The sequence below is a fragment of the Nerophis ophidion genome, linkage group LG22 (assembly GCF_033978795.1).
Source record: "Nerophis ophidion isolate RoL-2023_Sa linkage group LG22, RoL_Noph_v1.0, whole genome shotgun sequence".
In the NCBI taxonomy this organism is placed as follows: domain Eukaryota; kingdom Metazoa; phylum Chordata; class Actinopteri; order Syngnathiformes; family Syngnathidae; genus Nerophis; species Nerophis ophidion.
The window spans coordinates 27671575-27743663 of record NC_084632.1 but is presented as its reverse complement, the minus strand read 5'-3'; the positions used below and the strand labels follow the sequence as shown (position 1 = coordinate 27743663).

General features: G+C 39.7%; 2 protein-coding genes across 2 annotated transcripts in view; both read right to left on the bottom strand.

Annotated features, from left to right (window-relative positions):
• Positions 1–25887, bottom strand: part of LOC133540747 (G-protein-signaling modulator 2-like) — a 41924-nt gene extending 16037 nt beyond the window's left edge. The window contains exons 1-5 of the mRNA XM_061883637.1: positions 25730–25887; positions 3377–3598; positions 1610–1745; positions 1247–1386; positions 811–934 (exon numbers count right to left, since the gene is read on the bottom strand). Of these exons, the coding sequence (XP_061739621.1) occupies positions 811–934; positions 1247–1386; positions 1610–1745; positions 3377–3597 (621 nt within the window). The 5' untranslated portion in view covers position 3598; positions 25730–25887. The remainder of the gene's footprint in view (positions 1–810; positions 935–1246; positions 1387–1609; positions 1746–3376; positions 3599–25729) is intronic.
• Positions 25888–32739: 6852 nt separating this feature from the next.
• si:ch211-262h13.5 (uncharacterized protein LOC571127 homolog) lies at positions 32740–64143 on the bottom strand. The gene is made up of 7 exons (XM_061883636.1): positions 63844–64143; positions 58122–58232; positions 53680–53767; positions 47182–47348; positions 46873–46980; positions 40505–40591; positions 32740–33371 (listed from the first exon to the last, which is right to left on the bottom strand). The coding sequence occupies exons 1-7, from the start codon at positions 64066–64068 to the stop codon at positions 32889–32891; spliced, it is 1269 nt and encodes a 422-aa protein (XP_061739620.1). The 5' UTR covers positions 64069–64143; the 3' UTR covers positions 32740–32888.
• Positions 64144–72089: the final 7946 nt, after the last annotated feature.

The following is a 72089-nucleotide window of genomic DNA, read 5'->3' as shown; positions in this document are numbered from 1 at the left end:
CGTGCAACGTCACACGCCCTCCCCAAGCAGAGAGGTAGAAGCATGGGTAACATTAGCTGTGTATGCTAACGGTGCGTTGCGAGTGGCAATACGAGAGCGAGATGGTGCCAATCTGGTAACAAATTAAGGAAAAATTATTTCCCAAGAAAAACAGCATGGGGTCCATTGTCTGGCGGTGGTTTGGCTTCAAGCGGGAATATGTTGAAAATGTATGCGGCAAAAGCATACATTTGATTTCCTATTATGCAGATAATTTTTATTTGACACTTATTGAAATACCTTGTGTGACATCATGCACAAAAGTGCACTCATAGCTTGTTTTAAAATGTCTCTGACAATCTTGCACTTTCTGTTTTGAAATGACATGAATGTTTGTGCCACTGCTTAATAACTGTTTAATAAATACAGTTTTGGTCAATTGACTTAGTTGTGATTTCCCTTTCTGCATGAAAGTTTAAAATGAGTATATATTAATGCAGTATGAACAGGAATGTTTTAATGTAGACACATAGAAACACCATACTGCTGTGATTATCTGCATCAAGTGTTCATTCAAGGCTAATGCAAAATATCGTGATATATATCGTGTATCGTGACAGGCCCAAAAATATCGAGATATTAATAAAAGGCCATATCGCCCAGCCCTATTACCAATATACCTCACATTTAGACAATTTTAAAAATAATTTTTCATCGTTAAACCGATTAAATTTTTTATAAGCATCAATAATTCACATGATCATTGTGGAATTTTGCCTGTTGTTAAAAAAAAATAGTCTATTAGTGCAAAAAGACATAAAATTAAGTTACCTTTTCATGCGCTACAACAGCAGTTTCAAAGTCCCCCAGTAGGTAATAGGTGTTACCAAGGTTCCCATAAGTGCGACCCTGGGCTGCACGATCCCCCAACTCCTTCACAAGACACAGGTTTGCTCTAAAATAACAACCAGGAGATGTTTATTTACCCTCTGGAATACATTTGGAAGTGGGAAGCATTTTAGAAATATTTTCCATTTTTTTCCATGAGTGTTCTGAGCAGTGTTAAGCAGGCAATTAACAACCAAGTTATTCAGTTTACCTTCAAGTGATTCAAAAAACACAGCACGTGTAATTTAAAACAAAGTATTTGGCATCTTCTTGAAAGTACTTTCAATGTATTACAAACCGGCAGTTTTACATCTGCGCCACTCTCATGCAACTCTTCACTTGTACACTAGATTATTCATAAAACAAGGTAACAACTTACTCATAGTACTGTGCAGCTTTCCTCAGGGCTATCCTGGCTTCCTCTGGAAACTCTCCCGGCTCCGTCCCCGACCAACAGATGCTTTTGCCCTTGGCGTGGTAAACGTTCCCAAAATTATATAGTGCTCGGGCCTGCCCAACCTACAACATGCACAACAGATTTTCACGGATGGAAACCACAGCGACCAGTGCTGTAATCATATACTTAAAAATACACTGACAGTAATACCTGCTTATATGCAGCAAACTAGGGCAACAGTTGTATTGAATGCTGACCCGTCGTTTAAAAATTAATTAATTTGGCTTTTGTAGTACGGTAAATGTTGTAAAATGCTTACAAGTCTTTAGAAGTCATAGAACCCACCTTATCACACATAGCTCTTGTGATGTCTATATGTCTTTGGCAACAAACCACCGCTTCATTGTATCTTCCTAAAAGCTTTAACGTGTTCCCAAGGTTGCCGCTGGCTTTGGCCTCACCAACTTCATCCCCAATCGTCCTAAAAGAAATCACCCACCCAGTGATCAAAAACAATGGAATTAAGTGTGTAACATAAATATGATTGTAAAAAGTTCCTGTTCTTTTGTGTAAAAAAACAAGGAGCCAGAAAAAGCATTTCATAGCTAGGGATGCAACGATTAAATATTTTAACTGTACAATTATAGTGTGAGTAATAATCACGGTTTCACAATTATTACGATAATTATTATTATTTACTGTCGGAAATAATCAAATAACATAACAGTACAAAATAATAAATAGAAACAAAATGTCTCTTTCTCTTTCAATTAAATAAAAGTAACCTCTGCTATGTAAACATCCTGATGCTATGTTAGTGTTCTACACTAGCAATATTCACCGACAAAGTCTACGGTTTATTAAACAGACAGGAAAACGCAAGCAATCTCTAACAATTAATAGTCACTGAATGAGTCCATGTTGCTGTTTGTTTACACTAAACTGACTCAACGCGAAGCTACTGATTTTAAGTGACACATTTATATTCCACACCATTCTTCATAAAGCCACTAACATAATTCAACTCTATTATGTCTTAGCTTTACTTTGGCATTTACTACTCTCAATGTTCCCTATTTTTTGGGTGGGAACAGATCACTGCTTTGTCCTGCTGCCTTTGTTTAACCTAATGTTGCATACTAGCGTGTCTCTCGATAGGTGGCTATAAGAAAACACATTAACACTACAAGTTGAATTAACACTCATTGGCTCCAAGGACCCCCATTCGAAAATGTATGCCAGGGATCCCCATTAAAAAAAGATTTACAGTTTTTAGAGCTCTAGTAGTCATCCCCCATTTTAATTTGTAGGATCCCCAGTTTGACTTGCACAAAGATACAGTCCCCCATTTAATGGCATTTCTATCTATGGGCCCATATGTACAGTATCAATGTTAATGCAAATGATAGTGTACATATGGAACCAAATGGACCCCAAAAGGGTCCATGACTATCTGTCATTTAGTTGGAAATACCCTCCAACTCCTTCTGGGCGTCCCCACACCCCACTGTATGTATTTATTTTAGTTTGCCTATTCTTTGGCGCACCCTACTATGTTATGCTGTGTATTTTTTCTGCCTAGAGTAAATACAAAAAGTAGATTTCTAGATCTTGACAAAAAAAGTACAATGACTTGTGTGTTGTTTGGGGACAGTTAACAGTTATATGCAATAAAACTGTTCATGAACTCAACTCACCTTACTGTGTTTTCTCAAATTTGTGTTGGACGTAGAATGTGATTTTGCTTCCTGGCTTCGATGACCCTCCCTATTTTGCCTATGATTGGCCAGTCCATAATGTTTCGCCCTAACCTTAGCCAATCGTATTCACATAATTCGGAAACCAACCAATCACACTACTGGGTGATTGTAGTCAGGCTACATAGCGTTGCTAATTATAGCGAGCTACCGCACAACACTGTCCGTTTATAGCGAGTGAGGAAGACTGAAGCACACAGTAATTGTAATTGTTGCATCCCTAGTCACAGATAAACTACAAATTATAAACTTTAAAGTAAATATACAACACTTCGCTAAGTCTTGCATCCACACAAAACCTTTCTGAAAATTTTAACAAAGAACAATTAAAAAACTGAACTGTTTAACTTCCTACCTTGTAAGCGTGAGATCGTGCCGGTGGTACTCCAAGGCTTTGTTAAATTCCTGCAGGTGAAAGTAAGCGTTGCCAAGCTGGCTGTAGATGGCGCTGAGGATTTGGAGGTCCTCGGTTCCAACCTGGATGGCTGACTCAAAGAAAGACACACCAGCACGATAATTGCCGGCCTTACAGAGTCGTTCACCTTCCAGGGCCAGGTCCAGACATGACGACTCCATCCTGCAGAGCAGCAAAACAAACATAAGGAATGTAAGTGAAATTCAGTATATTTCCAGAGGTATGAAATGTTTCAACAAATTTCACAGTTGACTTAAAACATCAGTAAGTTGTATTCATTCAGTCATTCATTGGAGTCATAATATGAGAGCTTGGCCCTATCCTAGTTGACTTTGGACGAAAGGAGAGGCACACCCTGGGTGGCTCGCCAGCATAGACGTCATTAGGTTTATTTTAGGGTGGCTTTAGCCCCCATAAAAAGTTCCAAAGCCCCCCTATAATTATGTGTTTTTTTTCATGTAACAAATTAGTACAGGCAATAACAAACCAGCAAAAACATAAGTTGAATATGCCAAGATAAATAATAGCCCTACAAGTTGTTATTATTCGATTAAAACCATCGTGCATCTCTGATCAGCAAAGTTTAGGCAACTGAATTTGGAAAAATATATTTTTTTTCTTTTTAATCAAGGAAAAGTTTATTAGCAGCCATTTTTTACACCGTCAAATGGTAGCTTGATGTATGTACTGTATTTTTCAGACCATAAGACGCACTGGATTTGTAAGGCGCACTGTCGATGACCGGGTCTTTGGAAATATTAAACAATGCTTTACACACACTTTCCCATCTTGCACATGCGATGTGAATGAGATAATATGGCCTGATCCAGCGAGACGGACAGGTGATGATTAGAATCAGTAACTGAGATTTTTGAGTACGTTCTTTCATAGAGTTGCTGTTGCGTAAGTCTGCACATGTCTCCTGTCCAAAGGCAAAACCTAGTAACTCACTTTTAGCTGATTCTGAGAAAACAAAGGAAAACCAATCTATCTTGATGCTGTCTTACAAAGATTTACAAAGTCATCAAACGTATAGATGTTTTCTTGAGCTTTCATTTTCTTGCCGATTGAGCCATGGATTGAATCTGCTCTCATGAACGTGCCCTTTCTCCAGATATTTTATCACAATCTCGGGTGGGCCCCATTCTGCGTTTGCACGTTGGGCAAGAGCCGTGTACAGCGTCCAGTTTTTATTTTGACCTCCACAGTTATCTGCCCAAAAGAGTATGCAAGGGGAAGAATCAAGAACAATACATTTAATGAAGGTGCTTGCAACGTCCTGGGCCAATCTTCCAAATATCCCCTCGTGCCATAATATCACATAATCAGGTTGACCGTCGGCCCCCATTCGTGCAAATGTCTCATTAAAGACAATAAGGCGACTGACAAAGAAGCTCCGAATGGTCCCTTGAGATACTAGGTTTTTCTGTTGTATCTACGCGGTTATGTGAAGTGAAATGAAGTGAATTATATTTATATAGCGCTTTTTCTCTAATGACTCAAAGCGCTTTACATAGTGAAACCCAATATCTAATTTTTACATTTAAACAAGTGTGGGTGGCACTGGGAGCAGGTGGGTAAAGTGTCTTGCCCAAGGACACAACGGCAGTGACTAAGATGGCGGAAGCGGGGATCGAACCTGCAACCCTCAAGTTGCTGGCACGGCCGCTCTACCAACCGAGCTATACCGCCCCAAATGTGGTAGTTGCTAGGTCCTGCCATGCGCGTAACAGCTTACTTACGGAACATATTACAATATCGCATACACTAATGTAAAGCATATCACCTAGGAACTCCAAAATTATTATCAGCTCAGTTTTGACCAAAATTGAGTTACTGGGTTTTGCCTTTGGACGGGAGATGTAGCCTACACTCTGTGCTGTCATTTTTATTTATCTTGAGATTTTTATTTGAACCTTTTTATTTGTCTCAGATTTTAATTTGTACTGCATGTCATTGTTGACTACTGTGATAGGTTACTTTACCTGACTGTGGTAAAAATACATATTTACAGTTTGCGGCATCATTGTTGAGCACGTTTTGAAAAGATTACAGGATATTTTTACTTTCTCTTTAGGTTCTTATGTATCGGCCCACTTCAAAGTAAACAATGATGATTGCTAAGGATTGTCCAATATATTTTTTCAAGTTACAATAATCATTCATCACATATGCTAAAACCATTCGGGCAAAATGCCCCAAACATGTGAGTTTTTTACAAATGTGTTTTGTATTTATCACTGCTATAGTGTCTTATTATTAGAAGTCTGTGTGAGTAAGATGACAATATAACTGCATTTTTACAAATTTTTGCTTTATTTTGATGAATGAGCATAGGTTTTGACCGAAGTGTTTCATTTTGCAAATAATCTCGGAATTAAGAAAATATAATGTTGTGTTTGAAAAAGTGTGTAAATCCTTTTGAAAAAAGACAGTTAGTAAAATTGTGTGTTACCAAATGGAAATAACTGTAAAAGGTGTCATGTTATTACTGTTTTTTTCGGGGTTTTTTTTATGGAATAGGCTTCAATCTGCAGTCCACACGTATCGTTTGTGTGTGACTTCCATCTACTGGTCACACTTGTCATTACACGTTGTATCACTTAAAATCAGTCAGTTAGCACTACCAGAAATAATACTTAGACAAGGCGCACCGGGTTATAAGGGGTTCTGTCAATTTTTGAGAAAATTAAAAGGACTTTAAGGGTGCCTTTTAGTCCATAAATATGGTAATTGTTAATTGCGTCAGTCTACTTAAGTTTACATTTGTTTAAGGGGACGCTACTGATAACAAAAGGTTAGGGGCCTTGGTGTACAATGCCTTTTTAACAGCAACGTGAACTAAACTCTTTATATACTATAATTATATAATAAGTAAACGTAGTATGTATGTAAGCAGAACCGGAAGCTGAAGTGACACTTTCAAAATAAAAAGGCTTGAAATAAAAGTTTCCGCATAAATACTAACCTATAAAGCTCTCATGGGCCACATACAATGGAATGTATGGCCTGTTGGCCTTGACACATATTTTAAACAATAAAACCAAGTTCAATAACATGAATTCATGCCAATATTCAAGAATCTAATCGTGTATTGTATTTTTAGGTTTTTTAAAATAACCAAAATAAATTTGTAAAAAAAAAAAAAAAAAAAAAGATATTTTGATTATATGAAATAGTTAAAATAGTCCCAAACATTAAATCAACATAATTTGCAATATAAAAAACAGTTCACAAAAGTACTTTTGATGAACAATACCCAGTCTGAAGTTTTACAGTGCACTTAAAATTTAAGAATAAAAAAATAATAATATCGACGTTTATATAATGTGTGTTGCAACTTCCTTTTTGCCGCCGAGAAGGTTGTAAAAGGTCATTTGAGTATAATGACATGCTTTAACACGGATGCGGACATCATGGATGTGTTTTGTGGTGAATTAAACAATACTCATCAATCACAGAAATCTAACAATATCATAAGTTTACATTTTTAATCAAGCCCTCTACAAAAAAATGTTGTTGCTACATTGCTCATAAATTATGATAATGGTACTGTCTGTGAATGCAGCTTGTCCTTAGTCCTTAAAGTCCGACACATTCAACTGTTGTAATGGTAAATGGGTGATACTTGTGATACTTTTCTACCTTCAAGGTACTCGATGCGCTTCGACACTATTTCCACATTCACCCACTCACACACACATTCACACACACATTCAAACACTGATAGCAGGAGCTGCCATGCAAAGGCCGAACCACAACCCATCAGGAGCAAGGGTGAAGTAACTTGCCCAAAGACACAACGAACTTGACTAGGATGGCGGAAGTTGGGATCAAACCTAGAACCCTAAATTTGCTGGCATGGCCGATTTACCATCCAAGCCACGCCGTCCCCAATCAAAATTAAAATTTATATGCATATCACAATCCAACAACTGGAGTGTAATAAATACAAGACCGACTGTATGAACTATTAACACTTTACAGGGCTCAACAAAAGACAAGACAGGCACATTCAACTAAAAGGGGAACATTATCACAATTTCAGAAGGGTTAAAACCAATAAAAATCAGTTCCCAGTGGCTTATTTTATTTTTCAAAGTTTTTTTCAAAATTTTAACCATCATGGAATATCCCGAAAAAAGGCTTTAAAGTGCCTGATTTTTGCTATTTGTAAATCCACCCATCCATTTTCCTGTGACGTCACATAGTGACGCCAATACAAACAAACATGGCGGATAGAACAGCAAGATATAGCGACATTAGCTCGGATTCAGACTGGGATTTCAGCGGCTTAAGCGATTCAACAGATTACGCATGTATTGAAACGGATGGTTGGAGTGTGGAGGCAGATAGCGAAAACGAAATTGAAGAAGAAACTGAAGTCATTGAGCGAATAGCTATTGAAGCTATTCGGCGATCGCCTTCTAACCAACGATTGCATCTTTTGACCATTGGAGCAACTTAAATCCGTCGATTGGTAAGTGTTTGTTTGGCATTAAATGTGGGTGGAGGGAAAGGCTGGATGCAAATATAGCTACAAATGTACATACAGCTAGTCTAAATAGCATGTTAGCATCGATTAGCTGGCAGTCATGCCGTGACCAAATATGTCTGATTAGCACATGAGTCAATAACATCAACAAATTCCACATTTGTGATTTTGTTGACTTTATTGTTGGAAATGCATCTGCTTTGAGTGTCGCAGGATATCCACACATCTCTGTGCCATCTGTCATAGCATAGCTGTTGTCGGTAAAATGTGCAGAACAAACGAGGGACTTTCGCATCTTTTGACCACTGGTGTACTTGAATCCGTCAATTGGTATGTGTTTTTTTGGCATTAAATGTGGGTGGAAGGAAAGGCTAGATGCAAATATAGCTACAAATGAGGCATAACGATGCAATATGTACATACAGCTAGCCTAAATAGCATGTTAGCATCAATTAGCATGCCGTGCTAATCGATGCACACTCCACGTAAGTCAACTTGAATCCGTCCATGATCGTGTTGTTACACCCTCCGACAACACACCGACGAGGCGTGATGTCTCCAAGGTACGGAAAACAGTCGAAAAAACGGAAAATAACAGAGCTGATTTGACTTGGTGTGTGTAATGTGTTTGAGAAAATAGCAGATTGCTTCCCATTGTAACGTCACGGGTGAAAGGTCATCACTCCGACAGTGAACAATTGAAAGGCGTTTAAATCGCCAAATTCACCCTCGAAAATCGGTTAAAAAACATAGTCTTTTTTCTGCAACATCAAGGTATATATTGACGCTTATATTGGTCTGGTGATAATGTTCCTCTTTAATGCAAATACTTCTTCCTGACTACGACAACAAAGCTTGGACAAACTGAAAATGACCGTAAATGAATCCTGTAAATTACGGACTATAAACCCTTACTTTTTTCTTACACTTTAAAACCTGCGGCTTATAAAACTGTGTGGCTAATTTATGGATGTTTTTCCTCGCTGAGGCTAGGGCTGGGAAATATGGCCCAAAAATTATCACAATTTATTTTTTCACATCATCCGATCTCGATTAATTTTCTTTTTAATTAAAGTTGGATTGTCCCATGCCGGATTATCGCGATTACAGTTGCATCCCTACTGTATACTATTGTAGTATCTTGCAACAGACATTTCCGCCATGTTTGATCAAGCTACTATATACGCACAGCTGACAACTGTCTTTTTGTTCATATTTATAATTGAGCTTACGATACAGGTGACCCACGATATGGTCCATAGCTCGGTTTTAGGACCAAAGTTTTGCTTCTTTTTTGGTACATTTTCTTAAAGTAAAGACAACTCTTTTCCCTCTCAAATTACTTCTGTTATTTTGCTGGTCATCAAAAAATGCATTCTGGAGTCAATAAAGTATCAGTGGTGTACTGAATACTACAAGTCTTTTAATTCAATACATTTACTAAACAACACTTTCAAATGGTAAATGATTTAACTACTTGTATACATCAGTGCTTCTCACCAGTGTTTGTGGCAAACGGCAAGCGGTGACCCTGATTGTGGAGTTTTTTTTAACTCAAATACTGTCGCATAAATGGAATAAAATTAAAGTGCAGTTGACTTTGATGGACTGTAAAATAATGTGTACCAACACATAAAACAAGTTTAATGATTATGTCAGGAACATTTTTTTTTTCATCCGCAAAGTCAAAAATGATTTGAACACAAAGTGTCTGTATCCACAATTATTATTACACATTATATCAGAGCAGTTGAATCTTTGCAGACACTAACTAAAAGTTTGATCAAAAAATATTTAGATATAAAAGGGCCTTTTTCTGAATAAATTAGTGAGTGTGTTTATTCTCCCAGTCGGGACTAATAAAGACTCTTGTGAGTGCCTGCAAGTCTGCATTCAGGGCACAATTAGTGGTCCGCTGCAGCAAACTAAAGCCTGTCACTAAAGCCGCTGCTCTTTCTAAATGTTGTTTCGACTTCTATGCTATCGTTAGTCATATTGCTTATTTTTTTTCTTCTGGGCTGCACTTCCAGCTGTATAAGGAGACGAGGCACAACGCTGATTGAACATTAATTACGTTTTGAGGAGCCAAAATTTCGCGACAGGGTAACAGGAAGGTCGCACACTCACACGGAAACGTAGACAAACACGATCATGGTCAATGAAGGTGTATTGTTCCGTGCAGGTTTATACCAAGAATTGTAGTTTCTAACAAACAGTTTGATCGAGGATATATGCTAACAGCTGATCACTGTAGTAGAACTCAAATTAATCGCGATCAATGATTACATTAATATAAATCGCCAAGTCATAGCTGAGGCCATAAGGAAATATAAATTTAAAAAAAAGAACAGGTAAATACGCAGAAAAGGTGTTTTCATCTTTTGGACAAGTTCACTCACTGCAGGTGCTACAGTGTCCTTCCAGTAGTGCTTTGTTTTTCAAGCGGTGGAGTGGAGTTTAGTCTTCTAGCCATCCATAATCTTTCTCCTCCTATGGATTCTTCATCACCTCAGGCAAAGTTTGCAAGATTTACAATACAACTAAAACAATTCATACTTACTAAACTGTCCCATGTATGATGTCTGAAGGAGTGTTTTCATGCATATTTGCACAAGCTATCATAATGTAATGACACTAACGTCGTTAGCAATAGCTAATATGCTAACGCGTTTACGAGTGTCTGCGTAAGTATTATTAAACTTACAACGGCATTCTTTTTGTATTATTTCAGCTTCATAAATTCCGCAGTACAATCCCCAAGACATCATTTGTAGAGATATTGAGTCGGTTAAGCGGATTGAAAAGCTAGCTTCCGCAGCTAGTGGGTTCTTTAAGATGACTTCTGTTTTGTTTGATCAGCTGTTTTAATGCTGTGTTACAGACACCGTTTGTAAACAATTAGGTACGTAAATAAACATTTATCTCTGTTTAAATAACTCCCTTTCGCAACATACAACAAGTGTTATTCTGGTGTGGCGAATAAACGGAAAAAAGGTTTTCCTTAAAATTTGGTGAGTGCAGCAAGACCTGGGCGATATATATTGATATACTCAATATATCGCGGGTTTGTCTCTCATGTTACTATGAATATGCCTGTAACTATATTACATGTATATCGTACGTACATTATGTGTATAAAACCTTGACGGAGGTTTGTGGATGTTTTTATAGGCGGAATTAGGGCTGGGCGATATATTGATATACTTGATATATCGCGGGTTTGTCTCTGTGCGTTTTAGAAAATGACTATATTGTGATATTCAAGTATACGTTTTCACACAGTTGCTTTTAGTTGCGGGCATTACACTACATGCGTTTCCCAATCTTTCTTGTCTCTCCTACTCACAGAGACGCAAACCAAGGCACCTTCTTACACACGTCACGTGTGCAACGTCACACGCTCCCGCGGAGCAGAGAGGTAGCGACATGGTAACGGTGGGGTGAGAGTGGTAATACGAGAGAGAGAGAGAGAGAGAGAGAGAGAGAGAGAGAGAGAGAGAAGGTGCAAATCTGGTAACAAATGAAGGAAGAATTAATTACCAAGAAAAACAACAGGGGATCCATCGTGTGGCTGTGGTTTGGGTTAAAGCGGGAATATGTTCAACATTTATGCGGCAAAAGCGTTGCTACAAAAAGTAGCAGTGCTGCTAATGTAGCATCATTTGAAAAGTCACCCGCTAGAAAATAAGGAGTGCTTGAAATTCTGCATGTCAACATCTACGGCCGGTGCCACACCAACAAAATTCCAAAGCAACTATTTCCAGATCAACAACGTAAGAAAAAAAAAGTCAACAACAGAAGGAGATAATGTCCGTAGGAACCTATTATGAAGCTAATATTTATTTGACAGTTATTGGAATAAATTGCGTGACATCATGCACAAAAGTGCACTTTACTTGTTTTTAACTATTGTAGTGGTGTTCTGTAGAAAAAGTGCACCTTAATTTAGTGTTTTGACATGTCATCTTATTGACATCATGCACAAAAGTGCACTAATAGCTAGTTTTAAAATGTCTCTGACAATTTTGCAGTTTCTGTTTTGGAAAGTAGATGAATGTTTGTGCCACTGCTTAATAACTGTTTAATAAATACAGTTTTGGTCAATTGACCTCGTTGTGATTTCCCTCTCTGCATGAAAGTTTAAAATGAGCATATATTAATGCAGTATGAAGAAGAATGTTTTAATGTAGACACATAGAATCATCATATTGCTGCGATTACATGCATCCAGTGATAATTCAAGGCTAAGGCAAAAAACTAAGATATATATTGTGTATCGTAACATGGCCTAAAAATATTGAGATATCAATAAAAGGCCATATCGCCCAGCCCTAAGTGCAGCTAATTTACAGGTGCACTTTACAATCCTGAAAATATGACTCTGAAGGGTAAGAAAACAAGATATGACAACTGAACAACAGTTATCATTAAATGTCAAATAAAAAGTGAAAGTTTATGAAGTGAAGTGAAGTGAAGTGAATTATATTTATATAGCGCTTTTTTCAAGTGACTCAAAGCGCTTTACATAGTGACACCCAATATCTAAGTTACATTTAAACCAGTGTGGGTGGCACTGGGAGCAGGTGGGTAAAGTGTCTTGCCCAAGGACACAACGGCAGTAACTAGGATGGCACAAGCGATTAAACAAATACATTTTTACTACCACATGAACCCACACAAGTGCCAAAAATTGATACAATATCGGTTCAAATGTGAAAGGTACCAATCTTTATTTCCAAACAAAGACTTTTAATCATCTAAACACTGGAATTGGACAAGTGGTAGAAAATGGATGGATGGATGGACGGATTTTATAAACACAAGTTCAACTCAAGACTAAAGGAGGAGTCCCCAACAGGTAGCTCACCATCTGATTTTGAGTAACTTACAAAAGGGTCAAAGTATATTTGACTAAACTCTTTTCAGCGTTAGACCTGTTCAATTCTGAAATTATGAATCTATTTAATGACTATCCATCCATCCATTTTCTATCGCTTGTCCCTGTCAAGGTTGCGCCGGTGGCTGGAACCTATCTTAAATACAGTGAAATAGCATAACACACTGGGTGGAGTTCTGTTTTGTATATAAAGTACATGTTGACATTTTACTAGGTCAAATAAAACACAAATCGCTTACTTCTACTTTCTTTTTGTCAAAATAGCTCTAAAGTTGGCAGACCCAGCTCTATGTAAACATATTATCACCTCATTTTTGAGAGTGAAGATATGACTGAATACAGGAAATGCCACCCTCGGACTCACCACTGCAACAGGACTGGAAAGTTGATTAAAAATAACACTTTCACAAGAACAAAAGCAGTCTAGGTAATTGAATATTTCCCAATGTTTAGTCTACAGCTTGAATTGGTCAGTTTATGTGCATTTTCTGGACAGATTTTTTACAAATGTACAATATATAAATTAATGCAATAAAACACAGGAGCCACAATTGCATGCATACTCATATCAACTTACTTTGTAAAACCTATACATTTGAATACAAATCATTTCACCATCATTTTGTCTGTACAAACATGCTTCCAGACATTAATCAGAACAATGCAATACTCAGTCAAGTGATAACTCGCATACCTGTTGCTTCTTCCTATTCCTATGCACTTCAGGCAGTCTGACAAGATGGACATTTCGAGCTTCTCGATTACCCTTTGAAGCAAATCTAGCTTTTCCAACACAACACCCTCCGCCTTCAATTCCTTCATGTGCATACACATAACGCAGCCAGAGTGTCCCAATGCCATGCAGAGAACAAAAACAAAGGTTCCATAAATCAGCTGCGGCGGTCCTACTTGGAGCTCCGTTAACTTGCAGTAACAGCAAAACAAAAGGACTTAATCCGCTCAGAGCTCACAGCCTAGTGCCAGGACAGGGATCTGTTATGTAGCCAAACACAGATTATTAGCAGGTTGATACTAAGAAGAAATGTTAAAACAGACACTGCTCAGCAACGGCGCTTTGAATAGGTATAGTTCTCGACCACTTAGTAGATGGTAAGAAGTACCTCTAAGCCAAACGGTGATGTGTGTCACTTCCAATCAAGTCAGATCTCAGTGGTAATTATAGGTACTTTAAATGGCTCCAGTCAACCCTAAGGCTATTTGCTCAACACTCCACAAAATAATCAATGAGCAGCAGACATCCTGGGGGTGCTGGAAATGCTTCAGAAAAAAATCCACAACAACACAAAACTGAATGCCTTTCACTACTATGTAAACACCACAGGGATTACACAGTGCATTCAGAAAGTATTCACAGCGCTTCACTTTGTCAGTATTTCATTATGCTACAGCCTTATTCCAAAATAAAATAAATTACTTGTATCCTTACAGTAGGGTTGTAACGGTACACAAACATTTTGGTTCGGTACGTACCTCGGTTTAGAGGTCACGGTTTGGTTCATTTTCAGTACAGTACGAAAACCACAAAATATACATTTTTTGCTTATTTATTTACCATATTTGTAAACAATGGCATAACATACATATACACACAGGGCCCATTACCAAGGTTAATGTGGTCAACATGTATCAAATAAAAACTAAATAAGATAAGGCTCGGAATGGTTTCTTAACAAAACCTTTCTACATATAAAGTGCTTTTTTTGATTGATTGAGATATTTATTAGCCTGGCTAACTTGGCAGTAAGAGGATATATGGGCTCAATGTTCTTCCACCATAGAAGTAAGTCAAAATCTAGTTTTTAATGCAATATGGACTTAAATCTGCTGCTATAAAAACATTTGTTATTGCTTTAGCCCTGCCTGACTCGCAGAGGAGAGGCTGCTTGAATGCGGGGGTGACGCTTCAAATGCGTTAGCATGTGTTATGAGAGTAGCATATGTTTGTGTGGCCCTTTAATATGTGACAGCATGTAACATCAGTGAGTGTGTGGGCGAGAGAGAAGAGGGAGCGGTAGTGAGTGCGGGGAGCGGCTAGTGTTTTGTTGGATTGGCTGTGTGCAAGACCTCAATAAAGCCACAATTTGCAACTAATCGCGGGCTCTTCATTTACCCTGGAGTCCAGAGCTGTGGAGACACACTGCCGGGAAGAGTGAAGGGTATTTCCCCCGAGATAGCATCAGCCCTGGAGGAGTGTGTCCCCTGTGCTCCTCGACTACGGTCTGGCAGCCGGAAGCAGGAAAGGTGCAACACATGTTTGACGAGTTGTCAGAAGCAGCTGCTGAACAATATCAGCAAACCTCCGTCCTGCATTGTTCTATCGCGCAGCCAAAGGGTTAACAAATGGGAGATCTTAACGAGGCACGAGGGTCTTCCAGCCCTGGGTTTTACATGTTGTCCTAGCCCGGACGCTGCTAGCATGTGTACGCATTCGGTACACCTCCAAACCGAACTGAAACCCCAGTACCGAAACGGTTCAAAACAAATAAACGTACCGTTACACCCCTACCTTGCAGGCAATACCTCATAATGACAATGAGAAAAGTTTTTTCATGAGAAATTTTGCAGATTTATTAAAAATAAAATAAATAAATAAAAATAAAATCACATGTATTCACAGCCTTTGCGCAATACTTTGTTGTGAATATTTGTGTATTTTTTATGTTTTAATACATTTGCAAAATAAAAATAAAAATACTTTTCACATTGTCATAAGGTTTTACGTGTAGAATTTTGAGGACAAAAATTAATGTATTCCATTTTGGGATAAGGCTGTAACATAACAAAATGTGGAAAATGTAAAGTGCAGTGAATACTTTCCGGATGCAATGTACCCATTAAGTAATGATAGCCAGATTTGCATATGAGATTTATTGTCATCCAATAACCAACCTCGATACTAATAAAAACTTTTCTAAGCAAGGAAATAAGAGTGAATTTATTAATTTTATTTGACAGTGATTAATCCAGGTAATTGCTTCAATTTCTAGATTAATATATGACATTATCCAGTAAATACAAAATAATTCAAGCAAAAGAAAGAAAAACATTTAATTTTAGCAAAGTGTAAAAAAACATACAAGTGCAACACCAACAGTTGGAACAGTTTAATTTAACATTTTATTTATAGGAAACTAATGTTCTTTATTACCTGATAGTTCCAGTTTGAAGCCCTGTTTCCGCTAGTTATTGATCAATCCCAACACACGGCTTTCATTGTATCTACATGTCTTTGTTCCGTAAAGTGTTACAAGGGGAAGGCAAAGTGTTTCCAAACAGAACCCTAACAGAGGAATATGTTTTTTAGGCTTCTTCTTGGTCGTCATGACTCTTGCTCGCCAAAATGTATTTATTTACCGAGTAGATACTACTGTGACTACGGGAAAAATTCCAAAAATTCTAAGATAACCAAAATAAAAGTGTAAACCCAATTCTTAGATCAATAGTGTCCAGCATGTCTTCTTACAACATAGGTATACAATTTTTGTGTGCCGACATAGTTTTGACGAAGGTTTAAGTTTCAGCCAATACTGTTGATTTATAAGAGACATCTCCTATTTCAAAAAGTATTTAAAATTAGTTGTCTGCACACAAGAATATTTTACTAACCCAGTTCTTGTTTTGAAAAATAACTGTAAAAATAATATAACAAAAATCCTTTGCAGACTAAAATGCATATGAAATGTTTTTAGAAATATAAATTGACCGTATTTATATGGTGCCTTTCAAGACACCAAAAGCACTTTCTTAGACAGAGAAATACCACATTAAATGCAACTTTTACCAATATAAAATTGACAGCATTAACAATTGCAATTGTTAACAGTTAAGCACCAACTAGAAAATATTAAACTTAATAACAAATATGGTATTCTGTACACAATTTCACCTGAGAAAAGCAGTATAAACAAAACAATATTGCACATGTAAAAAAATCTGTATAGTAAATGCATTTCACCTGTAGCAACAGAATAATCAATGCATAGTATTGGTTTCACTTGAAAGTGCAAGTGGCGATGTTTGCTAAGGAATTACAACACATCTCAAAGCCTTACATTGTGAGTGTCTTGTCACTGAAAACAATTAAACAAGAAAACAAGCCAAATCATATTGATGACTTAATGTAGGAAGGACACAACCTTGATGTTGTTGTTCTTGGAACATAGCTCGCACGGACACCACTAGCAGCCACAATCTTGATTATCATCTTGCTCTGCAGGTTAGTCTGGGATTGCACGATGAGAATGGAATTCATCAAGGATAAACTTTGCCAAGGTTGTCCGTGGCTTGTCTAGGCTTGTGTGCAATACCTTACATCAAATATGTTTCATCATAAAGCGTGTTGACTATATGACAATAGCAGCAGAAATATACTTCGGTTATCCTGCCATGTCTTGGTTTTATTACAATTGAACACAAGTCTCTGTGGTTTAAAAAAAAATAAAAAATAAGAGTATGGCTTCAAATAACCAAAATAAAAGGTGTAGAGTACAGTAATAATCTAATCAAAGTCAACAACAGCCTGAGACTTCATACTGTACGTCAGGGGTCACCAACGTTGGACCCGCGGGCACAAGGTAGCTCATAAGGACCAGATGAGTAGCCTGCTGGCCTTTTCTAAAAATAGCTCAAATAGCAGCACTTACCAGTGAGCTGCATCTATTTTTTTTATATTTTAGTTTTTTTACTAGCAAGCTGGTCTCGCTTCGCTCGACACTTTTAATTCTAAGAGAGACAAAACTCAAATAGAATTTGAATATCCAAGAAAATATTTTAAAGACTTGGTCTTCACTTGTTTAAATAAATTCATTTATTATTTTATTTTGCTTCTTATAACTTTCAGAAAGACAATTTAAGAGAAAAAATACAACCTTAAAAATGATTTTAGGATTTTTAAACACATATACCTTTTTGCCTTTTAAATTCCTTCCTCTTCTTTCCTGACAATTTAAATCAATGATCAAGTATTTTTTTTTTTTATTGTAAAGAATAATAAATACATTTTAATTTAATTCTTCATTGGAGCTTCTTTTTTTACGACAAATAATATTTGTGAAATATTTATTCAAACTTATTATGATTAAAATTCAAAAAAAATATTCTGGCATATCTAGAAAATCTGTAGAATCAAATTTAAATCGTATTTCAAAGTCTTTTGAATTTCTTTTAAAATTTTTGTTCTGGAAAATCTAGAAGAAATAATGATTTGTCTTTGTTAGAAATATAGCTTGGTCCAATTTGTTTAATATTCTAACAAAGTGCAGATTGGATTTTAACCTATTTAAAACATGTCATAAAAATTCTAAAATTAATCTTAATCAGGAAAAATGACTAATGATGTTCCATAAATTATTCTCTTCATTTTTTTCGGTTGAATTTTGAATTTTAAAGACTCGAAATTGAAGATAAACTATGTTTCAAAATTTTATTTTCATTTTTTTCGTGTTTTTTCCTCCTTTAAACCGTTCAATGAAGTGTTTTTTTCATCGTTTATTCTCTACAAAAAAACATTCCGTAAAAGAAAAAAATGTACTTCGGAATGACAGACAGAAATACCCATTTTTTTATATATATATATAGATTTATTTATTAAAAGGTAAATTGAGCAAATTGGCTATTTCTGGCAATTTATTTAAGTGTGTATCAAACTGGTTGCCCTTTGCATTAATCAGTACCCAAGAAGTAGCTCTTGGTTTCAAAAAGGTTGGTGACCCCTGCTGTACGTGTTTACAAAGTGACTTCAACACAAGTGGGTCTAGCCTAGTAAAATACCGTACTGTTGTTACATGTACTACAGCGATTAATTTGAAAAGAAAAAGCTTCAATTTATATTATGTTGTTTTGATTAATCGTTTAATTAATGTAAATGTAACTAATAAGTGATAAAATCCAAACTGCATGGAGCTGCAGAAACTTCAAATGCGCCAACAAGCACCGTACAAGTTATATGCAATTTTACATCATTTGTCTCCTGCATTTAACCAGATCACAGTAAAACAGAAAGTAGGGCTGGACGATATGGCCTTTTATTATTATCTTGATATTTTTAAACCATATCGCAATACATGATATATATCTTGATATTTTGCCTTAGCCTTGAATGAACACTTGATGCACATAATCACAGCAGTATGATGATTCTATGTGTCTACATTAAAACATTCCTGTTCATACTGCATTAATATATGCTCATTTTAAACTTTCATGCAGAGAAGGAAATCACAACTAAGTCAATTGACCAAAACAGTATTTATTGAACAGTTATTAAGCAGTGGCACAAACATTCATGTCGTTTCAAAACAGAAAGTGCAAGATTGTCAGAGACATTTTAAAACAAGCTATTAGTGCACTTTTGTGCATGATGTCACTAAGATGACATATCAAAACAACACTAAATTGAAGTGCACTTTTTGTACGGAACGCCACTACAATAGTTTAAAACAAATTAAGTGCACTTTTGTGCATGATGTCACACAAGAGATTTCAATAACTGTCAAATAAAAATGAGCTGTGTAACAGGAATTCAAATAGTGTATGTCCTTTGCAATGTGGTAGGTTACTACGGACATTATTAAATTGTTGTTGACTATTTTTTTCATACGATCTGGAAATGGTTGCTTCTGCATTTTGTGGGTATGGCACCAAACGGAGATGTTGACATGCAGTGTCAAGCACTCTTCATTCTCTAGCGGGGGACTTTTTAAATGATGCTACAAATTAAAAGTAGGTGCTACTTTAACACTTTTGCCGCATACTTGTTCGACATCTTCCCGCTTGAAGCCAAACCACCGCCAGACGATGGATCCCGTGCTGTTTTTCTTAGGAATTAATTGTTCCTTCATTTGTTACCAAATCGGCACCTTCTCTCTCTCTTATTACCACTCGCACCACTCGGCTAGCATCACAGCTAATGTTACCCATGCTGCTACCTCTCATGCGAGGGCGTATGGCGCGACAGTATGTGACGTATGTAAGAAGGTGCGCTTGTCTGTAGGAAGGAGAGACAGGAAAGAGTGATAAAAGCCTGTAGTGTAATGCCTGCAGCTAAAAGTAACTGTGAGAACGTATACTCAAATATCACAATATAGTCATTTTCTATATCGCACAGAGACAAACCCGCGCTATATCGAGTATATCGATATAGCCCTAACAGAAAGCATGATGGAGTATTTTCCTTATGTATTACTCTGTTGTGAAGAAGTTAATGCAATATTGAAATTTAGACTATGTAGCCAGCCAAAGAACAACACGACATTAGCTAAGGCCAACATTAGCACAGACTTCTATGGTATTGCAAGCCCCCATTGGACATTTTTCTGATCATTACAACTTCAACATAAAAACAGAGGTTCAGAAGAGGTAGAGAGAGATGTTCCATCTTTTGATACAACCCTACACTGGTGGACAGAAAAGTGAATCTACCCCAGCTATCTAATTTGTAACATGTCGGTCTCTCAGCATTACTTCAACTGTGTTGAACACTTTTCACTTTTATGTTGGCCAAACACTACTCATATCTTAAAATCGTGTTTTTCTTTTGTAAAAAATAAAACATGTGTAAATACAATTGTTCTATAAAACATTATTTTTTTAATAAATATATTTTATATATTTCATTTGAGAAAAACACTTTTATTGTTTTGGGGGTTTTACCAGCTACACAATAGCCTAGAATTCTTACCTCAAACACCCTCACTCATCAATCCATAATGGTAAATTGGGATACACAGAAGTTTACAGAAAACTGTACCCTGTGATTGTATTAGAAATTTAAACTGTGGTGGTTTTGGAGGCAGATGAAAGTTTTTTAAATTAAATGCATCCCAGTGGAATATGAACTTGGAGAATCTTCTTTGGCTGTTCAAATATTGTGTGTATTGTGAACACCCTCGGAAAAATACTGCCACCATTTTAATAATACCCTATTCAAACAAACATCATTCATTTTGATGTCTATGTACAGGTGGTAGTCATTGTGAAATATTCTGCTTGCTAAAGCAAATTGTTGTAGTATGATGTCACTCAGTGACTGTGCTTTCCTGACAAAAACTCCAGCTGGCTATTTGCTGCAGTTTTTTTCCATTGTTGGTTAGATCATCATGTTAAATTAGGGGGGAAGCATAGTGCTAAAGATTTAGAAAATCAAAGCTATTTAGGCTTAATCACACAAAGTTTACAGACATATGCTTTACATATTAAACTTGAAAAATAGACCAAAAAATTACACATCTGTAGTTTGGTGGTAGGCTGCAAAAAAGGTATTCTTTGCCTCTCAATAAACATATTTCAATGAGTGTGGTAAACATCCACAACCAACATTTAACATTAAATACAGGAACATCGAAATCAAATGTCATTTAGTAACGTAAAAAGTGGAATGCCCACATAGAACCAATTTAGACAATGTCATTGACGTGTTCTCCACGAATGAGAAAAAAAAAATCACTGCATTTTTAAATAGTGGGTCAAAGCATGCCATTCCAATGGTGTTTTTTTCTATGCTTTCTCTATGCTGTTTACGCAGATGCCTCGAGCAGTGTTTTTCAACCACTGTGCCGCGGCACACTAGTGTGTCGTGAGCTACAGTCTGGTGTGCCGTGGGAGATTATCTAATTTCACCTATTGGGGTTAAAACTACTTTTGCAAACCAGTAATTAAAGTTAAAAGTTAAGTAGTTAAATTACCAATGATTGTCACACACATACGAGATGTGGCAAAATTACTCTCTGCATTTGACCCATCACCCTTGATCACCCCCTGGGAGGTGAGGGGAGCAGTGGGCAGCAGCGGTGCCGCGCCCGGGAATAATTTATGGTGATTTAACCCCCAATTCCAACCCTTAATGCTGACTGCCAAGCAGGGAGGTAAAGAGTCCCATTTTTAAAGTATTTGGTATGACTCGGCCGGGATTTGAACTCATGACCTACCGATCTCAGGGCGGACACTCTAACGACTAGGCCACTGAGTAGGTATTATTAATTATCAATAATAATCTTAATAATTATAATTATTATTTAATTATATTTTTTTTTCCTGAAGGAATCAATAAAGTACTATCTATCTAGTCTGCATGTTATGTGTTGTTGAGTGTGGTTCTGTCTAGAGCTCGGCAGAGTAGCCGTGTAATACTCTTCCATATCAGTAGGTGGCAGCCGGCAGCTAAATGCTTTGTAGATGTTGGAAAGAGTGGGAGGCAGGGTGCAGGAAAAAGGGTATCTAATGCTTGAACCAAAAATAAACAAAAGGTGAGTTCCCCTAAGAAAAGGCATTGAAGCTTAGGGAAGGCTATGCAGAACGAAACTAAAACTGAACTGGCCTACAAAGTAAACAAAAAACAGAATGCTGGACGACAGCAAAGACTTACCGTGGAGCAAAGACGGCGTCCACAATGTGCATCCGAACATGACAGTCAACAATTTCCCCACCAAGACGGATAAAAACAACTGAAATATTCTTGATTGCTAAAACAAAGTAGATGTGGGAGATATCGCTCAAAGGAAGACATGTAACTGCTACAGGAAAGTACCAAAAAAAGAGAAAAAGCCACCAAAATAGGAGCGCAAGACAAGAACTAAAACATTACACACTGGAAAACAGCAAAAAAATTGCGTGATGTGACAGTAGACCTACAAGAGCTATATTGATACATAGTTGGTTATGGTCTAAAGTCATATTCAACAAGTGCGACAACGACTTTTTACCGTCAACTGAGTTTCGTTTTTTTTAATGATTTCTGCTGGCGGTGTGCCGCCGGATATTTTCAACGCCAAAAATGTGCCTTGGCTCAAAAAAGGTTGAAAATCACTGGCCTAGAGGATGCTAACTTTCCAATGTAAACTACGCCTGTGTGTGACGTGCGCTCGCGTACTAGCTTTGCGTAACATTAGCTATCATTAAATGTATATTCTATCGTAACTACAACAAGACTACAAATTTCGTAGTTGCTTCTATTGGACTGCTTCTGTGTACAGTATGTGCACACACTAAAAATAAACGAGAAGCCTCAATGCCAAACAAATTATCTGGGCCGTAAGTAATTGTTTTAATATAGTTAGTTATAGTGAAAAAATGTATACACTTTAAAAATACAGTATATGCTGCATGCTCAGTTAAACCACTAATGGTAAAATAAGTTGTTATATTTTTCGGTTAGAAAAATGAAACTGAGACAGAATAAGACAGAAGTGTGCTGAGTTATTGAAATTAGAACTCCACATTATACTGGATGCAAAAGAAAAAAAACCCGGTACAAAACAAACATGCAATAATTAAGTTGCATGCCATTTAAGTTCATGTGACATCTTTAACCAGAAGTATTTCCATGTGAACACATGCAGCCAACGCCTAACCCAATAACAACTGCATGTGATACACTTAAGGCTTCAAAATATATGTTTTCCTCAGCAATTTTGAGGATAATCCGAGTTGCAACACTGTGACCAGTTTTGTAATTACTCCCTTAAATAAACTGTTTTTTTAGTACTAACAGTAGTGAACACTGCATAATCTACAATGCCCGACAATCTCTCAGAATAGACACTCCATCAGGAGTGTCCAAACTTTTTACAGTAAGAGCCGCACACTGAAAAATTATATTTTTCATTTTCAAACCCAATACAATTATCATTGTAACCATTAGGGCTCCCTTCCATTTTGGTGAACGATTAAGGTTCCGGGGACCCAAAAGTGTTGTCATTAAAGTCATTAAATTGTTAAATCAGATATACTTTTTTTTTTTTTTTTTACTTCCAATGCTAAAATATCCAGAGATCAACTTTAGATTTGTCCTTAGACATGTAGTTTTGTTTGGTATGTCTTATTCCCCTTTGTCAATGAAAGTCTTGTTTTTACGGCAACAACACAAAATATTATTATAATATTTTCACCCAAAAAATATTAAAAGTGGAAAATTTGATATGAAGTAATTGGAGCCTTAAATAGACAAACAAGTCATAAGAACATTACTTTTAAATTCATGACAACAAGAACAGTTTAAAAACAGACTAAAGATATGGGGATCCAAAAGACCCCTACTACTGAAAGTGTTTAAAATAGGTCAAACATCAATATATATTATTTGTACTTCCAACTCTAAAATCTCTATCTAGATCACTGATTCTCAGAAAAATCACTTAATTGTTCGCAAGTAATTTTATTTGAGTCAATATTTAAAGGCCTACTGAAACCCACTACTACCCACCACGCAGTCTGATAGTTTATACATCAATGATGATATATTAACATTGCAACACATGCCAATACGGCTTTTTTAGTTTACTAAACTGCAATTTTAAATTTCCAGGGAGTTTTTTCTTGAAAACGTCGCGTAATGATGACGTGTACGCTTGACGTCACGGGCTGTTAGGAAATATGAGCGCTGCGCACACACACAGCTAAAAGTCGTCTGCTTTAACCGCATAATTACACAGTATTTTGGAGATCTGTGTTGCTAAAATACTTTGCAATTTGTTCAATTAATAATGGAGAAGTCAAAGCAGAAAAATGGAGTTGGGAAGCTTTAGCCTTTAGCCACACAAACACACGGTGATTCCTCGTTTAAAATTCACAGAGGTGAAACTTTACTATGGATCACAGCGAACATGGATCCCAACCGAATGTCAACCAGCAGGTTTCGGTGAGAAAATTGTGGTAAAAATTAACTTCTTACCGGAGATCAGCTGAGCTTGTGCCACCCATAAAGCTGCCGTCGACTTCCCTGAGACATTGCGCGTCAACACACCCGTGGACACACACCTCCGACTATCAGGTACTGTTAAACTCACTAAAACCCTAGCAACACAATAGAAAGATAAGGGATTTCCCAGAATTATCCTAGTAAATGTGTCTAAAAACATCTGAATCCGTCCCAATGCAATCGCGTTTTTTTTTTTACTTGTTTTTTTTGTTTTGTTTTTTTTCTAGTCCGTCGCTATCAATATCCTCAAACACAAATCTTTCATCCTCACTCAAATTAATGTGGAAACTGTCGTTTTCTCGGTCCGAATAGCTGTTTTTGTTGGAGGCTCCCTTTAGAAACAATGTGAAGATGTGAGGAACCATCAAAAATGTGACGTCATCGTCTGCGGCTTCCGGTAGAGGCAGGGGTTTTCTGTTAGCAAGCAAAAGTTGCGAACTTTATCGTGGATGTTCTCTATTAAATCCTTTCAGCAAAAATATGGCAATATCGCGAAATGATCAAGTATGACACATAGAATGGACCTGATATCCCCGTTTAAATAAGAAAATCTCATTTCAGTAGGCCTTTAAGTACACTGTTTTATTTTCCTATAGTCAAACACAGTGTTACTGTTCAAACTGGGTGTAATGCTACAGTAGCCCAACATATTATATATAGGTGTTAAATACAACCTTGTTTTAATGAATACTTAGGTCTACAACTGTAATTTAATGTTGGTCATTATGGTGGTACTTGGAGAGCCAAGTGTTTTCTGAGGAGGTAGGTTTTGAGAACTATTGCTCTACGCATAACTCACAATACTCTATATTTTAGTTTGTTTGTTTTTAAAAAGAGAGATCAAGAAGAGACATTTTGTCCTTAATATTCTGAGTAAAGCATGATTTGTTGATGACGAGTGTCTGAAAAATTACGTCATCCAAAACTGAAAATTAGTCATACTAGGATGAATGTCATCATGCGTGTCCTGTTCGACAAATAAAATATATAATGATTAAAAACAACATTTTAAAGTCAAAATAAAAAAAATAAAATAAAATAAAAAAGCAACATCGTGTTTCTGAAGAGTCAACTAGCGGCACGTCAGCGAGTCATTTCAACTTTAAATGTAACACATTGCTAATGAGCTAAATTACTTCACACTGAAATGCGCGAGGACGCTATAAACCTGATCAAAAATATATTTACCTTGCTGTGATCCTTGAAAAGTGGTAAGTCCTATTCTATCACTGGCTGTTTACAGCAGGATTTGTCCGTCCATCAGGGAGGAAGACGATTCCGTTTGTTGGCAAAGCAGAAGTTGGGAAAGACACTCCTCCCTCCCCCAAAAATCTGCTTCGAATTTAGAAACACAATTGCTGCGTTCAAGGACAATCGGAAAAGTCACAACTATACAAGATTATAACCCAATGCCGTAAACAGGCTACAATTTGGTAACACCCTATAAGTGATACCCCGGCCTAACATGTTTAAGTGTTCTTTTATTGGGTCTTCGAAACAAATTATTGATGCCGTGAGAGCGACCTTATAGTAAAAGACACGTGTAGACCTCTGTCGCCCCCTGCAGCAAAAGGTAACGAGCTTGCTTGAAACGCCCCACAATAGAATGGAATGCCATCGGCGTTGCCAGGTAGGAAATGACAAATTATCGTATCACCAGTTTAAATGTATTGTATTTTGAGAAAATGCACCGTACATATTCTGTCGCTCAGGAGTCTCTGCTACAGTTTAACATTAAAAATAATGACCACAGATTGTAGTTTGTAATCACTTTTGGAGAAACAGTGAACAGTGCCCCTAACAGGCTGTAAGTGGCATGTTGTAAAACAGGAGTCACCAACCTTTTTGAAACCAAGAGCTACTTCTTGAGTACTGATTAATGCGAAGGGCTACCAGTTTGATACACACTTAAATAAATTGCCAGAAATAGCCAATTTGCTCAATTTACCTTTAACTCTATGTTATTATTAATAATAATGATATTTATCTTTGTGGAAACACTGATACATTTCTCACAATAAATGTATATAGAAACAGATAAATATAAAAACAAAATGGGTATTTCTGTCTGTTATTGCGTCGTACATTTTTTTTCCTTCTACTGATGTTTTTTTTTTGTAGAGAATAAATGATGAAAAAACACTCAACTGAACAGTTTAAAAGAGGATAAAACACAAAAAAATGAAAATTTAATTTTGCAACATAGTTTATCTTCAATTTCGACTCTTTAAAATTCAAAATTCAACCGAAAAATAGAAGAGAAAAACTAGCTAATTCGAATCTTTTTGAAAAAATTAAAAAAATAATTTATGGAACATCATTAGTAATTTTTCCCGAATAAGAATATTTTTAGAATTTTGATGACATGTTTTAAGTAGGTTAAAATCCAATGTACACTTTGTTAGAATATATAACAAATTGGACCAAGCTATATGTCTAACAAAGACAAATAATATTTTTTTCTAGATTTTCCAGAACAAATATTTTAAAAGAAATTCAAAAGACCTTTAAACAAGATTTCAATTTGATTCTAAAGATTTTCTAGATTTGCCAGAATTTTTTTTTTAAATTTTAATCATAATAAGTTTGAAGAAATATTTCACAAATATTCTTCGTCAAAAAAACAGAAGCTAATATGAAGAATTAAATCAAATTATTTATTATTCTTTACAATAAAAAAAATAAATTTAATTGAACATTGATTTAAATTGTGAGGAAAGAAGACGAAGGAATTTAAAAGGTAAGAAGGTACATGTGTTTAAAAATCCTAAAATCATTTTTAAGGTTGTATTTTTTCTCTAAAATTGTCTTTCTGAAAGTTATAAGAAGCAAAGTAAAAAAAATAAATGAATTTATTTAAACAAGTGAAGACCAAGTCTTTAAAATATTTTCTTGGATTTTCAAATTCTATTTGAGTTTTGTCTCTCTTAGGATTAAAAATGTCGAACAAAGCGAGACCAGCTTGCTAGTAAATAAATACAATTTAAAAATTAGAGGCAGCTCACTGGTAAGTGCTGCTATTTGAGATATTTTTAGAACAGGCCAGCAGGCTACTCATCTGGTCCTTACGGGCTACCTGGTGCCCGCGGGCACCGCATTGGTGACCCCTGTTGTAAAACAATGCACACTATCGCCATTATGATTGACCTCCAACCCATCCTTCCATTACTACCGCTTAGTCCCTTTGTGGTCGCGGGGACCTCCAACATCCATCCATTTTTTTACTGTTTGTCCTTGTCGGGATCGAATTCTGTTTGTGTTTGATAGTCATTACATTAGTTATGTATTACAGGGTCAAACTATCTGCCTGTTTGTCAGATATTGAGTATTGTGGAAGGTTTTGTAATCGGCATCCTAATATATATATATTTTTTTAACTCTGTTTATTGTGTTGTGTCTATTTTCTTTATTGTTGTTGTTGTTGTTTTTTACGCTGATATGAATCCTCCTGATCATTCTAATTATTGATCACACAGAAGGTGAAATAATCGTGTCATCATGGGAATTATCATGCATCTGAATGCCATGTTTGTTTTGCTTTCAATTACATATGCATTCAAAGGAATGTACTTTTCAAAAAATGAATAGGTGAACAAATTGGGTAAATCATCCAAAATAAGAGAAAATGACAAACCCAGTTACGAGACTGTACAAGAAACTGGGAATTTGCAACATTTTGGGTTTAGTCAAGTAAGTTTTTATGATATTATAATAAAGCTGCACAGCTTTGAGAGCCGCACAATGAGGATCACTGATCTCAATACTTTTTTCTGTAATTGATAGGAAGTTAGGAACATTAATCAGCATTGAATAAAGTGTGACCCATTTTTTGGAGATCAATATTTTGTAAGCGTAATTCAACCATATATGATATGTAGCGCAATTTTTGTGAAGGCCGTAAGTGTGCAACTGGTGGGAAAAAGAGAGCTCTTGACAACAGCCGTGTTTGAACTATATTAGACTGCTGACTTTAAAAAGTGTCTCTCGAGTTTAAACAGTGGCAGGCCGTGTGTTTCCCACCCAGGCCTTCAGTGATGTCCGACTTCAATGATTACCTCTCAAAATACCATCATTATTGTCCCCACATGACCATTGGTGGAAATTCTATACAAAAACACATTTACGCACTAATGGGCATTGTAAAAAACGGGTTATTTTCTTGCGCATTTAAAGACCTACTGAAACCCACTACTACCCACCACGCAGTCTGATAGTTTATATATCAATGATGAAATATTAACATTGCAACACATGCCAATACAGCCTTTTTAGTTTACTAAATTGCAATTTTAAATTTCCCCGGAGTTTCTTCTTGAAAACGTCGCGTAATGATGGCGTGTAAGCGTGACGTCACGGACTGTTAGGAAATATGAGCGCTGCACACACACACAGCTAAAAGTCATCTGCTTTAATCGCATAATTACACAGTATTTTGGAGATCTGGGTTGCTGAATCTTTTGCAATTTGTTCAATTAATATTGGAGAAGTCAAAGCAGAAATATGGAGTTGGGAAGCTTTAGCCTTTAGCCACAAAAACACACGGTGATTCCGCGTTTAAAATTCACAGAGGTGAAACTTTACTATGGATCAGAGCGCGATCAAGCGAACATGGATACCGACCGAATGTCAACCAGCAGGTTTCGGTGAGAAAATTGTGGTAAAAAGTCGCTTCTTACCAGAGATCAGCTAAACTTGTGCCGCCCATAAAGCTGCCGTCGATACTGGCGTCAAGACACTGGTGGACACACACCTCCGATTATCAGGTACTGTTAAACTCACTAAAACACTAGCAACACAATAGAAAGATAAGGGATTTCCCAGAAGTATCCTAGTAAATGTGTCTAAAAACATCTGAATCCGTCCCAATGCAATCGCGTTTTTTATTTTATTTTTTTCTAGTCCGTCGCTATCAATATCCTCAAACACGAAACGTTCATCCTCGCTCAAATTAATGGGGAAATTGTCGTTTTCTCGGTCCGAATAGCTCGTTTTGTTGGAGGCTCCCATTAAAAACAATGTGAATATGTGAAGAGCCATCAACGGGTGACGTCATCGTCTGCGACTTCCTGTAAAGGCAAGGCTTTTCTGTTAGCGACCAAAAGTTGCGAACTTTGTCGTGGATGTTCTCTACTAAATCCTTTCAGCAAAAATATGGCATTATCGCGAAATGATCAAGTATGACACATAGAATGGACCTGCTATCCCTGTTTAAATAAGAAAATCTAATTTCAGTAGGCATTTAAAAATCAATAAACCCGCAGCAGCAATCAAAACATATCTTATGTGGTACTGTCAACATTAAAATTGCAAAAAACATTTTAAACGTGAAAAAATGAACACATGAAATATCTGAACTCACATTTCATCAACAGCTGAGGTAGTTTCCGGGGTTGGCCGACACGGTCTCACAAGATGTGAAGTGAAGTGAAGTGAATTATATTTATATAGCGCTTTTTCTCTAGTGACTCAAAGCGCTTTACATAGTGAAACTCAATATATAAGTTACATTCAAACCAGTGTGGGTGGCACTGGGAGCAGGTAGGTAAAGTGTCTTGCCCAAGGACACAACGGCAGTGACTAGGATGGCGGAAGCGGGAATCGAACCTGCAACCCTCAAGCTGCTGGCACGGCCACTCTACCAACCGAGCTAAACCGCCCCATGTAGTTTCTCTTTAAATATCCTTCTTGAAAATGGCCTTGCAAATATATGGGTTGTCTTGTCTAATCATAAAAGATGCAGACGAGGCGTGTTGGCTGAGTTCTTAAAGTTTACTCCACAGCGTGCTCTTCAAAAACCTCCTGCTGCATTCAACAACCTAAGAAGGGTTACTGGCATGCGCTTCACTACTGTGGCATGCTGGGTAAAGGAGTTCTTATGTTACCTGGCTCATAACATCACTATACAGTATATCTGCCTTCAGCCATCATGAAGGCCTTACTGACAACAACGCGTGATCTGATTGGCTATCACAACTGTCTATCCCTGTATGTCTCCATTCCCTTACAGGCACAGATGCCAGCATTGCTGAATCTGAAGGCCTCTGGCAGATTTCGTACAGCATGGCAACATAAGCTAGCTTAATTTTGATTGGATAAAAACTCAATAAAAACAACAGAACTGGAAGGAGCATAATATGACATAAAGAGAATACGAATACTTGTAGATATTTAGGGAAAGGAAATAAAAAAATATTTTTCTGGTTATGTTAGGCCAGGGGCTTCACGGTGGCAGAGGGATTAGTGCGTCTGCCTCACAATACGAAGGTCCTGCAGTCCTGGGTTCAAATCCAGGCTTGGGAGGTTTCTGTGTGGAGTTTGCATGTTCTCCCCGTGAATGCGTGGGTTCCCTCCGGGTACTCCGGCTTCCTCCCACTTCCAAAGACATGCACCTGGGGATAGGTTGATTGGCAACACTAAATTGGCCCTCGTGTGTGAATGTGAGTGTGAATGTTGTCTGTCTATCTGTGTTGGCCCTGCAATGAGGTGGCGACTTGTCCAGGGTGTACCCCGCCTTCCGCCCGATTGTAGCTGAGATAGGCGCCAGCGCCCCCCGCGACCCCAAAAGGGAATAAGCGGTAGAAAATGGATGGATGGATGGATGGATGTTAGGCCAGCAGAGAAGGCCTTGCTGGCCCTGATGGCACACCACTGCATTTGATTGACAGGTTGACGCCTTGGGAGGTTTTAATAAAACATGTTTCTTTTTAACTGTGAAGATGTCTCTTTTCTCGGGTTCTTCTGGGACCACAGGAAATGGAACAGCACTCGGGGGCAGCGTTTACAATGGTTTTATTTCTTTCTACAGCACCCTCTCACTCAGGCGGTGTCGCTTCCATGTTCCCCAGTTCCCCCACCCTCGTGGTCTCCAACGCTGCTAATAAAGGAACAGGTGATTAGATAACTTGTTCCAGCTGAGATATCCACTCACCTGTCAGCTGCTTCATGGCCGGCCCCTGCACACACCCCGCCCGCAGGGAACTCGTGGACCACGCTCCTCTCCACATTTGCCTTCTCCTCTTCTCCATTCCACTTGGGTAGCTCCGCTTCATCTTTATAAACACCTCTCATATACATCGCCAACAGGTTTGGTTTTGGATGCTCTCTGGCATCAAGTCTGCGCATGTGTACTACCATGGAACAGTCCATTGCGTGCGATGGGAGGTAGGAAATTATCATTATTGATATATCTAGTTTCCCTTTACTTTAAAGTGTAAAGTAGAGATTAGCTGATTCCTGTCATATTAGGGTGTACCCCGCCTTCCGCCCGATTGTAGCTGATAGAGGCACCAGCGCCCCCCGCGACCCCAAAGGGAATAAGTGATAAAAAATGGATGGGATGGATAATAAAACACCATTGTGAATCTACTGGGGGTTAAGCCTCTCCCCATCTCATTATACACCAGATAATCACTCAATTAACCTCTAAAGGCCTTAGTGGCCACATGCGTGGACAGCACCTGATTGATTGATTGATACTTGTATTAGTAGATTGCACAGTTCAGTACATATCCCGTACAATTGACCACTAAATGGTAACACCCGAATAAGTTTTTCAACTTGTTTAAGTCGGGGTCCACGTTAATCAATTCATGGTAACCTTTTAGCTGTTATTTCCAAAATTGTATACACTACTGAATTGGGGTCTTATGGTGACATATGGACACTTATGCTTATGCTGAAGAGTATCACAAACAATGGAATTTTGAAAAAAAAAAAGTGTAAAAATAAAAATTACCATGAAGTTAAGTACACTTTTGTGTACTTATGGACTAAGTACATAATATAAAAAGATGATTTTTAGTTTTTATTCTAATTTGGGTACAATAAACACAAATATCAAAAAGAAATTAAAAAAAAGCATGTAAACAAACAGCTTGGGCCTTAAGAGGTAAATATTCAAGCACAGTGTTACTGTTCAAACTTTGTGTAATGTTGAATATTTTTGTTAACAAAAACCTCTGCCTTGTTCTTCAGGAATATTTAGGCCTACTGTTCTACTGTGTTTTAATGTTGGTCATTAAATTGGTACTTGGAGAGCCAAGTGTTTTCTGAGGTGGTGCTTGTTGAAAAAGTTTGAAAACCACTGCGCTATGAGATACAAAAGTGAAACTTTAACATTACTTTGTCGGATGCTTGAAGTTAAAGTTTAAAATATATTAAATGCAAACAATAATACTAAAGAAGCACAGCTGAAAAACTTTAGCTTCAAATCCAAGCTTTAATTGCTCAATAAGTTTATATGCTATCAAATTCTCCATACATTTGATTCAGGTTTCAAATAGTGTTGTGAGCACTGCTGTATATAGTAAGGTTATTTGTCCGTGGCATTATAACCAGCACTGGCCCTTTAAACTGTGGTGTACCTAGCAGGGCCAGGGCAGGAGCGGAAAGGCGATGGTCCACTTGGGAAATCAGACAGGAATGTTGGTTTGCGGGATGGTGAGAGTTCCGCCAAGGCCTGACGTTTTTTGCGGTCATGCTTCTTATAGTGAAAGTCAAAGGGTGGACGCAATGCCAGAGGGCCTCCTATCTCTTCAGAAGATGAATCGAAAAGTTTGGTGGATGAGGGCCGGCGATTGAAAAAAACTTCTTCAGACTCACTAGAAGAAGAGGAGGAGGTAGTTGGTGGATTAAGTGAAGGGTCCAAGGGACCGGGGAGAATCTGCGTGGGGTCAAGTGGTGCTGGTTCAGTATCAGGATGTTGTGGGGGGTCAGAAAGAGTGGGCTGCTGATTTTTTTCCGGGTAATTGAATGGAGGCAGTGTTGGGATATCAGGCTGTGAGGGGAGGTCATGACCTTGTGGCTCTACTCGCCGTGGGACATCCCCACTCTGAGAAGGAACAAATCAAATTGAAATTTACAAACTCATTTTCAGAGGTCATATTGCATTGCAATATAGCATTAAATAGATAGAGAACATAAGTAAAAGTACATTGCACAGTATGATGTAGCACTATACAATAATTCAATATACACTAGGTGACAAATTTAAAACCAATGTGCATTACAGACTGGGTGATGAACTTTACTTTAATACGTCGTGGATTTAATAAAAATAAAATAAATAAAAAGCATATACATTTTTTTTAGACTAAATTAATTGTTGAATGAAGTTGTATTTATTACATTTAGTTATTACTATGTTGGGATCAATAAATATTTACCAAGCAGGACTTGGGCATTCTTTCTTGTCCCATGCACCAGTTTATCAGACCAGCTTACTATTTATTGTATTGTTCAGTTATTACCGCTTCAATTCAATATGTTCAACTCAGTATGTTCTTTTTACCAACTCTTACTTAAAGGTCAGTCGGTCATCTCAAAAACATATGAAATAAATCAGAGCAAAAAATAAAAAAATGAATAACACCTATTATATATAGCCTATTATGATCATTTCAAACTCTTCTTATGGGTTCTTAATTTTTAGTTGTTTATTTTGAATTTTATTTATTGCTGTTATTACTACTATTATTCTGCCTATGTTATGTTTAGACTAATGTAGAATTCATATTATATATATATATATATATATATATATATATATATATATATATATATATATATATTCAATTATTTTTTAGATTATGTTCATTTGTTATTCTTCAATGTAGATGCCTCAAAAGTGGCATTTTTCCTCAATTCTCAGTGTGTGCTTGTGTGTGTGTTTTCTTTCTCTTTTTTGGGTGTAAAACACTTTGCGTCGCAACTTGCCGATGTATGTATATGCAGTGGCGCTCAAAAGGGGGGGTAAAGGAGACATATTCTAGGGGCCCATGATGTTGATGAAATTATAATACAGGGGCCCTGTAAAGATTCTTTTCATGGGGCCCAAAATCCCTAGCGGCGCCCCTGTGTATATACATTAATAAAGTGGAATGTTTCTACTTGCGTTTCTCAGCTTTTGATTAGAAATATCATGTGCATGTTATCACTTTGCAAAATTCGGGAAGGAGTCAGTGGTATTTAATGTGCTGCATGCCATCATGTCTGCTCATACTGTAAGGAATGTGTATAATCCTCAATTATTAGCATACAATGCCTTGATTGCTTCAACCACACCCTTCTAATGCAAGAGGGTCGCTTTTCCTTAAAGGTAATTACTGTATTTTGCACAGAAATATGCATATGCAGCTACAGGAGACAATCTCTAGGGGGGATTATGGTTGGGATTATGATTTCATTTAGCAAACACGCTTGGATTACTCATGGACTTTAATGAGTGTAATTGTTAAACATATAGTAGGACAGGGATTCACATGGCACCACTCGTCACGATTTACAAGAAACGGGACAAAGCAGGGTGAATATCTTCAAATGTGTTTTGTGGCAATTCCAATTTTAACCACAGCAACAGTTGCTATGTAGAGCGGTGCTTTCCAACATGTTTAGCAGACTGCATTATAAAATGATTAACCCCCCTCCTCCTCTCATGCGAGATTTGCCTAGGAATGGGGTCATGATGAGAGTAATCGGTGAACATAGCTTTGTCCTTTTAATTTCCGCGGCTCTTGAACTCGCCATAGTGTGGACTGTGACGCAACAGTTTGTGTACATGTAAAATCTTCCATTCCTTCTTTGACTCATTTTGTCCACCAAACGTTTTATGCTGTACATGAATGCACAAACGTGAGCTTTGTAAATTTGTTATTGCAAGCTAATCAATGCTAACATGCTATTTAGGCTAGCTGTATGTACATATTGCTTCATTATGCCTCATTTGTTGATATATTTGAGCTCATTTAATATCCTTTACTTGTATTCTCGTTGTATATAATTTAGTTTTGCATGTCTCATGACCATACTTGCCAACCCCCTTTTATACCGAATTTCAGTGCTCTTTCAGAAAATCTCCCGGTGCAACCATTTTCCTGAATTTCTCCCGATTTCCACCCAAACAACAATATTGGGGGCGTACTTCAAAGGCACTGCAGTTTAGAAGTGTTTTGTTCGTCCTACTGACGGTGGGGACGCTACTGATGAGCTCAGACGGGCAACAACAGTGCAGAGGCTCTTTAATCTACACCAGGGAACAGTTGTTAGTGGCACCAGTTATTAGCATCCATCTAACGGACCCGGCGCTAACTAACCAGATCCCGGAGGAGCTAAAAAGGACTTATGGAGGTGCTCGTGGCTGTCGAGGGAAAGGGAGACGCCAGAGACAGAAGAGGGCTGAAGCGAGGAGGGCTCGAAGGAGATATAACCCATATATTCCTTCCGTCGTCATGGGTAACGTGCGCTCTTTGGCAAATAAAATGGATGAGTTGTCGGTGCTGGCAGGTAGTCAGAAAAAATATCGTGAGTGTAGCCTAAAGTGTTTTACTGAGACGTGGCTGCACAACGATGTTCCGGAGAGTAACGTCTCTATAAACGGCTTTGAAATATGCGCGCTGACCAGGACCGAACCAACGGCAAGCGGAAAGGAGGGGGGCTTGCTTTGTTTATTAATAAGAAATATTGTCATCCCGGTCATTTTACAATAAAAGAGCGCCACTGTGACCCGAATATAGAGATGTTAGCTGTAGGACTCAGACCATATTATTTGCCCAGGGAGATTCCGCATGTTATCGTGATGGCAGTATACACCCCGAACCCCCCCCCCCCCCCCCTCTGCTAACAGCTGCCAGGGACGTCATCTACAGCTCCATAGCCAGACTACAAACCCAGCACCCGAAAGCCCTCCTCCTCCTCTCATGGGATTTTAACCATGTTACTATGGACAAATCACTACCCAAATTCATTCAGTATGTCAGCTGCCACACCAGAGGAAATAAGATCCTAGACCTGCTGTACGCAAACATCAAGGATGCGAATAGCTCCATAGCACTCCCAGAGCTGGGCCGGTCAGACCACAACCTTGTTTACCTCAACCCCTGTTATGTGCCTCTGGTCAAAAGACTGCTTGTGACCAAAAAAACTGTGAGAAGGTGGTCAGAAGGGGTCCAAGAGACACTACAAGGCTGTTTGGATGTAACTGACTGGCAAGTGCTCATGGAGCCTTAAGGTGCATCACAGACTTTATCAACTTCTGTGTTGACTCAAATGTCCCATTAAAGACGGTCACCTGCTACCCAAACAACAAGCCATGGGTGACCAAAGACATCGAAGCCATACTGAATGAGAAGAAAAGGGCATTCAATGCTGGGAACAGGGAAAAGGTGAAAAGAGTTCAAGTGCTGCAGAAGACCAAACTAAAGGAGGCCAAGGAGAACTCCAGGAGGAAGCTGGAAGGGAAGCTGAAAGACAACAACACGAAGGCGGTTTGGAGAGGTATGCAAACCATCACCGGCCTCAAATCGTCGGGGGGTAGTGGGGTGGACGGAGACAAAGAGAGGGCCAATGAGCTAAACCAGTTCTTTAACAGGTTTGACACAGTGGCTCTGACAAGCTTCTGTCCCCCCCAAGACATGCCAGCCGGCCCCCTGAAAACTTCAGCGAACCAATCCACCCCCCCCCCTCCCCTCCTCACAGCCCCCCAACTCTAATGACTACCTCCCCCTACCTAACACCTCACCCTCAGAAGGATGAAACTGCCCTCCCCCAACCACCTGAGATCCTCCCAGTGTGTCTGTCTGCAGAACAGGTGAATGCACAGCTAAATAAGTTACACACAGGCAAGGGCGCGGGTCCTGACGGTATGAGCCCCAGGGTGCTCAAAGCCTGTGCCCCACAGCTGTGTGGTGTGCTCCAGCACATCTTCAACATGAGCCTTAGGCTGCAGAAAGTCGCCACACCGTGGAAAACCTCATGCGTGGTCCCCATCCCCAAGTGCACCCGACCCAGCAAGTCGAAAGACTACAAGCCGGTGGCTCTAACCTCGTATATCATGAAGACCATGGAGAGGTTGGTCCTGGAATAACTCCGCCATACAGTCAAGCCCCACCTGGACCCACTCCAATTCGCCTACCAGCCCCAACTGGGAGTGGAGGACACAGTCATCTACCTGCTGAACCGAGCCCACGCCCACCTCGACAAGCCTGAGAGCAGTGTGTGGGTCATGTTTTTTGACTTCTCCAGTGCTTTCGATACCCTACGGCCTGGACTACTGGGTGTGAAGTTGGAGAAGATGCAGGTGGAGGCCCCCTTGATGTCCTGGGTTGTAGATTACCTGACTGACAGACCACAGTACGTGCGACTGCAGGACTGTGTGTCTGACAGGCTGGTCAGCAACACCGGGGCCCCGCAGGGCACAGTCCTCTCCCCCTTCCTCTTCACCATTTACACCACCAATTTCCACTATCAGTCAGAGTCCTGCCACCTTCAGAAGACTGATGACTCTGTGACAGTGGGGTGTATTGAGGATGGTGATGATGAGGAATACAGGGCACTGGTGGAGGACTTTGTCACATGGTGTGGAAAGAACCACCTCCAGCTTAATGTGACAAAGGCCAAGGAGCTGGTTGTGGACCTGGGAAGGAGGACGTGTACTCCAGCGACCCCTGTTTCTATCAGGGGGGTCAATGTGGACATGGTAGAGGATTATAAATACCTCGGAGTATACATTGACAACAAGCTGAATGGGTCAAAACACGCTGAGGCACTCTTCAAGAAGGGACAGTGCCGCCTCTACTTCCTCCGGAGGCTAGGATCCTTCAACGTCTGTACAAATATGTTGAAGATGTTCTACGAGTCGGTGGTGGCGGGCGCCTTCTTGTATGCCATGGCTTGTTTGGGCTGGACAAGCTGGTAAAGAAGGCAAGTAACTTGGTGGGAGTGGAGCTGGACTCTCTGGCGGTGGTGTCAGAGAGGAGAAGTCTAGCAAAGCTCCTGGCCATTATGGACAACACCTCCCACCCACTACACTCGGACCTTGCGGAGAGAATGAGCACGTTCAGTGGAAGGCCCAGACTCACAAAATGCAACATGGAACGACACAGTAGGTCATTCACACCGACAGCCATCAGACTGTAAAATGCATATGTTCCTTCTTGACTGCACTTAAATGTAGAATATATGTAGAATATATTTATATTATTCATATATTATATATTATGTATGTGGCTTCACGATCGCAGAGGGGTTAGTGCGTCTGCCTCACAATACGAAGGTCCTGAGTAGTCCTGGGTTCAATTCCGGGCTCGGGATCTTTCTGTGTGTTGTTTGCATGTCCTCCCCGTGAATGCGTGGGTTCCCTCCGGGTACTCCGGCTTCCTCCCACCTCCAAAGACATGCACCTGGGGATAGGTTGATTGGCAACTCTAAAAATTGGCCCTAGTGTGTGAATGTGAGTGTGAATGTTGTCTGTCTATCTGTGTTGGCCCTGCGCCTTCCGCCCGATTGTAGCTGAGATAGGCACCAGCGCCCCCTGCGACCACAAAGGGGAATAAGCGGTAGAAAATGGATGGATGAATGGATATATTATATATATAATATAAGTTATATATTATTTATTATTATTATTGTCTATTGTGAGTACTTTCTATTCTATTCTATTCTATTCTATTCTATTCTATTCTATCTTTTCTATTTAGCGTCCTCTCTCACCTGAAAAGGAGACTATTGTATATGTCTCCATTATCCATAGGTTTATCTATAACCCATAAAGTGGGCAGGCACTGAGCGATATCTCAGCGTGTGTTTATTCCAGCCGGCACGTTAATACTCTGACACACAACATCCGGATTCCCATTATGCATTGCTTAAAAACTACGGCAAGTAGTAATGTCCAAAAACATAACAGAGACAAAGCAGAAGAACAAAGAAGAGACATGGCGATGAGGAGGAAGAAGAAGAAGTACGCTTGCAAGTTCCAAAATGATTGGAAAAAATAATTTCAGTTTATCCAGGACAGCTCAAAGGGGAAGGGGTATGCTGCCTGCAAATTTTGCAGATCAGACTTCTACATTGAACACGGTGGCCGAACGGATATACTCATTCATGAACGGATTTTATATTTATCCATCCCATCCATCCATTTTCTACCGCTTATTCCCTTTGGGGTCGCGGGGGGCGCTGGTGCCTATCTCAGCTACAATCGGGCGGACAGCGGGGTACACCCTGGACAAGTCGCCACCTCATCGCAGGGCCAACACAGATAGACAGACAACATTCACACTCACATTCACACACTAGGGACCATTTAGTGTTGCTAATCAACCTATCCCCAGGTGCATGTATTTGGAGGTGGGCTGGTGGGAGGAAGCCGGAGTACCCGAAGGGAACACACGCAGTCACGGGGAGGACATGCAAACTCCACACAGAAAGATCCCCAGCCCGGGATTGAACCCAGGACTACTCAGGACCTTCGTATTGTGAGGCAGACGCACTAACCCCTCTTCCACTGTGTTGCACATTTTATATATATATATATATATATATATATATATATATATATATATATATATATACATATATATATATATATATATATATATATATATATATATACACACCCCCGCCCCCCATCTCCCAAATTCGGAGGTCTCAAGTTTAGCAAGTATGCTCATGACACATTATCTGTATGTAATAATATTGGCTGCATTTCAGACAGTTGTTTGTGTGCCATGTTGTTCCAGACCACAGCAAACATTACCTAGCTCGCCAAAGATTGTAGTAAATCTATTAAAAGAAGACAGGCTGTCGTTTCCTTCAACTTGGACACACACATCTATACCTTTGGCCATTAAAAATCAGTTATTTCCAGGAGGTATCTCACCTTCTGAGTAGCCTCTGATTTACTAATGTTTTCCAATGTTGTAAAAATGTGTAGAATAAAAATTAAATTTCAACATTTCTGTCAACGAAGATTGGCTTCAGCTTGCGACACAGTTATTTTCATAGTGGGCTATTTAAACTAATATAGACACTTACAGTAGGTCATGTGTTGCCTTCATTATAACACTTGTATACGGCTTTTAATTTTTTGCGACTCCAGATTTTTTTTTTTTGTATTTTTGGTCCAATACGGCTCTTTCAACATTTTGGGTTGCCGACCCCTGGTATAGGTGAAAATGTGCTTCTTACCTGTATTTTGAACATTTCACAGGACACTTGAACGTCGGGATGATCATGCAGGTCACCATGCACAGAACCTGTACAAAATCCTGCAGTCTAGAGGGAGAACATGACAGACGGAATTAATTGCTGTAGAATATTGGCTGGTAAACACGTAAACAACGTCAGAATGCTGGTCGGATTCTATCTTAATTGTATTTTGGGCAATATTCAGTACCTTATTGGCCATGTGAGTTTGTTTACTCAGTTGCAGATGATACCAGTTATGTTTTATTCCATAAATGTATAATGTTATTATTAAAAAATCTCCAAATTAATAAATGATAAATCAAATGCTTTGTAGTCCTGCTCTGCGCACATCAGGGATTTAAGTGCAGAAACGCTACGCAATGAGCTAAAAGCCCTGAGCTGTCAGGTCATTGTCCTGCGTGGTTCTTAAAGCCCAAGTACTGCAGGTAAGGGTTACACAACATACAGTACTACAGTGCAACCTGCATTTACGAACACCTCATTGTTCGAAGTTTTAGATTTGCGGACCACAAGGCGAATAAAAATATGCGATGATGGTCTCAGTGTACGCACGTTTCACCCACCCATTGTGTGCCCGGCAGGATAGCCATTTTGTGCCCGGCAGCATTGCCATTGCTGAGCGATATCCGGTGCTTATTCAGTCAGCAAAGCAGTGTTGACATTAGCAACTCTGCTACTTTTTTTAGCTAGTTTTTTAGTGTTTTTTAGACTCTTACAGCTTTTTTGTAGTTTTAGTAACTTAAAAAGAGCCAAAAAAAGCAATGGAAAAGGGATGTGTGATTTGAAACATTCAGGAAGTAGCCACAGTGTTGGCAACATTGCCCCCTGTCCATTCCCACTGCACGACAAGAAGATAAACCGACAAGAAACAGTGAATTTAATTTTCTATTCAAATCATCGTAGCGACTTGGTTGTTTAGGTAAAGGAGTTTTGTGACTTCGAATTGTGAGTGTGCCACTGGGCTAGTGACAGTGTGTGTGCGTGTCGGCAGGGTGGGTGAAAATGAGGACAGTCCAGGCGATTGTTGCTGTCTTGATTTTGGCAATAAATCTAAAATTGATCCATTACCCCCTTGTTATGTTTGTTTGATATACAATACTGTATAGACCAGTGGTTCCCAAACAAGGAGTACAAAAAAAACAAGTTAAAAAAAAATATATATATTTAAAAAAAAAATGTATTATTATTATTTTTTTAAGTATTGTTTTTTTTTCAAATCTGTGCTCTCTAATCCATTTTCAACTGCTTGTAACTCTTGGTGTCTCCTAGCCGCTCAGGCAAATCATCCATCCATCCATCCATTTTCTACCGCTTATTCCCTTTCGGGGTCGCGGGGGGCGCTAAATCATATTGTCTAAAAATACATTTTCCCATCGATAACGTGACATAATCGCGCTCGGAATATACATATATATAAATATATATGTAAAAAAAAATCTCCTGATGATTGAGGGAACCCCTCATGAAACAGTTCTGCAGAGATGAAGTAGTCTTGTGATTTTTCCCACACCTACATATATATATATATATATATATATATATATATATATATATATATATATATATATATATATATATATATATATATATATATATATATATATATAGATTCTTGGGGTCACGATTCGATTCAAAATCTTTTTTTTTTTCAATTCAACACGATTCTCGATTCAAAAACTATTTTTTTCCCGATTTAAAAGGATTCTGTATTCATTCAATACATAGGATTTCAGCAGGATCTAACGCAGTCGGCTGACATGCAAGCAGAGTAGTAGGTTTTCATAAAAAGCTTTTATAATTGTAAAGAACAATGTTTTATCAACTGATTGCAATAATGTACATTTATTTTAACTATTAAACGAACCAAAAATATGACTTATTTTATCTTTGTGAAAATTTTGGACACAGTGTGTTGTCAAGCTTATGAATTGCGATGCAAGTGTAAGCCACTGTGACATTATTGTTCTTTTTTTTTTTTTATAAATGTCTAATGACAATGTTAATGGGGGATTTTTAATCACTGTTATGCTGAAATTATAACTAATATTGATACTGTTGTTGATAATATTCATTTTTGTTTCACTATTTTTGGTTTGCTCTGTGTCGTGTTTGTGTCTTCTCTCAATTGCTCTGTTTATTGCAGTTCTGAGTGTTGCTGGGTCAGGTTTGGTTTTGGAATTGGATTGCATTGTTACGGTATTGCTGTGTATTGTTTTGTTGGATTGATTAAATAAAAAATAAAAAAAGAGAATCGATTCTGAATCGCACAACGTGAGAATCGCGATTCAAATTTGAATCTATTTTTTCCCACACCCCTAATATATATATATACATATATGTATATATATATATATATATATATATATATATATATATATATATATATATATATATATATATATATATATATATATATATATATATATATATGAGTCAAAAAGTTTGTGGAGCCCTGTTATATAGCCCCTTATATTGTGTTGAAAGTGTGCAAAGTTTTACCAAAATATTGACTTTTGTCGAGGATAATGGATAATGGAAAACCATTATTTATATTTACATTGTTTCTTATGGGGTAATTTGCTTTAATATACTTTTTAAATTTCCAAACCCTGTTCAAGAACCACTTGAGTTCATAAATTGAGGGTCCACTGTACAGCACAGCTATGGACGAGCTTGCATTCATCACAATGACTCCTCTAAACCTGTCCACTCTCTCATCCGGGTCATGGCACCAGCGTAACAGTGGCCACACTACAAAAAGTCAAGGTTCAAAAACAAGGAAACAAATTAAAAAATAAGGGGTATTTTATTTGAATTAAACACAATCTTCTGCCAATAGAACAAGACAATTTGGCTTGTCAAGACTTTCCAAAATAATTAAAATTAGCTAACCTCAATGAAGCCAAAAATACCTTAAAATAAGTTTATTCTCACTAATAAAAACTGTGCTACTATATGAGTACGTATTTTCTATTGTTTCATTGAAAATAAAACAGCAAAGTCCATTCGGCTGTCATCTGTTCTAATATGAGACATAATTGTGTCAAAGTCCATCCATCCATCCATCCATCCATTTTCTACCGCTTATTCCCTTTCGGGGTCACGGGGGGCGCTGGCGCCTATCTCAGCTACAATCGGGCGGAAGGCGGGGTACACCCTGGACAAGTCGCCACCTCATCGCAGGGCCAACACAGATAGACGGACAACATTCACACTCACATTCACACACTAGGGCCAATTTAGTGTTGCCAATCAACCTATCCCCAGGTGCATGTCTTTGGAAGTGGGAGGAAGCCGGAGTACCCGGAGGGAACCCACGCATTCACGGGGAGAACATGCAAACTCCACACAGAAAGATCCCCAGCCTGGATTTGAACCCAGGACTGCAGGACCTTCGTATTGTGAGGCAGACGCACTAACCCCTCTGCCACCGTGAGGCCTTGACTGTGTCAAAGTCATGATTTTTATTTTTCATGCTTGAAGTAGGAAATTATTACTTTAACAAAGTAGTTTATACTTGTGAGTGTTGATGACACAGCTTTGCATCAGTTAATATTCTAGTTCCAAGCATGTTTTACTCAATATAGGTCATAAAATATCAGCAACAAGCTGTAATATTTTACTGAGATAATCCATCCATCCATCCATTTTCTACCGCTTATTCCCTTTTGGGGCAGCGGGGGGCGCTGGCGCCTATCTCAGCTACAATCGGGCGGAAGAGGTAATTTAGGAACAAAACCCTTAAAACAAGTAAAACACTCTAACATAAAATCTGCTTAGTGAGACAGAAAATAAGCAAATCTCACCCTAATTTGGGATATTTAATCTTACTTAGATTAAATATCGAGACCAGTCCAAACCTGCAGACGCACGGGCTCAAACCCGGATCCACAGATACCCACTGATTAAGCGTAAAGTACAGCACATGAGGCTTAGCTCATTAGCCACAGCTAAGATCCAGTCCAAGGTGTCTGAAAGTGAGGTTTAAAAGATGTACTACAGCACAGCCGCATTAGCTGGCACACTGCAAAAACTGAAATCTGAGTAAGATTAAATATCTCAAATAAGGGTGATATTTGCTTATTTTCTGTCTGATAAGATAATTCTTCTCAATTAGCAGATTTTATACCAAATGGATACATGGATGATACAGCAGAGGGTTGGGAGAATTTCATGTGGTCAGATGAAACCAAAATAGAACTTTATGGTATAAACTCAACTCGTCGTGTTTGGAGGAAGAAGAATACTGAGTTGCATCCCAAGAACACCACACCTACTGTGAAGCATGGGGGTGGAAACATCATGCTTTGGGGCTGTTTTTCTGCTAAAGGGACAGGACGATTGATCCGTGTTAAGGAAAGAATGAATGGGGCCATGTATCGTGAGATTTTGAGCCAAAACCTCCTTCCATCAGTAGAGCTTTGAATGGGTGACCAAATACTTATTTTCCACCATAATTCAATAATAAATTCTTTAAAATTCCTACAATGTGAATTCCTGGATTTTTTTTCTTATTCTGTTTCTCACAGTTGAAGTGTACCTATGATGAAAATTACAGACCTCTGTCATCATTTTAAGTGGGAGAACTTGCACAATCGGTGGCTGAGTAAATACTTTTTTGCCCTACTGTAAGCATGATCCTGTGATATTATCAGAGGTGGGTAGTAACGCGCTACATTTACTTGAGTAACTTTTGGGATAAATTGTACTTCTACGAGTAGTTTTTATGCAACATACTTTTACTTTTACTTGAGTATATTTATAGAGAAGAAACGCTACTTTAACTCCGTTCCATTTATCTACATTCAGCTCGCTACTCGCTACTTTTTTTTTATCGATCTATTAATTTTTGTTTTGGTTAATGACAGAGCTTCAAAGTAGAATCTACGCATGCTTGCGTTTCACCAATCACATGCAGTCACTGGTGACGTTGGACCAATCAAACAGAGCCAGGCGGTCACATGACCGTCACACGTAAAACCCGACTTAAACAAGTTAAAAACCTATTGGGGTGTTACCATTTAGTGGTCAATTGTACGGAATATGTACTGTACTGTGCAATCTAATAATATAAGTTTCAATCAATCAATCAAAAGTGTAAAGGAAAAAAGACACTTTTTATTTCAACCGTACTTCCCGTCAAAAGCCTAAAGACTGATCGCACAGTTCCTTTCTTCACAATAAAAGTGCCGCTCCATCGCGCCTGCGCTAACAAAATAAGAGTCTCCGAAAGCCAGCGCAAACAAGCTAGCAAGCTACGGAGTTTACCGCCAATGTATTTCTTGTAAAGTGTATAAAAACGAATATGGAAGCTTGACAAATAAGATGCCAAAAACCAACGATTTTCATGTGGTATTAGACAGAAAAGAGGAACTTTTTTTCTCCTCCATTTGAAAACGTGGACGTCTGATTCCAACCAATGCAAGTCATCAGAATCAGGTAATACACCAACTTATATTCTTGTCTTCATGAAAGATAGGAATCTATATGTTAAACATGCATGTATATTCATTAAAACACCTTCAACATGTGAACAAAAACGGCAAAATAAAAAAATATAAATTATATACTGTTTATATAAATGTATATATATATATATATATATACATATATATATATATATATATATACATTTATATATATATATATATATATATATATATATATATATGATATGTGTGTGTATGTATATATATATATATATATATATATATATATGAGGTAGATCACCTCGACTTGGTCATTTATTAAGTAATTGATAAACGTTGAAGAACTTATTGGGGTGTTATCATTTAGTGGTCAATTGTACGGAATATGTACTGTACTGTGCAATCTACTAATTCAAGTTTTAATCAATCAATCAATCGATCAAATCAATGAATGCCTACTGAGCCTATGGTGCTGTTAATTTATTGTGGCTAAATGTGCCATTTTTTTTATTTTATTTTAATGTACTATTATTTAATATTTATTATTGTTTTAGTTGCTTAAGAGATATTCCTGGGTCTGAATTTGCTCATTGCTATTTTTACGTTTTTGTGCATTATTTGTTGCCGTAATCAGGTTACTCATCAGTTACTCAGTACTTGAGTATTTTTTTCACAACATACTTTTTACTTTTACTCAAGTAAATATTTGGGTGACTACTCCTTACTTTTACTTGAGTAATACATCTCTAAAGTAACAGTACTCTTACTTGAGTACAATTTGTGGCTACTCTACCCATCTCTGGATATTATAGGCATAATGTTTTGTGTTTTAAAACAGAATATCTAAAGAAAATCATTGAAACGATGATACTCAAGGTGCTCATTATTTGTTGACCCCTGAGAGTGTTTTTTGCAGACCTCAGTGTCCGAAGCAGATTTTAACCGCTGACAGGTGTTCCTCTCTGTCACTCCTTCTGGACACTCTTCGACCGTATATTCCACAAATCTGGCTTTCACTGGCAAAGTCTGAAACATATAACAAATACTATGAGACACAAGCAAAAATATACATTAAAAAATAGCATAAGCACACTTTCCTGCAGTCCGCCCATGGGACTGTACTCAATAATTGCAAGGCAGACAAAACTCTGGGATAATTGCCATGTAATATAATCTACCACACAGCTCAGTTACATCAGAAGTTAATAAATGCATAAATAGTCGTACTTGCTCTGCGGCTCGGGTGATCCGCTTCACCCCGAGCCCTGCACCCAGAGCTGACTGCCTCTTATAGTATGCCAGAGTGACCTGAGCAGCAGTCACAGCGAGCGGGTTGTCAACAGGAAGAAGGACCGGGCAGGTCGGACAAGTCTGTTGCAGCTTCTCTGCGGGGTCTGCATGAAAAATATGAAACCAAATAAAGCATATAATTAAGTTTGAATCGAAATTAAAGCTATAATTTATAGTATTTTCAATGTTGGAGCATAAAATCTTGTTTATGACCTTTTAAATACGTGTTTTAAAAGCCTACTGAAATGAGATTTTCTTCTCTAAACGGGGATAGCAGGTCCATTCTATGTGTCATACTTGATCATTTCGCGATATTGCCATATTTTTGCCGAAAGGATTTAGTAGAGAACATCGATGATAAAGTTCGCAACTTTTGGTGCTGATAAAAAAGTTTTGCCTTTACCGGAAGTCGCAGACGATGACGTCACAAGGGTGAGGGCTCCTCACGTCTTCACTTTGTTTTTAATGGGAGCCTCCAGCAGCAAAAGCTATTCGGACCGAGAAAACGACAATTTCCCCATTAATTTGAGTGAGGATGAAAGATTTGTGGATGATGATATTGATAGCGAAGGACTAGAAAAAATAATAATAACAAAATAAAATAAAAAGCGACGACTCCGGGCGGCGGCAGTGTGAGCGTTTCAGATCTAATTAGACACATTTACTAGGATAATTCTGGAAGATCTCTTATCTGCTTATTGTTCTAATGGTGTTTTAGTTAGATTGTAAAGACATACCTCGAGGTCGGATGGCTGCGGTGAACACGCAGTGTCTCAGAGAGAAGCCGAGGAGCCAAGCTCACAGCTGCCTTTTAAACAGCTACTGCAGGAGGACGAATAATCCAATGACAGCTGCAATACGGCGTGGCGCAGTGGGAGAGTGGCCGTGCGCAACCCGAGGGTCCCTGGTTCAAATCCCACCTAGTACCAACCTCGTCACGTCCGTTGTGTCCTGAGCAAGGCACTTCACCCTTGCTCCTGATGGGTGCTGGTTGGCGCCTTGCATGGCAGCTCCCTCCATCAGTGTGTGAATGTGTGTGTGTGAATGGGTAAATGTGGAAGTAGTGTCAAAGCGCTTTGAGTACCTTGAAGGTAGAAAAGGGCTATACAAGTACAACTCATTTATCATTTAATACACTGCTTTCCACCAACAACATTGTTCTTTATAGTCTCCATTATTAATTGAACAAATTGCAAAAGATTCAGCAACACAGATGTCCAAATTACAGTGTAATTATGCGATGAAAAGAGACGACTTTTAGCCGTAACTGGTGCTGAGTTAATATTTCATGGGAGTCCGTGACGTCACGTGGACGCGTCATCATTCCACAACGTTTTCAACAGGATAACTCGCGGGAAATTTAAAATTGCAATTTAGTAAACTAAACCGGCCGTATTGGCATGTGTTGCAATGTTAATATTTCATCATTGATATATAAACTATCAGACTGCGTGGTCGGTAGTAGTGGGTTTCAGTAGGCCTTTAACATTCTGAAAGTCGTCTAGAAATGGAGTAACATTCACATAGTTACCATTACTCATTCTTTTTGTCCATTTAATCTAATATACAAAACCCAAAAGCACGTTGTGTGAATGGTAAATAAAAACTGAATACAATGATTTGCAAATCCTTTTCAACCTACATACAATTGAATAGATTGCAAAGACAAGATACTTAACGTTCCAACTAGTAAACCTTCTTAAATTTTGCAAATATTAGCTCATTTCAAATTTGATGCCTGCAACATGTTTCAAAAAAGCTGGCACAAGTGTCAAAAAAGACTGAGAAAGTTGAGGAATGCTCATCAAACACTTATTTGGAACATCCTACAAGTGAACGGGTGGGTGACATGACTGGGTTTAAAACCAGCTTCAATTAAATGCTTAGTCATTCACAAACAAGAATGGGCAAATTGTCCAACAGTTTAAGAACATCATTTCTCAACCAGCTATTGCAAGGAATTAAGGGATTTCCCCATCTACGATCCATAATATCATCCAAAGGTTCAGAGAATCTGCAGAAATCACTGCACGTAAGTGGCAAGGCATGTGACCTTGGATCCCTCAGGCGGTACTGCACCAAGAAGCGACATCAGTGTGTAAAGGATATTACCACATGGGCTCAGGAACACTTCAGAAAAACACCGTCAGCAACTACAGTTGGTCGTTATATCTGTAAAGGCAAGTTATAACTCTACTATGCAAAGCCAAAGCCATTTATCAACAACACCCAGAAACGCTTCGCTGGGCCCGAGCTCATCTAAGATGGGCTGATGCAAAGTGGAAAATTGCTTTTTGAAACTGTGGACGTTGTGTCCTCCGGACCAAAGAGCAAAAGAACCATCCGGACTGTTCTAGGCGCAAAGTTCAAAAACCAGCATCTTTGATGGTATGGGGGTGTATTAGTGCACAAAGCCTGGGTAACTTACACATCTGTGAAGGCACCATTAATGCTGAAAGGTACATACAGGTATTGGAGGAACATATGTTGCCATCCAAGCAATGTCTTTTTCGTGGACGCCCATGCTTTTTTCAGCAAGACAATGCCAAGCCACATTCTGCACGTGTTACAACAGTGTGGCTTCATAGTAAAAATGTGTGGGTACTAGACTGGCCTGCTGTAGTCCAGACTTGTCTCCCATTGAAAATGTGTGATGCAATATGAAGCGTCAAGTATGACAACGGAGACCCTGGACTGTTGAACAACTTAAGCGTTACATCAAGGAAGAATGGGAAATAATTCCACATGAAAAGCTTCAAAAGTTGGTCTCCTCAGTTCCCAAACATTTACTGAATGTTGTTAAAAGGAAAGGCAATGTAACACAGTGGTAAAATGTCAGTGGCATGGCCACTATACTTGCTGTACCTTCAAGGCTTAAAATAAAAACATGGATAAATAACTATATTATTATATTCATAAGCACCAGCGCCCCCCGCGACCCCAAAGGGAATACGCGGTAGAAAATGGATGGATGGATGTTAGCAAATAAGATAGCATGCTAGTAAGTACACTATTTACCAGCTGGCATTTAGCGTGTTAGTGGTCAGCTATTGATTAGTTAGCTAGTTGTCAGCTGGCAATTAATGATACAAGCTGTAAGCTACAGATGTGTATGCTGTTGTCAGTTAGCGAATAGTGCGCTAGTAATCAGCTATCGATTAGTGACTAGTGCGCTATTTGTCAGGTCGCAATCACAAGGGCATGCTGCCAGCTAACGATTAGTACACTAGATTTCATCTAGCCATTAGTGTACTAGCTGCTAGAATGATCAGTAGTGCAAACTGCCAGCTAGAAATTAGTGGGCAGTTGCCAGCTAGTGATTCATGCGTTAGTTGCCAGCGAGCTATTAGCGGTGTTATCCTGTATTTTTGGAACATCTTATTATTGCAAAATAATTAAATGTATAAGTGTAATTTGAAACACAATTGCAATTTTATACAGGATACACAGTGGGGCAAAAAAGTATTGAGTCAGCCACCGATTGTGCAAGTTCTCCCACTTAAAATGATGACAGAGGTCTGTAATTTTCATCATAGGTAAACTTCAACTGTGAGAGACAGAACTTGAAAAAAAAATCCAGGAATTCACATTGTAGGAATTTTAAATAATTTATTTGTAAATTATGGCATAAAATAAGTATTTGGTCAACCATTCAAAGCTCTAACTGATGGAAGGATGTTTTGGCTCAAAATCTCACGATACATGGCCCTATTCATTCTTTCCTTAACACGGATCAATCGTCCTGTCCCCTTAGCAGAAAAACAACCCCAAAGCATGATGTTTCCACCCCCATGCTTCACAGTAGGTGTGGTGTTCTTGGGATGCAACTCAGTATTCTTCTTCCTCCAAACACGACGAGTTGAGTTTATACCATAAAGTTCTATTTTGGTTTCATTTGACCACATGAAATTCTCCCAATCCTCTGCTGTATTATCCATGTATCCATTTTGGTATAAACTCAACTCATCGTGTTTGGAGGAAGAAGAAAACTGAGTTGCATCCCAAGAACGCCATACCTACTGTGAAGCATGGGGGTGGAAACATCATGCTTTGGGGCTGTTTTTCTGCTAAGGGGATAGGACGATTGATCCGTGTTAAGGAAAGAATGAATGGGGCCATGTATCGGGAGATTTTGAGCCAAAACCTCCTTCCATCAGTGAGAGCTTTGAATGGTTGACCAAATACTTATTTTCCACCATCATTTACAAATAAATTCGTTAAAATTCCTACAATGTGAATTTCTGGTTTTGTTTTTCACATTCTGTCTCTCACAGTTGAAGTGTACCTATGATGAAAATTACAGACCTCTGTCATCATTTTAAGTGGGAGAACTTGCACAATCGGTGGCTGACTAAATACTTCTTTGCCCCACTGTATAAGTAGCTGGCCCCTGCTTCATCTCTCTGTCATTTTGGGGGTCCTTGCCCTAGAAAACGTTGAAGACCCCTACAATATAGTAATGCAGCCTGAGGCTGAGCCAATCAGTGGCCACGGTACAGAACAATGCGCTCTGATTGGTCTATTTTTGTGGCCAATAATACTGTAGTTGTTACGCTCTGGTGTATGTCTGGACCCCGGGATGCGGAGACATTAGGCAAGTGCATAAAAAAGCCCTTTTTTAGTATGGAAAATGCAGCTGAAGTGCACAAACAGCACAAAGAAAAAACTATTCAAATAAAGCATGGCATGAGAAGCATTCTAATTGGCAAGCAAGGGCAGGTGTGTCCTCAGTGGCAAACAGGAACAGGTGAGGGAGCCAGCGCTTGGACCAGTTCAATGAAATCAAACAGGATGTGAGATTTAAAAAAAAGAGCACAGGATAGGAAATCATATAAAATATAAATTGTACTGTAATGTGAGATGTTCACATTAGTATTGATATTCTTGGTTCATTTAGCCATTGTTATGCTTGAAAATGCTTAAAAGCCTACTGAAACCCACTACTACCGACCACGCAGTATGATAGTTTATATATCAATGATGAAATATTAACATTGCAACACATGCCAATACGGCCGGTTTTGTTTACTAAATTGCAATTTTAAATTTTCCGCGAAGTGTCCTGTTCAAAACGTCGCGGAATGATGACGCTTATGTTGGCGCGTGCTTGCGACGTTATTGGTTGTAGCGGACATTTTATCCCAGCACCACTCACGGCTAAAAGTCGTCCGATTTAATCGCATAATTACACAGTATTGTGGACATCTGTGTTGCTGAATCTTTTGCAATTTGTTCAATTAATAATGGATACTACAAAGAAGAATGCTGTTGGTAGAAAGCGGTGTATTTCGGCCGGCTGTAGCAACACAAACACAGCCGGTGTTTCTTTGTTTGTTGTGAAGCTTTAATATGGAACAGAGCGGTCAAGCAAACATGTTTCTCTACCACATGTCAACTGGCAGGTTTCGGTGAGAACATTGTGGTAATAAGTCGGTTCTTACCATAAATATGAGCGGAGCTTGTGTCGTTCTTCCTGCAGCTGTCAAAGAGGCAGCTGCGACTTTCTTGGCTCCTCCATGGCTTCCCTCAAGGACACTGGCGGTCACCACACCCCTCCGACTTTCAGGTATGACTTTATAATCTCACTAAAACACTAGTAACACAATAAGCAGATAAGGGATTTTCCAGAATTATCCTAGTAAATGTGTCTAATAACATCTGAATCGCTCCCACTGCCCTGTCTTTTTTTGTTTTTTCCTTCTAGTCCTTCACTCTCACTATCCTCATCCACAAATCTTTCATCCTCGCTCCAATTAATGGGGACATTTTCGCTTTCTCGGTCAGAACTGCTCGCGCTGCTGGTGTCCATGATTGTAAACAATGTGCGAACAAGAGGAGCCCTCACACCGGTGACGTCACGCGCACATCGGCTTCTACTTCGGTACATGCAAGGCTTTTCTGCTAGCGACCAAATGTTGCGAACTATATAGTCGATGTTCTCTACTAAATCCTTTCAGCAAAAATATGGTAATATCGCGAAATGATCAAGTATGACACATAGGATGGACCTGCTATCCCCGTTTAAATAAGAAAATCTCATTTCAGTAGGCCTTTAATTTAGGCCAATAATACATAAAACATGCTTTATATTTGATCAAATTTTAATAGAATATGTAATATTATTAATAGAAAATCTGCAATGAAGTGAAGTTGCTAACTTTAACAAAATACAAACTTAAATAATTGGAACATGCAGGGAAGCAAACATACATTATATTTTAACTTTGAAGTATACATTGCCTTAGGGCAGCTGCAGGAAAATGTATTTTGATCCTTTACTACAAATGAAGAACAACCTTAGAATATTTAGCTTATTCAGTCATAAAGCATCATTGGTAGGTGATAATATGCAGAATAAAATTAAAATCTTAAATATGAAATAAATGAAAATTGAAATTAATATAAATAACTCATCTGTCTGTATGTTTACATTACCTGGCACAAGAGTGCAGTCGTAACTGTACAGGTAGGAGTAACCCTCTGTTGTGTGCAGGATGGTCGTGTTGCAGTTACCAGAGATTTGCTGAAAATTGAAAAAGGAGAGTTTGGAATTGATTCACTGATTCACTATTAATAATTACAGCTGAAATTTTAGCTATCCAACAACTCGGATCAACAGAATTGCTTGACATTGACCAAGCACACCAAGCAGATAGAACTGCACTTTCAAGGCTGCAGTGGAAAAACATGGCCATGCATTTGTTTTTAATCAAACAATTCAGATGGACATGTTTAACTCTTTCATGGACACTTGTCACTACTGTGGACGCAATTGGAATTCACTGCCACCCATTGGTCAGCTGTTGTAAGTGAAAAAAAGATCTTTCTCACAAACAAAAGAGCCATTAGATATTCAAAAGTGCAGAGCAGGGAGTAATATACGCACATTCTTTGTATTTTAGGAGACCGTTGCAGGTATAAAAATATGAGTACATTAAGCAACGCTTAAAGGGGAACATTATCACCAGACCTATGTAAGCGTCAATATATACCTTGATGGTGCAGAAAAAAGACCATATATTTTTTTAACCGATTATCGAACTCTAAATGGGTGAATTTTGAAGAATTAAACGCATTTCTGTTTATCGCTCTTTTTGCGATGACGTCAGAACGTGACATCTCCGAGGTAATACAGCCGCCATTTTCATTTTCAACACATTACAAACAGTGGGTCTCAGCTCTGTTATTTACCGTTTTTTTGACTATTTTTTGGAACCTTGGACACATCATGCCTCATTGGTGTGTTGTCGGAGGGTATAACAACAACAACAGGGAGGGATTCAAATTGCACCACTGGCCCGAAGATGCGAAAGTGTCTGCCGCCAGACCCCCATTGAATGTGCCAAAGTGTCTCCATATTTTACCGGCGATGACAGACATGGCACAGAGATGTATGGATAACCAGCAGATGCATTTGCAACGATAAATTCAACGAAATCACAAAGGTGAGTTTTGTTGATGTTGACTTATGTGCTAATCAGACATATTTGGTTGCGGTGTGACTGCCAGCTAATCGATGCTAACATGCTACACTAATCGACGCTAACATGCTATTTACCGGCGGTGCTAAAGCAGACATGGCACAGAGATGTATGGATAACCTGCAGATGCGTTTGCAACTATAAAGTCAACAAATTCACAAATGTGAGTTTTGTTAATGTTGACTGCCAGCTAATCGATGCTAACATGCTACGCTAATCGATGCTAACATGCTATTTACCGGCTGTGCTAAAGCAGACATGGCACAGAGATGTATGGATAACCTGCAGATGCATTTGCAACTATATTACGTTTACTTCCACTCACATTTAATGCGAAAAAAACACTTACCAATCGACGGATTTAAGTTGCTCCAGTGTCAAGAGATGCGAAAGTCCTGATCGTTTGGTCCGCACATTTTACCGGCGATGCTAACGCAGCTATTCGGCCATACTATGGCTATGAATAGCGTCAATAGCTATTCGCTCAATAGCTTCAGTTTCTTCTTCAATACTTTCATACTCCAACCATCCGTTTCAATACATGCGTAATCTGTTAAATCGCTTAAATCGCTGAAATCCGAGTCTGAATCCGAGCTAATGTCGCTATATCTTGCTGTGGTATTCGCCGTTGTTTGTTTACATTGGCAGCACTGTATGACGTCACAGGGAAATGGATAGTTGCATCGCAAATAGCGGAAATCAAGCACTTTAAAGCTTTTTTTAGGGATATTCGGGGACCGGTAAAATTTTGAAAAAAACTTCAAAAAATACAACAAGCCACTAGGAACTGATTTTTATTGTTTTTAACGCTTTTGAAATTGTGATAATGTTCCCCTTTAAGGAGTGACATCATTTTTGACATTCCGAAATACAAATTTTGTGCTTTGAAAATATTGTGATTAATCATATGTCCACTTGATTATGACTACATTTTAACTGTCAGGTATAGAATTGGTGCAACTTTGTTGTTTTTGAAAATACTTAGGGCGTGTTGTGTGTGATCTTTTAACACTGCATGTAGAATTGATGAAAAGTGCAAACGTGGTGAAGACGACTTTAATTAAATTAGGTTTTTGCGCATACTAGGCAGGTGTCACCATGGAGATACTCCTTTCCTGCATATTCATGTTATCATGGTCCCTTTTGCTGTTTTTAAACATGAAGCAGACAACTATAATGAGTGCCACTTTTTCTGAGCATTTTAGAAGTTGACCTGCCATGTGACCTACAATGGACCCACTTTTTATCGCCAAAAGTGTGCTCTGGGAGAGGCTGGCATGTGCTGGAATGATTCAGATGCAAGAAAATACATATCGGGTTTTTTTTTCATATAGGAGATATGTGTCACCAATACATAAAAAAAAATAGAATACCCTCAACAGTCAGCCCTTTAGTCATTCAGTAGCTCAAAGATGCAATTGCTGTCTAATATTATGATACAATATTATTTATCTGACAGAAACAATGTTGATTGTCAACATGAGCACGAACGATTCTCTCTCTCCATTGTCTGTCCTATTGCACGGATTCGCCTCCTCCATGTGGCTACCAGTTTGCCGGAACATTTTAATAAAGATGCAAAACAGCGTCCTCAAAACAGTTCCATGCTTAATGAATCACATTGCAAGCATTAAATGATAATATTTGCATCTTCATCTCCCTGCATGTACAGTAAAGGAAGGAAGGGATTCATAAGGCTCTATTCTTGGGTGGATCTCGTGTGAGAGGACGGGGGTCTGGGTGTTATACATTTTGCAATGCAGTCTGCTGAACATTATGGTGGCAGTAGTGGGGCAGAACAAGTAGCTGGGAGTCCACTTGAACAGCAGACTGGACTGGAAGGACAACAGCAAAGCTGTATACAAGAAGGCCATGAGCAGACTCTTTTTCTTGAGGAAGCGTAGGTCTTTTAATGTGTGCAGCAAGCTGTTTTCAGTCTGTTGTGGCCAGTGCCCTGTACTTTGCAGTGGTTTGTTGGGAGAGCAGCATCAGCAAAAGGGACTTAAACCGGATTGACAAACTGATCCGGAAAGCCGGCCAAACTATTGGCACGCAGTTGGAGGCGTTTGTGTCAGTGAGGGACAGGAGGACACTGGACAAACTGCAGGCCATCATGGACAACTCTGCCCACCCACTCCACCAGACAATTGAGGGACAGTGGAGCTCATACTCCAACAGGCTCCTTCAGCTTCATTCCCAAAGTGTCCGATTAAAAAACTCCTTAATTCCGCACTCCATCTAGCTGTCTAATCACTCGCCATACAGCAATAGATGATATCTGTCTATTACCGGTTCTATGTTAGCTACCTGTCTTTGTTTATAATGTATATTCTCTTCTGAATCTATTCACTAATTTATGCTGCCGCCCCTTTTTTTGCAGCTGTTACATATACTCTAATATTGTACATGGTAATTGGGATTTGTTATATATTGTACATATTATATAAAAATATAATCGTCCAGGGTGTACGCCGCCTTCCGCCCGATTGTAGCAGAGATAGGCACCAGCGCCCCCCGCGACCCCAAAGGGAATAAGCGGTAGAAAATGGATGGATGAATGGATGATATAATATATTAATATAATATATTAGTATATATTATATATATTATATATAATATGTAAATATTACATATATATTATATTTGATGTTGCTACTATGGTACATTTTTTGTCTACTTTATACCTGTATTATCCTTTCCATCCTTACACTTTTCATCCTTTGTAACTGAGCTACTGTGTGGATCAATTTCCTTTGTGGATCAATAAAGTTTGTCTCAGTCTATTAAAATTTAGCAATATTTCATGGATCATAGACTTATCGAGTCTTCTTAATGTTTTCGGACTAAATTTAACAGTATTGGCAAGTTAACATATGTGAACATCATTAAATATCATTAAAAAAACATTTTAAATTGTTAACATTGTTATAAATGTTTTTCATTAGTTAAACCTGTAATACACCCTATTCGACAATTCCCAAAGTCCTTGAAAAATGTATGTTTTTTTTAAAAAACTCGTTGCATTTTTTTCCATGTCCAGGTAGTAATAATAAGTAGGTAATCTTAATTTGTGCATTAAAGGGTCAGGAATACAGTGTTCATTGTGGAGGTCTGCCCTCTCAGTCTTATCATATTGTAATTACACATTTGATTTGAACTTACTAATAGTTATATTAGTTAACAGCCAACAGTTTGTACTTCTCCAGTAGCAAAATGTGAGCCAATTAGATCAACTTCTTATATACAGCCCCAATACGTCCATATTGCACATGTGTGTCTAATGGTGTGCCTGCCTCGTAGATCCATGCTAATGAGGGCGCTTACAAGCATAGTCAAAGTGCAAAGGGTTGCTTGGGTGCACGTGATTCTGTGTTTGCAGAAGTGTGTTTTTCTTACTGTTTCCATGAATGGCCTGATGTCACAGCGCTTCCATGGTTTGGGACTGCCTATGTGACATTTAGTCTCCAGGACATCCAGGTCTAGGTAGTACACGTTGCCTGCTGGGCCCTGACATGCACAATACAAAGAAGTAAAGGAAAAGAGGACAGCAAATGTTACAGACAAATTTGATTAAATGTGCTTTGAGTTTATGTAAAGACTTCTGTCAAGTTGCTGTGGATCACATCATTAAGGGTGTCAAAGGGTGTCAACTCTTTGAAATGTACATTTGCTGCAGGTCAGGGCATGAACTTGATGAAAAAAATAAATGTTATTTTCGAGTAGACAGAGCTCAAAGCAAGAAAAGATGTCCTCTGGTCTTACATAGTACATTGCGCAACATTGTTATTGACACATTTACATTTGTTAATATAGAGATGTCCGATAACATTGGGCTGCCGATATTATCGTCTGATAAATGCTTTAAAATGTACTATCGGAAATGATCGGTATCGGTTTTAAAATTATCGGTATCGGTTTGAAAAAGTAAAATTTATGACTTTTTAAAACGCCGCTGTGTACATGGACGTAAGTAGAAGTACAGAGCGCCAATAAACCGACTTTTCACACACACAAGCAAATGCAATGCATACTTGGTCAACAGCCATAAAGGTCACACTGAGGGTGGCCGTATAAACAACTTTAACATTGTTACAAATATGCGCCACACTGTGAACCCACACCAAACAAGAGTGACAAACGCATTTTGGGAGAACATCCGCACACATGTTCTCAACATAAACAGAACAGAAAAAATACCCAGAACACCTTGCAGCACTAACGCTACTATATACACCCCCCGCAAACCCCGCCCACCTCAACCTCCTCATGCTCTTTCAGGGAGAGCATGTCCCAAATTCCAAGCTGCTGTTTTGAGGCATGTTAAAAAAAAGTAATGCACTTTGTGACTTCAATAATAAATATGGCAGTGCCATGTTGGCAGTTTTTTCCATAACTTGAGTTAATTTATCTGCGATGAGGTGGCGACTTGTCCAGGGTGTACGCCGCCCTCCGCCCGGTTGTAGCTGAGATAGGCACCAGCGCCCCCCATGACCCCAAAGGGAATAAGCGGTAGAAAATTGATGGATGGATGGAGTTGATTTATTTTGTAAAATCTTGTTACATTGTTTAATGCATCCAGCGGGGCATCACGACAAAATTATGCATAATAATGTGTTAATTCCACGACTGTATATATCAGTATCGGTTGATATCGGAATTGGTAATTAAGAATTGGACAATATCGGAATATCGGATATCGGCAAAAAAGCCATTATCAGATATCTCTATTAATATACCATTGATACTTATTGTGTTAATGCTGACAGTCAATTGGTGCCATTGCTGGATAAAAGAACGACAACAGACTGAAAAACAATGATGTGGAAAGTAAATTACCAAAATTATCTCAGGGCATTCAATTGATAACTGGACTGTTTGGTTGTCTTAGAAGACGTTTCGCCTCTCATCTAAGTAGGCGTCCTCAGTTCATGCTCATAGACTTAGATTGGTCAGATCTAGTGCGAAAAACATACGTTTGCAAAAGAAAAATCCTACTGTCAATGCCAACAGAAGTTGAAGTGAAATTTCCTTTCGTTAACATTGCTGTATGGTGTTGCAGAACGATCGCTGCGGATCAAGTACTACCAGCCCTTACCCACGTTAGCATTCCTTTCAGTTGCAAATAAATGGCACAAAGGAGCATCTGTCACCAGAATGTTTCCAACTCCTGTTATTCATTGGAGGCTAAATTGCAGAGTGTGTTAGGAATAATTGAAAGGACAGTGTTGTATGTGAGAGACAGGTAGTGTTGCAGACCACCTCCTCTTTTCAGGCATGGTTTTTCAACGTTGACATACAATAGATGGGTGCCCTAACTTTTCTTTCTTACCATCCATCCTCCTTGTCCAGAATGTGTACATTTTTGTTCTCAAAGGAGAGCTCTTTTCTTTGAGCTGCAGGCAGCTGAGTCTTGGCCTGTAGAGTTTGCCCGTCTATGGCTTAGTGGTTGTTTTGTTTCTCAAGTATATGAATGAAAGCATTCATCATTGCACTGGATAGCATACACCAGATTGTTTTGGTGGGGTGTACTGTTCGGTCTTTAGGATGCACTAGTCTCTATCTCTGGGTGTTGCCTGGTTTGAAGTGTAATGGGAAGTTGTGTTGATGAAAAATTATTCTGAGTTCTTCAAATAGACCTGATTTACATGGAATGATAGTATTTTGGTGTCTGTCACATTTTTCCCTGAGTAGAGGAGGAGATCCGCGACACCACTTGTCCCCGACACACAACACTGGCCTTTCAACCATTCATATAAGTCTCTGCAATTTAGCTTCCAACAAATAGCAGGAGTTAGAAAAACGCACAACTTTTGTGCTATTTGTTACAACTGAATGGAATGCAAACATGGGTGATTCCGACTATTTTGGGCTGACGATGGTCATTCCACAGCAATCGTTCTGCCACACAATACCTCAATGCTAACAAGGGGAAATACCATTTTAACAACTGTCGTTGACTTTTACAGTTAGTGTTGCTCTTTTGCATCGCAGCAGTCGTTTTTCTCTTTACGATTGGGTGTAACCATCCCTGCCCAGGCACACCCTTCTGGTGTTGGAGTATAAATATTTGGGGTTTTGGCAGCAGCTGCTAAACTACATCTGACCAATCGAATTCTATGAGTATGAACTGATGAATCCTATTTGGATGAGAGGTGAAACGTCTTCTAAGACCAACCAAACAGTCCAGTTGCAATTGACTTAATGCCCTAAGAATAAATTCAAAAACTGTCCAAAACCCAAAACAAAAATTCAAAATAAATAAAAAAACATTTTGACAAACACCAAACACAGGTTTTACACTTTGTAAATTTGTTTTGAAGTTTGTAAATGTTTTTTTGCATTTGGTTAATTAGTTTTCAATTTAGTAACTTTACAATTAAGCCTTACAATCAATCATGATATAGTTTAAAGCAGGGGTCACCGAACTTTTTGAAACCAAGAGCTACTTCTTAGGTACTGATTAATGCGAAGGGCTACCAGCTTGATAAACACTTAAATAAATTGCCAGAAATAGCCAATTTGCTCAATTTCCCTTTAATGATTATATATATATATATATATATATATATATATATATATATATATATATATGTAAATAAATTGGTTTTTCTGTCTGTCATTTTATCGTACATTTTTTTTCCTTTTACAGAAGGTGTTTTGGAGAGAATAAATGATGAAAAAAAACACTTAATTAAACAGTTTAAAAGAGGAGAAAACACGAAAAAAAAGAAAATTTAATTTTGAAACATAGTTTTTATCTTCAATTTCGACTCTTTAAAATTCAAAATTCAACCAATAAAAATGAAGAGAAAAACTAGCTAATTCGAATCTTTTTGAAACAGATTAAAAAAGAGTTTATGGAACATCATTAGTAATTTTTCCTGATTAAGATTAATTTTTGAATTTTGATGACATGTTTAGAATAGGTTCAAATCCAATCTGCATTTTGTTAGAATATATAAAAAATTGGACCAAGCTATATTTCTAACAAAGAAAAATCTGATATCCGGTAATTGGCGACTTTTTAACCACAATTTTCTCACCGAAACCTGCTGGTTGACAAGTGGTCGGGATCCATGTCCGCTGTGATCCATAGTAAAGTTTCAACTCCGTGAATTTTAAACAAGGAATCACCGTGTGTTTGTGTGGCTAAAGGCTAAAGCTTCCCAACTCCATTATTCTACTTTGACTTCTCCAATATTAATTGAACACATTGCAAAATATTCAGCAACACAGATCTCCAAAATACTGTGTAATTATGCCGTTAAAGCAGACGACTTTTGGCTGTGTGTGTGTACAGCGCTCATATTCCTAACACCCCGTGACGTCACGCGTACACGTCATCATTACGCGAAGTTTTCAAGAAAAAAGTCCCGGGAAATTTAAAATTGCAATTTAGTAAACTAAAAAGGCCGTATTGGCATGTGTTGCAATGTTAATATTTCATCAATGATATATAAACTATCAGACTGCGTGGTGGGTAGTAGCGGGTTTCAGTAGGCCTTTAAGTTATGCAAGAAATCCATCCATCCATTTTCTGCCGCTTATTCCCGTTCGGGGTCGCGGGGGGCGCTGGCGCCTATCTCAGCTACAATCGATATTTATATTTATTTCTATTGAACACTTACTGTACTTTTCAATGTACTAGTATTGGTCCGAAACCTGCACAATGAATTACATTCTAGTTGAAATCAAATAGTTTAAAAATATGTGTGTGTAGATCATGGGTGTCAAACTCTGGCCCGCGGGCCAAATTTGGCCCGCCGTGTAATTTCATTTGGCCCTTGAGGCAATACCAAATTAACATTAGAGCTGGCCCGCCGGTATTATAACACCGCATTCACCGCTAATACTCATACTTGCCAACCATCCCGATTTTCAGTGACCCTCTCGAAAGTCTCCTTGGCCAACCGTTCTCCCGAATTTCTCCCGATTTCCACCCGGCCAACAATATTGGGGGCGTGCCGTAAAGGCACTGCCTCTAGCGTCCTCTACAACCAGTCGTCACGTCCGTTTTTCCTCCATTCAAACTGCGTGCCGGCCCCTGTCACATGATAAACGGGGCTTCTACACACACATAAGTGAATGCCGTGCATACTTGGTCAACAGCCATTCCGGTCACATGGAGGGTGGCCGCATAAACAACTTTAACACTGTTACAAATATGCGCCACACTGTGAACCCACACCAAACAAGAATGACAAACTCATTTCGGGAGAACATCCACACCGTAACAGAACATAAACACAACAGAACAAATACCCAGACCCCCTTGCGGCACTAACTCTTCCGGGATGCTACGATATACAACCCCTTGCTACCACCAAACCCCGCTCACCTCTTTGTTATTTTATTTTCAAATTTATTAGCCTATGGAAAAAGTTAATGCTGATATTTACCCCAGAAGGCTGCATATAGAAAAGAGGCATTCCATTTTTTATTTAGATTTTATTTAATACACCATTGATGTTTTTCGTTTGTTTTGTGAAAGTTGATTTTGCACTGTTAAGTTATATAAGCGTTGCTTGTTCCATATTCAGTGTGAAAGCAAACCAGTGTAGCAAACTGAGCAATAATTAAAATTTTATTCATGCACTTTCTCTTGCTACTTCAAGCCTTGAATGTTTGATTCATTCATTGTTGTTATTTTATTTTCAAATGTATGTGGAAAAAGTTTATTTGGATATTTACCTCAGAAGGCTGCAAATAGAAAAGAGGCATTCAATTTTTTATCTAAATTTTATTTGATATGCCATTGATATTTTTCAATTATTATTATTTGAAACTGGATTTTGAATGTCACTATAAAGTTATATAAGCCCTGCTTGTTCAATATTAAATGCAAAACTAGTTTGGGTCCCTATTAAAAGGTACATTTGTTCAACCTTGGCCTGCGGCTTTGTTCAGTTTGAAATTTTGGCCCAATCTGTGTTTGAGTTTGACACCCCTGGTGTAGATTGTCAGTCTTCCGGTCATATAATCCAAAAAGGTTTAATCAATGCGAAGGGTCTCTTCTGAATGAATAGTAGTCCGGCTGCCTCCATTCAGCTTTTGTGGATAGTATAAAACACCTTTAACACAAATAAAAAAGGAAAAAAAAAAACAAGGCCCCACTCACCTGAGCGTGGAGGTGGACGTTGGCAACACGGTTAAGGGCAAACTTATACCCGTCAGCACGGTCCTCGTTGATGTAAGTGGCAGCCAGACGAGACAGCTTCTCCACGGCTTTGTCATTGCAGGGAACTGGAGCAAGTTCAAGGGGCGCCATAGCTAACCCATCGCCATTCACACACAGCATTGAGCTAAAAAACAGCAACGAGGAGTACATGGACGTATGCATCATGGCAGAGGTTCCCACTGGAGCAAAGAGAGTAGGTTCAGTTGAATGTGAAGTTTGTTCTCTTCTGTTTGTTTTCAGTGTGGTCAGTGACTTTTGGAATCAAAACAGGGAGGGATGTTGGAATGAAGCCAAGGACAAAACTTGCTTGGTGGAAGAAAGTTGCTATTTTAGTGAATGGACACTAACAATCATTTGAGCTGTAAAACAAGTTTAATTATAGACTAAGTCAGGGGCGTCGCCAGACATATTTCACTGGGGGCACGTGCCCCAGTGTTGATCTGCAGTGCCCCAGTAAAAATTTCACCAAAAAAAAAAAAACGCTTCGGAGTTTTAAGTCTACATAACATAGACAACAGCGCACATACTACTTAGTATGGTAATTGATTGCTACTCTATTCACTCCACTAACAATGAGCACATGGCTAATTAATATGGTAATTTATTCACATGTGGATCGAGACTTCAGTTGAGAGAGAGAGAGAGAGAGAGAGAGAGAGAGAGAGAGGGAGAGAGAGAGGGGATGCGAATCACTGCTGAGGTAGGTAACGTTAGCCAACAACAATTTGTTAATTATATTATTTTGATTTTAATTTGACTCAAACTGTAACTCCTAGATGGATTTTAGAAAGTTATTCGCCCGCAGCAGGGAAGAAGCAGCGAGGAATGAGAGATGTAAGTGAAGTCCTAGCTAGCTAGGCAACATCATTGTCTTAAGTTGATGCTAAGTTAGCTAACGTTATTCCCTGTATCAAGACAAACATATTCATTTGCTGTACAAGCTGTCAGGGGAATTTCCAATGAACATGAAACATAATGTTGGTTATTGTCTGCTGGTTCTGCATCAATGATGATTTGGAGTAAGCAAGTGTGAGTTGAGTGCTTCTCAAATGGTTTATCTTCAGGAAGAAAAACATTTTTCCATATCATCAAGTCGTGAGCCAATTTTTAAATCATTCAAGTTTATTTCGCAGAAAAATAGCACAGGAGACTTGTCTTGTTAATCGGTGTGACTTTGACTAAAATAATCTTGTTTTGTCACCAGAAAAATGGCTACAGCTAAAGCATATGGTTTTGTTCCCAGAAAAAATAGTAACATTTCTGTATTTGTTTTCAGAAAGATGGCTGAAAATATCGGGTTTTGTTGCCCCATTTAGATTTAAAAAAAATATGTTTCCATGTCTGTCCTGAGCCCTCCTCCAACTTGTTAGACGGTTTGCCTTTTGCTAAAATACTTACTAATAGTCACTAGAAAAATGGCTAAAAATATCTGGTTTTGTTGCCACAATTAGATTTTTTTCTCCCTAAACTTTTTTTTTTTCATGCACACATCTGACTGCGACTCACTGAAAATGACACACAATCCACTTTTATGTCACGACCCAGCAGTTGGGAACCACTGGTCAACTGTATAACAGTTACTGTAATATTTCCATGTCTGTCCAGAGTGATTGACCACTTTGCAAAAATGAAAACGAGACGTTACAGTTTACTTCTCAGAAAATGATTCCCTGAACAGACACAGAAAAGTTGTTCATTTATTCTACTACTGTGGCTTTATTGTTTTGTGTATATTTCATAGTTTTGTGTATCGGAAATAGGATTAGCCACATTGCCATAAATGGAAATTAAATAATACAAAAGAACCCAGAGATGTAGGGGTGCTTTATTTTTTGTTTTACTTTTGTAGATGTTAAATTTGCAGATGCTTACTGCAATATATATTTCAAAAATATTCATTGCTCTTCCTTTTTACTTTTACTAGTAGCAGTTTAGAAGTCTGGAGTAAAAAAGTGTACAAGTATATCAAATGCATTAGTTAATTTCAGGGGGTTAATATAAGATCCATACAACATAATCTGATATGATTTCCTAGTTTAAAGCTCTATTTATGTATTTTTTATGATAAATATGTGCTAAAAATGTTTTTGCTTGCGCGCTTTGCACGCTCACATGAATTATTTGTGCCCCAGGTGTGCCTCAGTACAGTATTAGGTCTAGTGACGCCCCTGGACTAAGTTCTCTAACAAGTCACTCCGTAGATCGAGGGTCAGCAACCCGCGGCGCTCTGGTGGCTCCATGGAGCTTTTCAAAAATGTATGAACATTTTCAAAAAATGGGGTGAAAAATATGTTTTTTCTTGTGATATGGTTTCTGTAAAAGGAAAAACATGATACCAACTTTTCTAACTGTCAGAATGCCCACTGCTTAATATGTTTGTGTTTATGCTTCACTGATGAGAGTATTTGGCGAGCGCCGTTTTGGCCTACTAATTTCAGCGTTCCTTGAACTCCTCGTTGTGTGGACTGTGACTCAACAGTTTCAATCAATCAATCAATCAATCAATCAATCAATCAATGTTTACTAAATCACGAGTGTCTCGAAGGGCTGCACATGCCTCAACGACATCCTCGGCTCAGATCCCACATTAGGGCAAGGAAAAACTCAACCCAATGGGTCAATGAGAGACCTTGGACGGGACCGCAGATGTGGGGACCCCCTCCCCTGGGTGACCGGTGCAATGGACGTCGAGTGGATCTAGCATAATATTGTGAGTGTTAAGTCCATTATGGATCTAACATAATAGTGAGAGTCCTGTCCATATTGGGGCCAGCAGGAGACTATCTCGAGCGGATACAGGTCAGCAGCACAGAGATGTCCCCAACCGATGCACAGACGAGCGGTCCATCCCCGGGTCCCGACTTTGGACAGCCAGCGCTTCATCTTTTGCCACCGAACCTGTGTCCCCATTCCACGAAGGAGAGGGGGGCAGAGCAGAAAAAAAAGAAGATAAACTGGTCTAAAAGGGGGTCTATTTAAAGACTAGAGTATACAAATGAGTTGTCACAACATTGGTGTTTACGGCAGACAAACTGCTTTACGGTAGACGAAAACGTGACTGCTGTTGTTGTGTGTTGTTACCGGGCTGGGAGGACGTTAATGAAACTGCCTAACAATAAACCCACATAAGAAACCAATAACTCGCCCTCAATCATTCTACAGTTATAACGTCATTGGGTAGGCTCTCTGTTTATATTGTGGGAAAGCGGACAGAAAACAAGCTGTCGACACGTCACTCAGGTCCCCACGGAGCTGGAGGGGGCGTGGCCTCCAGCTCCGCCTGAATTTCAGGAGATTTGTCCAGGGAGGTTTTCGGGAAAGGCGCTGAATTTTGGGAGTCTCCTGGAAAATCCTGGAGGGTTGGCAAGTATGTCATTATGACTCATTTGTAGGTATATTTGAGCTCATTTAATTTCCTTTACTTATGTCCTCTGTGTATTTCAATTTATATTTGCATGTCTCATGACACATTATCAGTATGTAATAATGGCTGCATTTCTGATAGTTGTTAGTGTGCCATGTTGTACTAGACCACTGCAAATATTGTAATATATCCATTAGAAGAAGACAGCCAGTCGTTTCCTTTAAGTTGGACACACACATCTATACTTGTAGTCATTCTAAGAAAGTCATTTCTAGGAGTTATCTCACCCTCTGAAAAGTTTTACTTATGTTTTCCAATGTTGTAATAATCTGTCGAATAAATCAAACATTTCTGTCAATGAAGATTTGCGTCAGCCTGCGACACATGGGGATTTTGATAGTAGGCTAATATAGCTATGTAGACTTTTCCTTCCTTTCCCCCTAAGTTCGTCGGGTTTGATAGGACCACTACACTGCCAGATGCAGAGTTTTACCACAGTTTTATTTTCTCTTTGACAAATTTTTAATGTGCAGTTCTCTTGCTTTTCAGCCGTCTGCTTCTTGCTTTTCAGCCGTCTGCTTCTTGCTTGCCAGTCCCCCTCTCTTCATGGTCTCCGGCGCTGCCAATAAAGGAACAGGTGATTAGATAACTCGTTCCAGCTGAGGTATCCACTCACCTGTTGGCTGCTTCATGGCCAGCCCCTGCACACACCCCGCACGCAGGGAACGCGTGGACCATGGCCCTCTCCACATGCCTCCACCGCCAGACTCAGGCCGGGCACCCGTCAGGCCGCGCCCACTCCCCTCCACCGCCCCCCTCATAGCGGGGCGAGAGAGGAAGTCGGCCACGGCCATCTGCGCGCCCGACCTGTTGCCCACCCGGAAGTTGGAGGGTTGTATTGCGAGGTACCACCGGGTGATCCGCGCATTGGCGTACTTCATGCGGTGGAGCCACCGGAGAGGTTTGTGGTCCGAGCAGAGACTGAAGGCACGCCCCAACAGGTAGTAGTGGTGGTCCCCGACCGCCCACCGGACGGTAAGGCCCTCCCTCTCCACCGTGCTGTACCTTGCCTCCCGGTCCAACAGTTTCCTGCTGATGTAAAGCACGGGGCAGTCGACGCCCTCGCGTCCGCCTGCAGACAGAAAGGGATGTTAAAATTAGGTATGTGCAGCACTGGCTCCTCACAAAGTGCTGTTTTTACCTTTTCAAACACCTGCTGGCACTGCTCCCTCCACTGGACCAGGTCTGGAGCACCCTTTCAGGTGAGGTCAGTCAGGGGGCTGGTCAGGTCCGCAAACCGGAAAATAAATCAGCGGTAGTAGCCTGCCAGTCCCAAAAACTGCCTCACCTCTTTTTTCGTCTTGGGTGGTGGACAGGCTGCAATCGCCGCTGTTTTGTCGACTTGTGGCCGCAGCCTCCCCCCCCCAAATGGTACCCCAGATACTGTACCTCCCTCCGGCCAACCGCGCACTTCGCCGGGTTGGCGGTGAGCCCCGCCCGCCTCAAGGACTCGGGCACTGCCCCCACCCGCTGCATGTGTTGTTCCCAGCCGCTACTCTGGATGATAAAGTCATCCAGGTAGGTAACCGCGCAGGCAGCGAGGGGTCGCAGCACCCGGTCCATGAGGCGCTGGAACATGGCGGGCGCACCAAACAAGCCAAATGGGAGTGTCACGAACTGGTATAAACTTTCCGGAGTGGAGAAGGCCGTTTTTTCAGGGACTCTGGTGATAAAGGAATCTGCCAGTAGCCCTTGGTTAAATCCAGTGTCGTAAAAAAACGAGCAGTGCCCAGCCGATCCAGGAGCTCGTCGACCCGAGGCATTGGGTATGCGTCGAAACGTGATACCTCGTTCACCTTACGGTAATCCACACAGAAGCGCACAGACCCGTCCTTCCCTACTAGAACAATAGGGCTGCACCACGCACTGTGGGATTCTTCTATTACCCCCAACTCCAGCATGGTTTTTAATTCTTCCCGAACTACTTTGCGTTTGTGCTCGGGGAGCCGATATGGCCGAGACCACACCGTAATTCAATATGATGTCGGATGAGATCCGTGCACCCGGGCCGCGGGGAGAACACATCTGCGTAGCGCCGCTGTAACTCAGCAACCTCCGCTCTTTGTGCCAATGTGAGCTTGTCATCACAGGGAAGAGGAGGGTAAGAGGCAGAGTGCGGGATCTCTAGCCCCAACTCCTCCTCCTCTCTCACTACCGTCACCATGGAGAGAGGCACCGCCTCCCTCCATGCTTTCAGTAGGTTTACATGGTAAGATTGTACGCTTGCGCCTCGGTCCGAGCGCCGAATTTCGTAGTCCACGTCATTCACTTGCCTTGTGACGGCAAAAGGTCCTTGCCACTTCACTAGTCATTTTGAGCTGGAGGTTGGCAGTAGTACAAGTACTTTTTTTCCCGATGAACATTTTCTAAGCTGGGTTCCCTTGTTATAAGTGCGCTGTTGCCGTTGCTTGGCGCGGAGCAAATCTTCACGTGACAAGTGCCCCACCTTGTGGAGTTTTGCTTGCATGTCCATAACATATTATATTTCCTTTTTACTGCGGCTTGAACCCTCCTCCCAGCTTTCTTTAATTTGGTCCAGTACGCCGCGCGGTCTCCTGCCGTATAACAACTCGAACGGTTGAGGTTTGGGGTTCCTCCCGTATCGCAAACAGTAGGGGGTCCAGCCATTTATCCCAATTAGGTTTGTCCTCGTCCGTGAACTTACGGATCATGGTTTTCAGTGTTTTATTGAACCGTTCAACCAGCCCCTCAGTTTGTGAGTGGTATACGCTGGTGCGGATCGCTTTAATCCCCAATAATCCGTGCGGGTTACGAAATCCACCAGGACTAACACAAAGCGATATCCCCGTGGGTTCGGGTGAAATGGTCCGATTAGGTCCATCCCAATTCTTTCGAATGGGACCTCCATGACTGATAATGGGCACAAAGGGGCCTTCGGGATGGCCGCTGGATTAACCAGCTGGCAGTCCGGGCAGGCAGCACACCACCGGCGTACGTCTGCTCGGATGCCTGGCCAATAAAAATGGACCATCACCCGATTGAGTGTTTTGTCGTACCCCATGTGGCCAGCGAGGGGATTGCAGTGCCCCGCCTGGAAAACCATTTCCTGGCGGGGTTTTGGCACCAACAACTGGGTGGACTTCTCACCTGTTTGAGTGTCACGGCTCACTCTGTGGAACCTAGTTCTAACAATCGCAAAGTGGGGGAATACTCTTGTTTTCCCCGGGCGCACCAGCTGACCGTCGATGTAATCCACTTGGTCCCAGGCCGCACACAAAGTTTCATCGCGGGACTGCTCAAGGGGAAAATCCTCCGCGGGTTGCCAACGGGGGGCCGGTTCCCGCTCAGCACCGCCGGATGAATCCGCGTCGCCAGCGAGTACTGCGCGGATACTCCCCTCTCCTACTGTCTGTGAACGCATCCCCACACATTGTGTTACTAAATGGTTAAACGCCGGCCAATTCCCTTCCTAGAATTATGGTGTGCGCGAGGTGCGCGCTTGCGACAACCTTGACACTATGTTTTTGACCCTCATACCAAATTTCCACTGGCACCATCGGGTATTTGTGCACATCCCCATGAATACACCTGATTTTACCCCGTGATGCCTGCCTCAGCGCCCCAGGTCAAACCAGGTTCTGGTGAATCATGGACTGTTTACAGCCCGAATCCACCATCGCCCGGTATTTACTCCCTTGAACGGAGTAGGGTGCTGGGGGCCCGACTACCCGCATCGCCTGCCCCACCTCCATTACGGGGCACTCCCGGCGCATGTGACCAGGTTGGCCGCACCCCCAGCACACCGGCCCCGTTGTTTGAGGCGCAGTCTGCGAGGGAAGCCCTCTTTTCCCAGCGCCGGTACCCGGTACCCGGTACTCGGCGGAGGGCTGGGGCGGGCCTTTCGGCTGTCCTTGCGGTCGCCTTTCTGTGAACCGCCAGGTGGTCCTCGGCCAGTGTCACTGCTGTTTTGACATCGGCGGGGTGGTGGTACCTCACCCACGCGGCGGTCCTGGGCGGAATGGCGTCGACGAATTGTTAAACGAGAATGTGTTCCAACATTCTTGGGTCCCGTCCGTTCGGCTGGAGCCACCGGGTTGCCGCGTCTCGCAACTGCTGCGCCAGGACGAAGGGACGGTCTTCATCGCCCGGAACTTCCTCCAGTGGTCCTCCGGGCTGCTGCCGACCCGATCTAGGATGGCGTGGCGCAGGTTAGAGTACTGCATGCGGGCGGCGGCTGGGAGACTCAACGCCGCCCGCTGTGACTCCCCGACCGCCGGAGCGGCAGCAGCCTCACTCCCCATTCCTCCTCCGGCCATTTGCACGAATTTGCATTGACCTCAAGGACGTCCAGGAATGCGTGAGGGTCTTCTTCGTCTATCATGCCCTGCTTGGGCGCCATTGTCCTCGTACCTGACATGTCTGTTCTCTCCATCAGTGATTGTAGCAGCATGGGTCTACTGCTGACTCGCCGCTGACACCTGGGCCAGCACTTGTGCCTCCAGAGGGGTTGTGATAGACATTTTATTTTATATATATTCTTACTTGTGGACGTTTCCTTCCTCTCCCCCCACGTTCGTCGGGTTTGACAGAACCACACTACTGCCAGATGCAGAGTTATTTCCACAGTTTTATTTTCTCTTTGACAATTCTTTAATGTGCAGTTCTCTTGCTTTTCAGCCGTCTGCTTTTTGCTTGTCAGTCCCCCTCTCTTCATGGTCTCCGGCGCTGCCAATAAAGGAACAGGTGATTAGATAACTTGTTCCAGCTGAGGTATCCACTTACCTTTTGGCTGCTTCATGGT

Excerpts from the sequence above, each read along its gene's own strand:
- si:ch211-262h13.5 (XM_061883636.1), bottom strand. The coding sequence starts at position 64,068 with ATGATGCATACGTCCATGTACTCCTCGTTGCTGTTTTTTAGCTCAATG. Across the intron at positions 53,768-58,121 it reads TCAGGCCATTCATGGAAACA|CAAATCTCTGGTAACTGCAA; the intron begins GTAAGAAAAACA and ends TTCAATTTTCAG. Across the intron at positions 40,592-46,872 it reads AATCTGCTTCGGACACTGAG|ACTGCAGGATTTTGTACAGG; the intron begins GTCTGCAAAAAA and ends TTCTCCCTCTAG.